This window comes from Chiloscyllium punctatum, chromosome 7 (genome assembly GCF_047496795.1).
Source record: "Chiloscyllium punctatum isolate Juve2018m chromosome 7, sChiPun1.3, whole genome shotgun sequence".
Lineage (NCBI taxonomy): Eukaryota > Metazoa > Chordata > Chondrichthyes > Orectolobiformes > Hemiscylliidae > Chiloscyllium > Chiloscyllium punctatum.
The window spans coordinates 110579639-110651727 of NC_092745.1; the positions used below are offsets into that span (position 1 = coordinate 110579639).

General features: G+C 38.5%; 2 long non-coding RNA genes across 4 annotated transcripts; both read left to right on the forward strand.

Moving 5' to 3' along the window:
- The first annotated feature begins 7600 nt into the window (after positions 1-7600).
- On the forward strand, positions 7601-9250 carry LOC140479482 (uncharacterized). Its single transcript, XR_011961057.1, has 2 exons — positions 7601-8068; positions 8789-9250. It is a non-coding gene; the product is annotated as an uncharacterized lncRNA (long non-coding RNA).
- A 3149-nt stretch (positions 9251-12399) lies between these two features.
- Positions 12400-17064, forward strand: LOC140480043 (uncharacterized). 3 transcript variants are annotated; one of them, XR_011961178.1, is made up of 4 exons: positions 12400-12511; positions 12733-12925; positions 14724-14848; positions 15004-17064. It is a non-coding gene; the product is annotated as an uncharacterized lncRNA (long non-coding RNA). The 3 variants fall into 3 exon arrangements; XR_011961179.1 differs by lacking the exons at positions 12400-12511; positions 12733-12925 and adding an exon at positions 13275-13430; XR_011961180.1 differs by lacking the exons at positions 12400-12511; positions 12733-12925 and adding an exon at positions 13442-13650.
- Positions 17065-72089: the final 55025 nt, after the last annotated feature.

Genomic DNA, 72089 nt, shown 5'->3' on the forward strand with positions numbered 1-72089 from the left:
CACATCTCTGTGGTACTTGCAACATTGTACCTGCCAATTTCAATCAAAACTGCAAACTCATTTACCTTGTTTTATATACTGTGTGCATTTAAGTACAACACCCTCAGTCCTGCATTGACTGTCTCCCTTCTCATAGATGTCCTTAGAATCCCTACAGTGTGGAAAAAGGCTCTACAGCCCAACAAGTCCACACCAACCCTCTGAAGAGTGTCCCACTCAAACTCAATCCTCATTACTCTACATTTTCCTCTGATTAATGCACCTAACCTACACATCCCTCAACATAATGGGCAATTTAGCATGGTCAATTCACTTAACCTGCACATCTTTGGACTGTCAGAGGAAACCAGAGTACACTGAGGCAACCCATGCAGACACAGGGAGAATGTGCAAACTCCACACCGACAGTCACCCAAGACTGGAATTGAACTTGGGTCCCTGGCACTGTGAGGCAGCAGTGCTAACCACTGTGCCACCCATATGTCCTCTTATCTGCTATGCCTGATGTTAGATTTCTGATCCTTTTTATGCCCTCTGTCTTATTACAAGTTCTGGAAAGTATAACCTTCACTGAGTCCTCCCCCCCCTTTAACATTTTCCATAACTTTCAATGCTGCTCGACACGACTCCCACCACCTCCACTCCTAGTCCCCCTCCACCACACCCCCCCCCCTCCATTATTTAATTTAAAGTCCGATTTGGGCGGCACGGTGGCACAGTGGTTAGCACTGCTGCCTCATAGCACCAGAGACCTGGGTTCAATTCCTGCCTCAGGCGACTGACTGTGTGGAGTTTGCACATTCTCCCTGTGTCTGCGTGGGTTTCCTCCGGGTGCTCCGGTTTCCTCCCACAGTCCAAAGATGTGCAAGTCAGGTGAATTGGCCATGCTAAATTGCCCGTAGTGTGAGGTAAGGGGTAGATTTAGGGGTATGGGTGGGTTGCGCTTCGGCGGGGCGGTGTGGACTTGTTGGGCCGAAGGGCCTGTTTCCACACTGTAAGTAATCTAATCTAATCTAATAAGGGACAAGGGATCAATCATTTTGGACTACAATTACATTTCCCTTTTTTATTCATTCACAAGATCAGGGCATCATGGCCAGGCCAGCATTTATTGTCCATCCCTAATTGCCTACAAGGAAGTTAAGAGTCAACCTCATTTTTGTGAGTTTGAAGTCCCATGTAGGCCAGGCCCAGTAATGTTGGCAGATTTAGTGAACAGATAGTTTTCTTTTTCTTGATAATTGATAATGACTTCACGGTCATCATTAGATATTTAATTCCAGATTTGAATTGAGTTCAAAATCTACCATCTGTGACCCTTTGGATTGTTAACTTATAATCAATGTAATGTAAAGATGGAACAGTGCAAGGATGGGATTTTAAGCTTCAGAGTTAGGGATGGGCATCTGCCATCTCCCCTACTGAAAGTCAAGGACTGTAATCTAACCATGCAGCAAAAATGAAAATCACATTGGAGATATAGTCTCACTATTTGTGGAGCCATCACAAAAATTAAAGGTTTCATAAAGAATGCAATGTTTCCCAATTTACCAGACCTTTGGATCCGGATTAACAGAAAGCACAGACCAGATTTCTGTACTGAACAAGAATTACTATTTCAGAACACTTTATGCAAACTGCTGCCCTGAAATATAGTACTTGTCCAAACTTAAAGCTGAAATATATGGCAGAAGATATCAGACTAAATGCAGTTGTGTTAGAATATTAAAAAATAATTTGCTGTGATTAAGTTTGTGAGGTTCATTTCTGGGGTGTCCTTGTAGCGTTTGTACTGATCACCCTGATGGTTGCCCTGAGGCAGTTTCCCAAATCAGATCTACTTGTGAATTCTGAAGATATCCATGCAACTGTGATATCTGCCCTTTTAAAATTTTGGACAGTGGACTCTACTCAGCACATTAAAGGATCCTGTGGTTGTGTCCTTGGTGAAAGCATTCCAACATTTTAATACAATGCCTATGGCAAAGTTAAGATTCTGTGCCATAGAGCAGAATGGGAAGGGCAATGATCTGGTAAACTGTTAATTTTAGCTTTCAGCTTAAGGCCATCTTGTTCCAGACACGACCGTAGAGTTAGCCATAGTTAAAAGTGGCTTTTTGGATGTACATGTGGATTCCTTCTTCAATAGTGGCTTGTCACCAGGATTTGAGAATTTAGAAGTCATTCTGGGATATTGAAAGTGCAAACACTAAGAGTGGTTTGATGAGAATGATGAAAACATCTGACATCTTCTTTTCAAACAGAAACAACTCATGCATGCAAGTCTTACGACAGTCAACAGCCATGAATCAAGCCTATAAAATGCTAAACACAAGCACTTAACAGTTATAGAAAGTTTATAACTCAACTTTCTTCTTAAAGACCTATCATTCATTAGCTGAGCAGAGTGCTTTGTGTTAGGTCAGATAATGGTTTCTTTGACTTTTATGAGTAAAAGAGCCTGCCTAAACCAGATCAAGGCAATGAAAAACTGCAAGGGAATAACTGAAAGGACATCTTTAGTTGAATGAGCAAAAGTTATAATCAATAATTTTATTTTCAGGTATTGAACCTGTAATGAGTGGGTGGTGACCTACAACTTTCCCATTTATTGGTTCTCTATTATATCTGTAGGATTTAGGCAATAAATTGATGGAAGCAAAGTGAAATCCAGAAGAAACTAAGAATCTCATGGAGCTGCAACCAAGTGTAATCAGAATGAAAACCGTCATCCTTGCTGCACTTCCTTTGGTACAAAGTGTAGTTACTGTGACTGGAAAGTTTTGCCAGCTGTCATCCTTTACTGTAGCTTTTTCATTCAGTTTTACTCTTCATATTTTTTGTTGCTCCTTTTATCACTGATCATTGCACCTGGTGTCATCTCTGTTCTTTCTCTTCCAGAAATAATGTAGGTTCTTTATCATAATTTACAGTTGAAAAAAATTAGTAAGGGAAAAGGCAATGGGTTCCAGTAAAGAAGGCTCTCATTTTGAAAGTTTTGCAAGTATATATTTTGTGCAATATAATCCAGTTGTTCCATAATTAATATGTAGAAAAATTATAATTTGAATTCCAATCTTTATTAAATTGAAAAGATTTAGAACAATTGATCATTATGCTTCATTGTCTTGTACAGAAACATTGTACATATCTAACTGTTTAACATTCACCAAGTTATACATGTCTTTTCTGAAGCCATGAACCCCATTGTAATGGTCAAACATTCCATTCGATTACAGGGACATATAACAAGGAGGTTACAGTTGATGGGATAGTCCAGGCTAGGCTGGTAGCAAAAGCTGACAGCTAATGATTACTTATTTTAGTGACTTTATTCAGAATTTTGTTCTTCTTTGGCTCCATATTTGTTGACATTTTCTCATGGAACTTTATGTCATGAGCATGTTCTGTACTTCAGTAGTAGCCTGGGCCTTTTTTAGAAATTGTTGAATTTAGAGTATTAGAGTAGTGATGGCACTTTTAACTGTGACTGTAATCTTGTTCTGCCTATATAGTCCATTCAGACCTGTCAAGATTTATGTGGAAACCAATTGATCTTCAACTGTTAATATTTGGTTTTAGAAGTTCACAATTTCTCAAAGTTGGGAGTTTTCCTTGGAGAGAAGGTTGAGAGGAGATTTGATTAAGGTTTTCAAAATCATGAGTGGGCTGGACTGAGTAGAGGAGTAGAAGCTGTGCCTTCTCAAAAGCAAAGTGAATGAGACAGTATAGATTGAAAGTGATAGGCAAACAAATTCAATAAATAAACTTCTTTACAAAGCCATCGATTACTGTATGGAATGCACTGCCTGGAAATGTTAAGGATGGGGGGGGGTGGAACGTAGGCGGTTCAATGACACATTCAGGAAGACATTGGATGATTATTTAGTTAGAAAAGGTGCGCAAGGAAATCAAGAAAAGGCAGGAGATTGGCATTAAGTAATAGAACAGGTGCTGGTCCTTTGGGCTGAATGGCCTCCTACAGTGCCTGAAGAATTCTGTGATTTGTTCAGTTCTTCAAAAAATAAACAAAATTCACCACAAGACTGATACTTAATATGAAACATACAAATAGAGACAATGTATAGAGTTGCACAGCATGGAAACAGACCCTTCAGTCTAACTTGTCCGTGCTGACCAGATATCTTAAATTCACCTAGTCCCATTTTCCAGCATTTGACCCATATCCCTCTAAACCCTTTCTATTCATATACCCATCCAGGTGCATTTTAAATGTTGTAATTGTACCCGACTCCACTACTTCCTCTGGCATCTGGTTCCATACACGCACCACCTTCTGTGTGAAAACATTTTGCCTGAGGTCCCTTTTATATCTTTCCTCCCTCACCTTAAACCTATGTCCTCTAGTTTTGGACTCCCCTGCCCTGGGAAAAAAAGACCTTGGCTATTCATCCTAACCATATCCCTCATGATTTAATAAACCCCTATAAGGTGACCCCTCAACCTCCTAAGCTCGAGGGAAAATAGCCCAACCTATTCGGCCTCTCCCTATAACTTAAATCCTTTCAAGTTTGAATTGAATTGAATTGATTACCCTGTGTATGGAGGCATGGTGGCTCAGTGGTTAGCACTGCTCCCTTGCAGCACTAGGGTCCCAGGTTTGATTCCAACCTTGGGTGACTGTCTGCGTTTCCTCTGGGTGCTCTGGTTTCCTCCCACAGTCCAAAGATGTGCTGGTCAGGTGAATTGGCCCTGCTAAATTGCCCCATAGCGTTAGGTGCATTAGTCAGAGGGTCTGAGTGGGTTACTCTTCGGAGGGTCGTGTGGACTGGTTGGGCTGAAGGGCCTGTTTCCACACTGTATGGAATCTAATCTTTGTCTTGCGAGCAATACAGGCTGATCACATAGTTAAGTCAAACAATATAGTTCCTGTAGCAGCGAGACCAGAAAGGAATGTGGTATTCCAAAAGTCTCCTGCGTACACACGTGACGTCGTAATTCCTATACTTTCGTCTCAATTTTCCAATTCAGGTTTATGCTGACAAGGTCATTGGTTGGCCGTAATAAACGAAACAGACACACTGCACATCGAAGCTGGGCCGTGTTAGTCAATTAGTCGCCAGTGGCCAAAGGAATAAACGGAACTCTCACGGGAATATTTAATTTAAAAATCAAACCTAAAATAAACAAGTTAGCCTGTCCTAACGTGCTACTGGATGCTCATTGTCCTAAGCACGTTCAAAGCTGGAATTGTGGGTGGAAGTGACGCTTGGGGTGATTTTTTTAAAAAGTATATCTGCCCAGGTATTTTATCCAGAGTTCCCTCCCCCTCCTTGCTGTACCGGTTCCGGCAGCTGGCTCGACAGTATCACGGACAGTTTCAAGAGGAAAGAGGACCTTTAAGCGCTCTTTGGCCTGGGCGGAAAGCAATATGGGGCATTTGTGTTGGAGTTCGGCACGGTCGTGATAATAAATCCAGCTACGCCAAACTGCAACTTGACTTTTAGAAAGAAACGTATCTGATTCCTTCATGACTTAAATCAACATTCCCACTGGAATCCAAGACAGATGTTAAAATATAGACACGCTATATTGTTAAGTGATCTGTATGCGTGTCTTTCAGAGCTAATGACAGGCTTAAACCTGGGACTTAGTGAATAGAGTGGATCTATGACACAAAAGCAGAAATTGCTGGAGAAACTCAGCAGATCTGTGCAGTGAAAGCAAGGTGAACGTTTCAGGTCCAGTGACCCTTCTTCAGTACATTATGCCCTTATTACGAATTGAGCTGTCATTGGTTAAAACACATTTCCAAGCTTCCCTATTTAGCTCGAGCTGGAAGTTTCCAAACCAATTGATTTCATTGATTGGTGAGCCGTGAGGCGACTGGTGTCTATGCGCCACTTGTTCCTGATAAATTGACTTGGCGCAAACTATGTGATCTAATTCTGTCGAGCCCTGCACCAAGGTTTTTGTTGCGCAAATTATAGCGTCCCTACCCCTTGAACCGGGTTCAAGTCCCACCTTCTCCAGAGGCATATTATACTGTCTTTATGCAGGTTGATTTTTAGCAGGAAAAAATATTTTTTTTCACTCAAAGAAAGGATTTGTCGGGCGTGAATGGGGAGGGTAGAGAATAGTAATGGCTGTGGTCATGGCTATAAAAGAGAGGCCCAGAAAATAGTCCGATTCTTCATTGTGAAAGAAAAAAAAGCAAAAAAAGCTTTGTGATGCTCAATATATTTTTTGCCTGCACGCAGGGAGAGACTAGATCTCCACGAATTTACCCGTGGAAACAACTTCCTTGCTAAACTGGATGACTATCATTGATGCAGCAATTACATGAAATGATTCTGACTTGTATCAATTTACATCTGTTCTACTCGATGAACCAAACCAATTGTGAAATTTAAATTAATTTGTGGCCCAATGTTGAGTGCCACCTACAGCTATTCTGAACTGATAAATACATAATGGAAGCTAAATTGATGCATATTGGAATATAGCTTCCCCGTTCCCTAATGATTGCAGTATGTCCCAAATCAGTGTAAGTGACGGTAAAGTGTAGTTGAAATAAGGTACAGTTCCACACTTTAACTTCCTCTCCAATGGTAAGAAACTGAAACAGGCAAGAATTCAAAACCATTTTGTCATTTTTTTGTTTACTTGATGCGAGGCAGCAAACAGATCAGTTTAAAACAGTCGACGTTTGCTGTCACATTAACTCTGCTGATCAGTATTTGGTTGGAATACGAAATACAGCAATGGTGTTCAAATAAAGTCCCCCAATCAGAGATGTAGAATAAAATTAAGAGGCTAAGTGTGTAATTGTGGAAGATCCCATACTGCGATTGTAAAACACGTGGTAGACGAGATGTGTGGTGTATAGATTGTGGAATCTATACAGTATGGATAGAAGCATCTTAAGTGGTAGATAGTAGGTCAATAAAATCTTTGATAACTTAATTTGGTAACTCAGTCTTGTGAAATATTTTACGAAGTAAAATTTTGGGCAGTTTTGTTCATTGTCTCCAGTATTGTTGTAGCCAGCAGTTCTGAGTGGAAACAGAAAACTGCAGAGATGACAGTCAGCATGACCATTTGTCCAAGGTACCTGTTCCAGTCAGATATTGCACTAATCGGCCTTGAAAGTTGGGGTTCGTATTGAACATAGCAAAAACGGTATGGTGAGTTGTTCTCCCGTAGTTCTGAACAATTACTTGGGTTTGGAAGTCACTGTGGGCCAACCTGCAGTGGGTCATCCCGCTGTCGGTGACGAAGTATTAGTAACTGCGGTGCAGCAAAGTCGACGTTACTCACCTATTTTAATTCAAACAGTATTGTATGTGCATCACATGCTCTCGGCGTTTATGTATAGTTAATATTTTAAGTCCCATTAACAAATTAAGTTGCATTATTTTTGGCACCAGTTAATTGATTTTTTTTCCGCTTTAAAAACTGTTGAATCACACTTACCTCGCGCTTGAGTTAGAGCCCAGACAAGTCTTTGTCTATGTACTGGTAATAATGATTGACAGCTTTCAATCTGGTTGTGCAGGCGGCAGGAATTTTCCCCTCCCTTTCCCTTTCTATACCTGGCCCCATACTGGGTAAGTAGTGCTTTAGCCTAACCTGTCAAGCAGAACAGGGGGGATGAGGATCAAAGCTGCTGCGTCTCTGAATGTGGAATAAAATACACATCTGAGAGATGGAAGAAGTAACGGGCCTTGCTTTTACTCTAAGCTAATGACACCGAAGATCAAGCGGCCTTTTATGCTTAAATTGTACAGTGGAGTCATTAGGCATAAACTGTATATCGGTTAGCAGGTTCCAGTGCTCTGAAGAATTTGGTTTTTTTTGTTTTTTGCGATATGCTTTATCTGTGCATTTAGTTTGTTGTTATTACTCTGCAGGGTGGCACATTTAAGACAACATGTAAAATGACTTAATATAGACAAATATTCGTGGTTTTGGAACCCACCCGTGGTCCTTTTTAATTTTTTATTTGTTATGATTGTAAACGAATGAATAGTTTCCGGGATTTTTTTTCCTCGCGTCTCACAATATTCTTTGATTTTCTGAAAGGGATAGCAGAATCCCTGTGGAGGTAAGATTTCTTTTAGCGTGCTGCGGAGTTTAAAAGGGGAATTGCGAGAAATTTAATTGCGCATCCCCTCTCTTATTGTGCGACTCTTAGTGCGAATCAGCTAATCCTATAATCAATCTTGCTTTCCTGTATTTTGTATTCTATATCCGGGAGAAGTATTTTTCTTTGGGTCAAGAGTGTGTTGAGAAGTAAGTGAGTGGTGACCCGGACAAGAAAGAATTGGTATTGTGATCAGTCGCTCAGATCGTGTAATTATTTAGATTTGCGAATATCTCCAATTATATTTTGATCTCCGTTTAACGCCAACGCAATTCCAAATATTAGGCTGTCCACAAGATGTAATTGCAAAGGTCTCCGAAGTTTATTCACAACAGGTCTTGGTACTTTAGGTAGAAATGAGTCCGTGACAATATCGATGTAGTTGTGATTTATACTTTGTGATTTCCTGTGTAAACATCCATTATACAAATTATCTATTTTACATGGTGAAAGTTGTAACTCACCACCTAAGCAACATTATACGGTTAAAGTATTTCTTTGATAAGTGCAATCCACCTTTACTGTTTTTAATTTAGAAATAAATTGACCCGTTTAGCTTGTGGATTATGTTTGTACCTTTCTTCAATTGTTTGATCCATGTAACATAAAACACGAAATCACCTCGCTACAATTAGACTAATGAAACGAATGTGTAATCCTTTAATTTTTGTCTCGTTTTAGGAAATTGGAAGGAAGTGGGTCTGGCTGAAACCCTGTGGAAGGTGGAGATCTGTTTGTGTTTGGCTTCGTGTCTGAGCAGTAGGGGGCGCCCACGGTCCGTGTGAAGAGGACATCCCAATCTGACTGCCTCATAACTTTATCCTTAAATAACACTGCTGCAAATCAGCAAAGAAAGTGCAAGCTACAGCATGGGGACCTGTAATTGACAGCTTACGTTTTTATATAGAATATTACTGACAGAGGCACAAACCGTCTTACATGTATTGCGTTTAGTTTAAGTTCATAATTATGTTATTATATCTCGTAATGGCAGTGAAAGTTTATAGTTAGTTTGCCAGTTTGTTGTTCCACACATACAATAACCACACTTAACAATTCTGAAGTAATGTGTATATACATATACAAGTAAATACGAACACTGTTTACATTTGGCAATAACTACAATAAAATACCTAACCTGAACTTTGTTTGATTCAACTGGTTTATTACTCTTTGCTCAGATACAGCCAAGTGCTCGAGTTTGTTTAATAGTTCTATACACTCTGCGGTTACATAGAAATAGCGTTGTTCGTCCATTTGTCTAACATAGCTATTTTAGCCATTCACACTTAAAAAGGTGGGAAAACTGAAAGGTTGCGAGAAGCGTAGAGAGAAAGATTGAGCAATTTATAGACTAGCTAATATTTTGATGATCTGATTGTTGTTCACTCTCGATAGTTTACATGTTCTCCCCAAAGGCTTATACAGATAGTTGCTGTGTTCGTGCTAATTGCAATGGACCTGAACAAAACCCGTCCATCTTTAACATGTTATCGATCAACATTGTTCCTAAAATCAATGACTGAACGTAATGACCGATTACTAAAGGAACCATGACGCCAACTTGATTGGAACGAAAACGTTTTGGGAAACAGTGTTGCATGTCCTTTGTAAAATATAAATGAGACAGTACCACCAATAAAGTCCTTTCAAAGCTCAGATGACCAAAACCGTTCCCTAATGTCGGCTACAATGGAAGGTGGCTCCAAGAGTGATGGACAAAATGACGTTGGTAGGCCGTATTCTATTTTATTGCAATGAAAGCTATTGCAAAATGGCAATTTAATAAAACGCAATAAGCCCAATCTGTTTAAACAGAAATGATTTTAATGCTCTGTAAAAGGAAAACATTTAGCATTTTTGTGCTTTGTTTATATCGGAAGACTGCATGCGGATAAATATAAACATCTCTAATTGGGATCTTTGTCATGGCTTAACCCAAGTAAGCAAACAGTAAAGTTTGCAAAATCTAAATGGGTGACGAGAGATGCTGGGGGGCGGGTGGGGGGAGGGGGTTGGGAGGCTGTTTTCCAAGATAATCCATTTATAAGCAAATGATCCTTCTCCTGCAGACTGTGTAATAATTTAGTGAGGAGACAAGGTAAATATGCTGAATGCTGCTTGTACGTTTTTGGATTGGAGTTTCCAGTATTCCCATCTAAAAATCAATCAGGCGAAAAACAATAGAGCTATACAAACCTGGCCTCCAGGTGGCAATAGTTCGACATGACTGGCGCCTCCCAAACTAACGCGGCTCTGTTGCATATTGGCCCATATCTAATAAAGGGCTAGAGCAGGACAAGCTTCTGCTCACATGTCGCCCAGTACGTCTGAAGATTCGGAGTTCAGTTGAACCACCAAGCGTGCCGTTTGCTAGACCGTTAACGGCAGCAACCGCAGGGAAGACGCGGCGAATTTCCGCACAGCCTCTGATTTGTTTGATTGGCAACGTCGGACGGGCAGTCAAGTCTCAGATCTGGGAAGCTTCGGTTGGATGTGAAGAGCGGGACATAGCAGCTGGCAGTGAGCACAGTGGTCCTCTAGGGCTTCAGCTGAAGTTGCAGTGTCAGGGGGATTGTGGAAAAAGAGAGAGAGAGGGAGAGAGATTGTCATTGCTTGCAGCTTTCCAAGGAACATTTAACAGACGGATACAAAACAGAGAGGAGGTGGTGTGGCAGGGCCACCCTTCCACCATTGCTTGAGTGTTACACGCTCCCTTTACGAAACGAAGACCCCCCCTCCCCACCCCCTATTTATAAAGACGATTTTAAGAACTCACATTTGGAGTCAGCTCCGTGTTAATTAGTAGTCTGTCTGGTTGATTTTAGGTGTCGTAAAACAGACGTGAGCAAATACTGCAGTATTAGTGTGAATAGACACACAGTATTTACCTGTTGGCACATGGCTATCATAGTTCTCTGGTAAAGAAATCACACAATGCAAGAAACGCCAATTCTGTTTTTATTTTGTTTCCCCCATTCCGAGCGCAGTTTAAGATTTTGCTCTGGAATTTGCAATCCGCACATCAGTAAATAAATAATGCATCCAGCATCCAGTCTGACAAATGGCTTACAAAGCCAGTCAATTTCGACTTAAGCGCACTCTCTGAGGGTTATTGGCTAAATAAATTCGCATGTGAAAATAACCGACTTGAATATATCCTTTGCCATTTGGAACGCAAGACACATTTATGGTCTGGTCAAGTAAATGGAAAGGCATCGCACATAAGGAATGCGAGTTCAACTTCACCCCGTTATAAAACTCCAGCATAACTAAAATGACTCTCCTTTTCCGTTCAGACGCGATGATAGGTACCAGAAATTCTAAATCTCAATTTACAAATCATTCCAATACCTCGACCATTACTTCCTTCTATCCAACCCGCCAAAAACCAAAGTATTCCCTTTGGCGATACACCAGTAATCTAGAATGGAAGGGGTTTGGTTTCATCCTGGTCAGATAATCTCCCCGGTGGTCCATTACAAGTATAACTGATTTCACAGCCCAATGCCTAAAAACAAACCCACGTTCTTCGCACCCAATGTGAAAATGGCAGGTTTGGGATCTAAAATCGCCTCAAATAAACAGCATATGGCAGGGTTTCAAAGCAATGCTAACTGTGTGAGAGGACGTGGCTGGGCTCGAATTCTGATGAGAAAATCCGTTTTTTTTATTATTAAACTTCATTCGACATATGTCAGCGTTCAGTGCTGGCTGGTCCTGATCCTGAAACCATTCGGAGCTGCTGTTCCCCGCGCTGTATATATATGAACAGGATCCCAGAGGTATCCATCATCTCCTACTGGAACTCATGAATAAGGGACTATGAAGTGGGGACGTCAGATCTCCTTCAATTAATCGACCATTAGCATGTTTGGGATCCACGAAATTATGTTAAATGGTGCCTAGATGTAATCATCTCTCTCTGGCAAATAAACCCCTCGCAAATCTGGAACCCAACGAGTGTGTTTTATTTCTGGGGTGGGGAGGGGGATGGTGGTGATAATGTTGCGGAGTTACATTTATGCGTTGTGGCAGGCGACAACTGGTCGTAATTGGAGCACTTTGATTAGATTCTTTCTCTCTCTCTCTCTCTCCCTGTAAAGATCTCTGCCGTCTCGTAGCCCCGAGAGCAGAGAGCCGTTGCAACACATAAATACACACAAAAAAAAGAGAAGCAAAACTGGGGACAGCGTCGGAAAGAACTACTACTCAAGGGTGGATGGGAGCTGCAGTCAAACCCCGCAACAACCTCCCCCCCCCCCCCCCTCTCCACTCCCCACTCCACCTGCCAAAAAAAACACACACAGAAAGCAACCTCGGGAACGGAGGTTGAGAAACATATCGATGGAGCATCTCGACCAGGGAGGAGATGGTCTTTGAAGCTCTAGTGGAAAAATAAAGGTAAGCCTGTGTCTTCAGAGAGAGAGAGAGGGAGAGCGAGAAAGCCTTGGAGTGTTAATGGCAACACAGAGTTTCATCTTGGCTTAGTTTTGCTTTGAACCCGTTACTGGTTGACTGTGCAGTTACTCCCACCCCCCACCCGCTCGTAATATTCAGCGCGCACGTTAACCGGGCTGTTTTATAAAATTTTTTTCCTTAAAAAATTCCTTTTCTTTTTTTAGAAAAGGATCAAATCACATAGTCCACTTTTGTTTTCCCTGCAAAGGGACGTATATGAGATGACCAATGTGGGAATCACATCGCCCCGGATGTCTCTGGATCGTTGCGAAATAAGACGACTTTGACAATAGGCGGCTCAGAATGCACGACTATATGTCGCGAGAATGAGTGAAAGGCGCCGACATTGTGCTTTGGGTACGTTCATTTCGAATGAAATGTGAATTTTAAAAAAAAACCCGCTGCTCGTGATGGCTAATCGCATTATTGAAGGGTAATTGCAATGCTATTTTGACTAGATGCAACGTGGGAATCAATGAACAAAGGTATTTAGCAGATGATGTCTCTCGGCTGGTACTGCGGAATATTTCAAGGCTCTCAGCATCTCCAGCATGTTGCCCTAACTGCCTGCGCCCTGCACAGTCATTTTTTTTTGGGAATACCATAGCCTGAAGGTGGGCGGTGGGGGTGGGGTGGGGTGTGAGGGTGGAGGGGGGGGTGGGTTGGGGGGTGGGGTATGAATATGCACCCAGAGGCAGCGGTCTCATAGGAAATGGTGCTAGTAAGTAGTTCGCCTTGTGCACTTTCGATTCACAAGAGCTTTTGTTGCGCCGTGGCTCAGTGTCGCTGCTGCTTGCGTCTGTTAGAGATGAGCTCTCCGTGGTCCTGAAAACGTCTGTTGCTCGCTTCTCTCTCTGTCTCGGTAAGGTTTCTCTCCAGTTCGTCAGGCGCATCGTCTCGCCATTGTAATTTAGATGGAAGCAATTAAGTATTTTTTTAAAAGCTGGCACGTTGGGCAGGCGAGTATGTGAATACATGCGCATTCCATAGTCTGGATGTCGTATTACTACTGGCTGGGCTGGACTCTGCCGTTCTCCTGCTCATGGTTAACAAGCATAGAACAAAATTTTACAGATATTCTTGTGAGTATTAGGAAATTATGTGCAATTTTTTTATTATTTAATGCACCGATGTAATTGCTATTACGATTATGAACGCCTCGTATGTCTACTGTGGTGGGTGCCGCCAAGGTAACAGTACGTTCTCACAGCTGAACGCCTGCTTTTAGCATTTTCTTTTCCAAAATATCAATTTGGAAACTGCCACTAACAACAGTCTCGCAGAGAACAAGCTGTTTTACGGTGAATATGCCCCCAGTTGTGTTTTGTAATCTCTGGCGAAATTCTGTCAGGAATTTAAAGCTAGTCTGTGAAAATAGTTTCTTCAGTCGATGATGAAATTCGGTATTCAACACAAGCCCCTCATTGTTGATTTTATCCTTTATTTGCGCCAATCTCATCTGTCACGGAGATTTCAGGATGCTGGGTACAGCCAGTCAATAGACATAAGGGTGGTATCATAATGTGATAAGAATGAAGTAACCATAAATGAAGAGGCTTCTGCCTGTCTTTTTTTTTTCTGGGTTCCACCCCTTCCACAAGCAGGAAAAAAAGGAGGAAATACCACGCTCATGAGTGGTGATGCATTGAACAAAAATGTATTCTCACTTTCCCCATCAGCCAACATCGTCAGAGGAGTGATAGGAGCAACGGTGCTCAGGGAAATATCGTATTTTTCCTCTCTCTGCTTTCCCTTCATTGTAATGCAGTTAAGGGTCTCCGTGTGGAGGCCTGGAAGGGTTTCTGTAGCTGATTCACTTGGAGATTTACCCTGCTTCCGCCTGTCCATACCTATTGATGGGAACAACTGTCCTTAATGCTGCTCGTTCCTAAAATGACTTCTGAATCGTTTTGTTTTCCACAGTTGATTAGGAAAGATTATCTTTAAATATTTCGAATCAATACTCGCATTACCTACCATGAATACTTTGAATACTTCTGTCACCCACCCACGCACAGTTGTTCCTCCCACGTCTAAATTATTTTCAAGGCAATGTATAATTAGATAAAGGGATTCTCAACAAATGAATGAAATTATGTGTCCTTTGTTTTAACCTCGCACCAATCACCCCCACCCTGCCCTCCCGCTACCCCAGGAACCTAACTGCTGGGCATCTTTTCGACTCAATGGTCAGGGGAATATTTGCTTTTGAGAATGAAAAGTCGAAAATCGAAGATACCTACGAGCTACGCGGTATTCTGCAAATGCTGCACCAGACAGGTGAGTTACTTAACTCTGTTTTTTTTAAGGTCTAACCTTTTCAGAGGGGCTGTAATTTCAAATGCTGTACATTTGGAGACAGATATCAAATACATTAAATGGTCACCAATTCCGCACATACTTCAAAATGCATTTTATTCATTTTCCCTTTGCAGAGTGGCACTGATGAAAACTCGACTTGCTGTGTACTGAGGGAAGGACTACTCAGATTCATTCTTTGGATGCCGTCTTTGTTGATAATGGGTGTGGATTTTTGGCATTGGCTAGATGTTGCTAGATATATTCAGACTCTCTTCGGTGACGGGTATTCTTGGGTGTATAATACGGATTACGTTGTTATTGCTTAAGAATACGCGTAGTCGAGGAGAGTAAAGTCTTCGCACTTCAATGGACTAAAACCAAATGTACTTTTGCATAAAGGAATTGTGGGTTACTGATGTTCTACAACACAGCTCTCCATAGGAAATGGTAACGTGCTCACAAGACATGTATCAATACTTTGTTTTTTTTAAATCTGAAAGTCAAACAAATGAATATATTTGCGTTGCATGTTAGCAATAGAACCACCCTCCCCCTTTTTTAAAAACAATCTTTGAGAGAAGCCAACTCCAACAATTGGTATCATTTACCAAGACAATCAATTGTAATTGCAACAACACGACAAACGTTAGACAAATGAAGGACAACTTTCAAAAGCGGATTGGTTCTACTTGAAGTGTATTTAGGTTTTACCACCGTGTAGGAATAGCCTTTGAGACATGCAAGCTTTCTTGTACGTAGATGTTCAACAGATCCTCTCTGTCCGATGTATGTTTCATGACGTTGTAAGATCAATCTGCTATTGAGACGTTATCACGGGACGAGCTAAAGCGATAATGTAAACGACAAGGGATGAAGCTGGGATTTAAGCAGTCATTTGTAGAGACGTCCTTTAGTCCTGTATCAGATCCTGCAGAAATAAAACTTCAGAGTGCAATTTTAAAGTAATAACAGCTAGTTGCTGTTTTCTATCCTTAAGGGGGATTTTAAAACAAATATTCACAATAACTGACAATATGATGTAATTCCATACCTTCGCTACTACCTGTGAATTGAATATCCCTAGATTTCAAACATTGTTTAAATTCCACCCACTCCAAGATAAAAGTAAATTCGTGTCATTTTACATAAGACAAACGTCCAAAATCTGATTTGTACACTGTAAGATTATATCATGATGAGTGGAATTAAAGGGATATTCACCTTTGCTTCTCAATCAGAGTTTCGGAAATGTTCTTGAAGTTTCTAACAGCGAGGTAGAGATCAGTTGAAATCACATCGTTCCACAATAACCGAACAATACAGTCGAAGATAAATAGGTATTCGATTGGGATTCAATCTTTGTGTTGTCTCAAAGTCCAGCCTCAGCCTGTACAGCTCATTTGTCTGCTCAACTGATTTTCTCCCAGACACGGTGCACTCTCTCATCTCGACTCATTTTGTCACTGCTGAAGTCGACAGTAGCGAATACTGAGAAGGTTAATTTGTACAATTGCCGTACTCAATCGCTTCTTGCAAATCACAGTCAAAGAAACCCTATCATTTCAATCACAAGGCTGTTGGCTTATCTGAATAATTTATCATTCTCAGTAGCTCTGTGATACATGTTTTGAAGAGTTACCTTTTTTTCTTTTCCAGTTTACAACAGAACGTGAGTATGTGCATAGCTTGTGAAACAGGAATAAGTGGGATAAATAGGAGTGTAAGATGGCTTCTGATGATACTGTCACTATAAAGTCATTGAAATTATAAAAGTGTAAAAGTACAATGAGACCTCGTCAGCCAGAAGTAGACACTGTATATCCTTCTTTATATAAATGACAAGAATTCTGCTATCTTCATATTGTATCGTATATTTATATAGTAGAAACCCACAGAAAATTAATTATGTTTAATGAAAGGGATATTAAGTTGGCGTTTTACTAAAGGACTGCAGACAACTCGACATTGTAAGGCAACAGTAGTAGTAAACTAACTGCTTCAATTTCAGTTTCTCCAGGTTGATCTTTTCGAACAGATCTTTTTTGCTACTTTTAGTGGATTGTGCTATATGGACTTTTTTTCTCTAGAAACTGCATAATCAAAATAGTCTTTGCTACTTTTTAAAAATATCGTAGACATATTTGTTATAAGCGTGCTTTCAAAACAGGTTAAAGTAAAGTATACGTCAACTCTAACCCTTAACAAGTGGCTCTTTTGCGTTAAACCTATTCAGAGGCAGAGACGTAGTAGTCGTGCCCCACCCAAAATTTGTGTCAGCCAAGTACTTTATTGCACTGCAGAAGCAGAAAGCAATGATACATTACACTTTCTCAGTTAAATGAGATACATGCAATAACGATTTAACATTGATTACTGCAAATCCAATGTTCGTTTGTAAATTGTGAACAGTGCTACACCTGTTCTACAGAACATTAGGCCTCGTAGCGTTTGTGAATGGAGTCAAATCACATGCACATCAATCGCCTTACGGTGTTTACCTTCAATTTGTAAAGTCACATTAATTATAGGTTTATAACAGCCAAAAGTGTTTAACTAATTAACTAATGTCCTGCTACCATCTACTATTGATCGTGCAATGAATTCCAATTCTGCGATGCTCTAATTTTATAACAGTTGCAAAAGAAAGAAGCTGTAATTTTAGTGAAGAACCTTTTGGATTTACTGAAGGACACTTACGCGACACTACAAGTAGTATCTTTGGAGATATTGGCAGAGCAAAATGTTGAACTACAAAGACTTTGCTTAATGGCATTGTGCTTCCACGCAATAAATATGTCATGCAGACTTTTACCTTCTAAAAAAGAGTATTTAAATTGCCACTGGCTTTCACAAAAGCTGACATCATCTACATTATCATTGCAATAATTATCTGAACTTTGATAAAGCGTGACTTTGTAGCAACGCACCAAACTGGCTAAATGTAATCGCTTTTCCGTATCAAACTGCAAAGTTTCGTAATTTATTAAGTCATATAAGTGCGAATATTTTAGACAATGTATAATACAGAAGTTTACGAAACAAGTGGGGTTGTTGCCATTAGAACTGAGAACAATATGTTTAAGAAACAGTAACGCAACTCTTTCCACTAAGGTTTCAAGATGAATTGATTGGAAAATATATATTCGGCAGATGACGTCGAAAATACTTCAAAAGGTTTGGAATCTGTTAGATTTATAATAACAAAGACGCATTGCGTTATCAAGGATTAGTCGTTAGCCATAATCCACAGGCCAAAGAGGAACCAGGCATCTCTCTTCATTAGACCGCTTTACGTTAATACTTTGATTTTGGACAATATATTTCATGTAAATATACCTCATCTTTCTTTGCTTCTGGACCAATAGCACAAATTGTAGCGACATTGGCAAATAAACCAAAAATGAAACTATGAAATTCAAAGAGGGCCTTGATGCTTGCGCTCAGAAGTTATCTTCACACACGTATTCACTTTTCATCCTGCACTAGGATTAACACATGACAAACAGACGACCATAATCCAGTTAGTTTAACAGCTCAACAATATACCTTCGTTCTCAAAATAGTTGTCTCTCTATCGCATTTGAGAACAATAAAGCACAACAATTTTAAACATGCTGGAGCAGGTAACAATGCGCAATAAAAATACAGTATCACCAATAAATAATTGGAGATATTTATCTATTAGTCCTGTTATTTATCTAGGAGTTGTTGGATCTTCTAGCTCATATGTACTTGAAATCGATCGTGACTCTGTGAGCTGTGTGAAACTAACTCCAAGCGTCTGGACTTTGGTGAACAGAAACCAAAAGATAAATGAAAATTTTATGAAGCAATGGATCGTACATTAGGAAGTCACCTTTTTAAAGTGGCATGAGCTTTTATTTCAGTGTCAGAATAAATGTCACAGCTGCCTCCACATAGTAACGGTAATGGTAATTGTAACGAATGTAGTGTTGAAGGAAGTGAATGATGGTGAAAGCAATGCCCTTTGAGGGTTGCAGTAGCATTGGTACGCCAAGATATAAATTATGAAATGATTTTCAGTTCATCTTTCTTTTCAGTTTGTTCAAAGGCGACTTTGGGTTGGACATCGAGTTTATTTCTAACATTTATTTGCTTTTGTTACGACAAAAACCATTTATATCCGATTTATGCGATTACAAGGTTCAAAGGATTTTCAGTACTACAAAGGTTCACTAGATCCAGCAGAATCAAGGGCTTGTCCCATTTTGCAACTGAAGTTTAAAAGTGTCAGATCGCATTAATGTATTTATATTCGTGCTATGTCTTAAATACTTGAATGGAAACAGCTTTCAAAATTCAAACCATATTCTCAGAGCCCAGTAAGAATACAAGCATTAAGGAATTAATTACTTTTTAAAAGTATACAGTATGACAGATGACAGTCAAACGTTATGCAATTTACTTATTAGTAACATGTATAAAATAAAAATTGCTAGATCATTGATCTTTAATGAACAGATGGACATTAAAGGCTTAAACACCAAATTAAATTCTGATCATAAGAATTGAAATGTCACAGGAATTCTTCTTAGAAGCAGACTGCAGGAGAAATATCTATAGATTTGTACAAAATATTTGCATAACATCAGTATAAATTATGTTTGAAACATTTGAATTGGAAAAAGGCATAATAAAATGCAATCAAAGAAAGCAAAATGGAGTCATTGCTTTTCTATTGATGCATTACTGAGCAGGTAGTGGTCTAATATGATTCTCTGATGCTAAAATATTGATGCCATAAAAAAATCACACTAATACAAATCAATTGACACAAGTGTTAGTGTTACCATGTAAAGTAGAAAAATTAATGGTATTAGTGAAGGCTACACTTAATTTTGTCAGTTAGAATTCTTTAGAAAATTAAAATGCATTTATATTCCCATTAAATGGTTCAGTTTTCATCCATATGAGAAAGTTATTAGACCTCTCTGTTAGTTATAGATACAACAAAACATGCTGGCAGAGATTGACAGGCATTACAGTTTCCAATTAAAAGTACAGTGATGCAATCGTTATAATATTTCAATTGGAAATATTTTGAACATTTATGGGAAAAAGGATTCCTTGTAATAAAAGACTGTAAGAGTGTTTTACTGATGTGTGCATTAGTTTCTTCAAAACTGATTTAACTCAGTTTAGATTTTTTGCCAAATATGCCAATCATATCGTGATAATGATTCTTGTGGGCTCACTTCGAATAACTTTTCTTAAGGATCATTAATAAAATGTAATGTAACACAATACTTTTCCATGTTCCATTTGGCTGCCATTGTCTCAGAAGTACATTTTATGGTGCTAAGTACATTTTGGAATTAAATAATGAATAATTATTAGCATTACTTATTATTCATTCCCACCTTTCTCATAACGTGTACAGTACTCATTGCATTGGTTGCTCTGATCTATGTACCAGTGAAATGATTTTTCTTAAGTTGGTTAATCAGGCAGTAATATAAAAAAAACTTCTTAAGTGTGTGCTATCCATGTAAAATAATTATCTTGACTGTATTATCCCTTCTTCCCTTGGAATATATATTAAAAATGTAAATGATAACATACTTTATATCAAAAGTCACACAAATAAATTGTTGAAAAATATATGTAATTGTAAAAATGCAAAAAAGTGCTTGAATTTTCTCTTTACCTGTTATACCAAGGTAAAATATTTCTAGCATTATTATTTTTATATGGATGTAATCAAAAACTATTGCAGAGAAAAGTTCAGCTATGTGAGGGAGCCTCAAATTTGTGCAGATCATATGGATGAGAAGTAAATAATTATAGTATAACAAGATGATTTTTCTTATTGCAATAATATAGTGCTTTATTGCACAGTTCTTTTTAGCCTGCAAGGATATCCAGATATTTAAATGAAAAAAAAAGCCTTAAAATCCATCCACTGTTGTTTGAAGAGCTTCATAAAAAAAACCTTTTGTTATTGCAAAGTTATTTGCAATTTCAAGAAGGCAGGAAGGAAAATTGTCAGTTTCTGCCAAGTAGTGCAAGGTCACAAGAATAATAGAATAAGCAAACTGATTGTCTGAATGCTACTTATAAAACTGTTTGTACACACAATCTGGGAAGTTGCTTTGCAATATTTCATTGTCCAGTCATTTGTCTGTCATCATAATGTTCTGATATATTATTGCTAAGATCAATGAGCATTGAAGCTTTAACACAATCATTATTTACATCAATGAGAATATGCTGCTTCAATTTTGGACTACTATAAAAAGATTGATTTGTGACAGCAAATTTGAAAGCATAGGACATTGGCATTTTAAGACAGCAATAGTTTTTGCCTTTGGATGTACTTACTGCCAGAATCAGTGGTGTGATAAACTGTATGCCAAATGGATAGTCTTATTTATTAATGTCACTATTCCTTTCTATAAAGTGTAAAACATTGCATGTGGTATCTGACATGTCTAAAGTATTTGACTTTTACCCTAAGACACAAGGTAAGCTAAATTTCATTTCACTTAAATAAAGCAATTCAGAATACTTTGGAAGAATTGTTTACCAGAAAGTTTATATTTACAAAAATGTTTGGATTTCTGAAAAAAAGGATTCAAAGCTCTTGTGGCAGAGATTGTGTTTTCGTACTGACCCTATTCTAGATTTCTATAATTGCAATATAACACTTCATAAATATGCCAACTAGTCTGGAGAAAAGCACTTTCAGTAGCTAAAACGATTTTAGTTAACATATTTCTGCCTCTTAGGTATTTGGGCCTCAGTTTTTGTTCTGATCAAAGTTTTTATGCCTCAGTTGAACCCTTAATTCCATGATGCTTTAAAAATTTGCAACTGCACAACATTGTTATCCTTTAGTATCACTCACACATTCTGGCCTTGGTACATACATTCAGATAATTATTTTTGTGCTCGTCACTCCTGATTCCTGTTCTCTATTAACTACATTAACATACACCTCCACTTGCATACATAGCACTTCACAAGCTTTGACACATATTCTTACCGCATCAGAACTCACCTTTACAACATAGTTTCATGTCAGATTACTCCAAAATCCTGCATTTCAGTTTTCACCATGGAACAATACAAGACCTAAAACTCCTCTTTTGTTTCAGCACTTGGCTCCAATGAACGTTACCACTGACTAAGCCCCAAGTTGCATTTTGTAGAAATATTCAGGCTCTGGATCCTTCCACTTACAGTTCTTCCATTTTACAAAACTTCCATAATCTATTTCCTTGCTCCAACTCTCTTGTATAATGACTACCATTTGTTCCATGGCCTGCCATTTAAAAAAGTGAGTCTAAATTCATCTATAAAAGTTGTATGAGAGTCCTATACATATAATTTATTCACAACGTGAGGAAAAGAGGGATGAGTGGGATAGTGCCCAGTGTCGCTGTCCCAGTGTCAGGAACCTGGGTTTGATTCCGTCCTCAAGCAACTGTCTGTGTGGAGTTTGCATATTCTCCTCATATCTGTGCAGATTTCCTCTGGGTGATCTGGTTTCTTCCCACAGTCTGAAGATGTACAAGCTAGGTGGGTTGGCCATGCTAAATTACTCTGTAGTGTCCAGGGATACGTAAGTTAGGTGTGTTAGCCATGAGAAATGCAGGGTTAGTAGGATGGGGGAGGGGCCTGGTTGGGATGCTCTGAAGACTCAGTATGGGGCTGAGTTGGGCCGAATGGCCTGTTTTCATGCTGTTGGGATTCTATTCTATAGACAAATATGTGATAGCAATGTGTTGAGAAAAACAGAATGCAAATATGTTCTAGAAAAACCGTGGTGGAAAGAAATAGAGTAAGAAAAAAGATAGAGATAACTTCAAGAAAAGTTTATTTCTCTCCATGAATAACCAAAAAATTAAAGATGAACTGATGTATATTGAACAGTAATATTGCCTATTCTATTCAATTCAGTAAGGAGGCTTGTGCTAGTTGAATGATCATTTGATGTAGAGTACACAAACTGCACATTTACATATACTGGAAACAGGGTAAAAACAACAACTGCAGATGCTGGAAACCAGATTCTGGATTAGTGGTGCTGGAAGAGCACAGCAGTTCAGGCAGCACCCGAGGAGCAGTAAAATCGATGTTTCGGACAAAAGCCCTTCATCAGGAAGGGCTGTTGCCTGAAACATCGATTTTACTGCTCCTCGAATGCTGCCTGAACTGCTGTGCTTTTCCAGCACCACTATCCCATATCCTGGAAACAGCTTATCAGCTTTTACGATCGAGTGAAAATGGGTCAAATTTCTACTTTAAAATCCAACCCTATAGTTCTACAGGACATGATAAAGATTTTTAAAAAACTTTGTAAACTAATAACTATTTTGTCGCACTTACATCTCGCTTTCCAGCCTGTTGATATATTTGAAGTCAGCTTTCTTGAACAAAGTTATCATCACTGTTTCATTCTGGCCTGAGTTCCATTGTTAAATGTGTTTTCATCAAAAAAGTGTGATATTTGTTAAAATCAAGTCCTAATTTCATCAAAATCACGAATAAAGTCAATGCAAGGTCATCTTTTTTAACTTTGACATTTGTGACGCTGATATTAATATCTGCTCTAGAGTAATCCATCCTCCCAAACCAGTTTGATTGAGAATTTACTTACTGGTAATTGATTTGAAAAACATATTTATGACTGTTGAATGAGGCATAAAGATGTTGATATGAGTTCAGAAATAGTTCCATAATCCTGTAATTAATAACATTTCAAAAGACAATTGATCAACTTTAATATCTTTTGTTATTTCTATTTCTGTTAATATTTGTACAAACCTTTAACTTTAGTGAAACCATGAGAAATCAAATCAGTATAAAGTAATTGAATCAGCCTAATTAGAGAAGCACGTTTTGTCCAATTTCAGCAATAATGTGTGTGCTAATACTGAGTTATTAGATTGCCAAATGTAAGAAATTTCAAAAATTGCACTGACAAAGTTACAGGTGGCCCTCGATAATTTCATTCCATTTAGCACCAAATTATGGAGAATTTTAAGAAAGAAAATTAGTACTTGCCAAAGGTGCTTCACTTAAATCTCCTAAAGATAGAGAATTTTTAGTCAAGTAGAATTCAAGTCATAGATGTGTGAATCATTGTGTGCTAAGCCATTCAACCCTTAGTTCATTGGTCTATGCTAGTTAACAAATACTGAACTGATACTAACAGGAACGAGGGCCCAAATATGTGAAGGTAATATATTTTGCGTGACTTCAGAACAATCAAAAAGCACAAACAATGAGGTGTTCAGATATAGTGCAGGATATTGCAGAACTAATACAGGAAATTGTAGGTGACTGTAATTATTATTTTTTTATAATGAATTGTGGAGAACTTACTAATGACAAACACCACGAGAATCACCTGAAATTGCAGTCAGTTTATTCCATGGAAATTGATCAAGTGAATTTGAAAAGTAATGTTTTTTTTGTAGGTCTAAAATATTTTCAGAATTTGAAAAGTATCAGCATTTTCAGGGGCTTATATAAAATTTAGAATATACCAATATATTTGTCTATAAAATGAGGCACTGTATTCAATGTTTAAATTCAAACATAAGGACCTTTAAATTGCTGGTAATTTTGTTATGTAGAAACTGAAACAAAAATAGAAGAAGCAAAAGTAACAATTTAAAACTTGTATGCTGTAAACAAAACCAAAGCTTGACATCTCTATTTATCCACCAGAATATAATAAATGAATTGATGAGGGCATGGTTTTCAGGGACAATACAGTACTTTGCTGTCTTTAATTTTGCTACATCATTTGGAAACATATGTCATGTGCTATTTCTCAACTGCTAATTTGCTGATTTGATGTTAAAAACAGTTGTTATGACCTCAGATGTCTGGCAATTAATTCCATAACTATTCCAATTTTGCTTGGAATGGGTCATTCTAATTTTCTAATTTGCAATCATCTACTTGTAGCGAAGGCTGTAAACTTGAAATTAGGAAATCATGGGTGAAAATATATATCTGAGTTGGAGCTCATCATATTGTATTATCAATGTTATGGCAAATAATAGAAGGGAAAATGTATTGAAAGGTCTATGAAAATATAAGTCAGGACCAATGTAATGATTTATAATATATTAATATTGCAGTCATGAATGTTGATCCTAATTATCTGTATTCAAAATTGAGCCTAACAGATGATTTTCCATATGATAATTTACTTACCTTTTATCGACAACTAATATACTGATGCCAGCTTACATCAAAATGTTTTATTTTTAAAATATTTTTTGAAGATCAGTAATGACCATTGTATAGGAAGTGGTACGATAATGTTTATATTGTATTATGTAACATATGTGACATAGTAATATATGCATTTATTACTATTCACAATTGTAAATTGTGCACAAAAATCCAAATTAAGATGATTCATCCAGAGTTATCAATTTCAATATTACATCAGTCATCATGCAAACTTGTATAATAAAGAAAATGTCAGTTAAGGGGGAAAAGTATAAGAAGTAATGAAATGAACAACATGCCAGGGAAATTAAATTGAATAAGTATGAGCATGAGACAGCTACAGTTTTACATGTTACCTCAAACCTGTCTATCTCAAACTGAACTATACAATGATAGAAAGCATGCAACAGAAACAGATGAAGACTAAGTTCTGGGCTAATTCATTTCTAAAATGAAGGAAACATAATGTGGCGTGGTCTTTGTTGCACCCCAGACACAAAGCAATCCTAAGGTAATCTATCAGCCATTAGGTTTTAATCTATTTATCAAAACACTTGTGATGAGAAAAGGCACATGAAATATAATGCTGATATTCTAAGGTAAGTAATCACATTTTGTTATCTTAAAGTGAGAAGGAAATAATTCTGTTTATTGGAGGAGAGAGATAACCAGAAGAATTGACTTGGATTTAATTGTTGACCTATCATAAGCAAAATCCACTTTAGTTCTAAATATATATTTGATCCATTAGTTATTTCTTAAAAAATGTACAGCATGTGCAATTTTGTCAAGGCATCAATCAGCTGTAAAATACTGTCTTTATAATTAAATAGCGTACAAGTGACTATGCTAGCTGTTTATAAAGAGTAAAATTAAATGCATATTTTGATAAACACTTTAAGAAGCTGTGTAGGCCAACATAGAAAACATGTACAATAAGCAATTGATACTTCACTACAGATATTATATTTCCAGATGTAAGAATTCATAGCTCAGCTTCATCTTCTTTATCTCCTGAAAAATTTCAAGTAATGCATTAATTCCTCCAGGAATTACAAAGAAAAGATGCAATTTATGTATTAATTGGAAGCTGATGTAAAAGATACACTGTAGCTCAATGGCAGAATAATTCAAAGTGTCTGAAAGATGATAAAGTTGATTGTTCCTTCAACATCAATGCAATTTTCTTTGATGCAACCATTGTAAAACAAATAGAAAAACAATTTCAGAATATAGTCAATTTCTCAAAACACTAAAAGAAGAAATAAGGTTTGACATTTTCAACAAATTCACAAAAGAGGGGTTTGCTATAGTTCACAGTGACTTCCAAAATTCAGTTGGGTCGTCTAATAATCAATGAATATAGGCAAAGTTGAAAGCCTTGATTAGTTTGTTGATGTTCTGCAAGTTGAGCAATATTGCTTAAAAGCCACTTTGGTGGAACAAATTTGAATTCGGAAACTGGTAGACCTGGATTTTTCATTAAAAATAATTTCATTGCTCAGATCAAAATTTATAGCAGCAGCAATCCAAAGGATGCTCTTTATCCAAAAACAATGGACATGAAATATAAGACCATCAGGCAGATAATATTGTTCTTCCCTTTAATTGTGATGTTATAAAATTACAACGTTGTGGTTTTTCTGGGCATTTTGTCCTCTTCTCCAGAAAGCATTGGTGTATTGCATGGGTTCTAAATCAGCTTTGTGCATTGAGTTGTTAATAAGTAACTGCATATTTTCAGTCTATGAGCTATGTTGCAACTGAACCCAACATTGTTTAGGAAAGGCATTTGTACATTTCTACCAGTAGAATTGATTGTTATATGGTACTGAGGAACCAGAAACCTGGTTGAATTCCCCTTCCAAACTCAGGGGCAAAAGGCCAATTGCATTAATCCTTTCACATCTCAGTGCATTCCAGAGAGCAAACACTGTTTATATAATTTTCTCACTGGATTGATTCATCAAACCACCAGAGAAATCACATAGATCATTGAAAGAAAAGGTTTGTCATGTAAATGCCATTGCTTTCAGTAGACAGCAAGCTAAGTGCAATTATCAGAAATTCTCATATTTATTAAAAATAAGCAACCTTTTCAGATGTAAAACAGAATATATTTCTGTTACCAAACATTTGTGGCCTCAAGAAAATGACAGTATTGATTAAGGTTTGCAAGTGAAAATATGGTCAGTAGAAAATGCATCCTGGTCAAAGATAAATGAATGGATAAATTGATAAAGCATAATCTTGATGCAATGAAAATACTGTACAGAGTGCTGTATGTTTGTCAAAAAGATATATCATCCCAATGAAGTTACAAAGGGTTCCATGTATGCTAATCTGCAAAACCATAACATTACAGACAGAGATAAGCAACTGCAGTCCAATAGTCAAAAAGTGTGGTGTTCGAAAAGCACAGCTGGTCAGGCAGCATCTGAGGTGCAGGAGAATCAATATTGAGCGTAATCTCTTCATCAGCTTATGTTCAAAACATCAATTCTCCTGCTCCTCACATGCTGCCTGACTGGCTGTGCTTTTCCAGCACCACACTTTTTGGAAGACTTTCCTGCATCCAGTTACGATTAAATCATTAACAGGAAAATAAAAGTGACTGGACATTCTGGATGAGGCTAAAAGAATGAAAACCATTTTTCGTAGGACATCAGGATGATCTTAACTATTATGGTTAATAGTGGTCGGTCAATTCACAATGCTCTATAGGTTATCAATGAATTTATTGGACACAGCTAAGTTAATGAGCATCAACCACATTCCACTGAAGACCCGTGTTTCAGAACTGGCCATAATCCAAACTAAGCAGTTTTACTACAGCTGTAATAGTTTCATCTACCCAACAGTGTGGAAAATTGCCCAATTATGTCCTGACCATAAAAATAATATATATCCAATCCATCCAATACCATCCTACTAGCTTATTCTCGATTACTAGCGAAAATGGCAAGGAGTCATCAACATTGCAATAAAGAGCAACATAATTCACCAATAACCTAATCGCCGATTTTCAGTTGGATTTTCCAGGATGATTCATTTCTGGACCTCATTTCAGCCTTGCTTCTGATATAAGTACAAACTGGATTCCAGAAGGAAATCACAGATTCCCAAAATCTAAGCAACATTGACTTCATGTGGCACCCAGGATCTTTAGTACAATTGAAAGAAGTGGGAATTGGAGGAAACACTGCATAGGTTGAAGTTGAGACTGAAAAGAAGGATGATGTTGGGTGTCAATCATTTCAATCCCAGGATGTCACTGCAGGAGTTCAATGCAGGGGCAAGGTCCTGGTCCAAACATCTTCAGCTGCTCAATCTCTAACATAAAGTTTGAAATAAGGCTGTTCAACTAACAGAATTGTGGAAGTGTCTTCATCACATGGACTACAATTGTTAAAGAAGGCCCACCATTACCTAATAAGTAACATCTAAGGATAGACAAAAAATGCATCTTGTTCCCCACTCCTGAAAATAAAGATCAACTTCGATTTTTTTTCCTCCTCTAGCACATTCAAATTTCTGGAAGTGAGATATTTCAGCATTTGAGATTAAATAATTTGCTACCTTTTTGTACCTCCTCAATTATTAAAATCCATGGTGCAAAGTATGAACAAGCTAGAAAAAACTTTCTCGGACAGGAAGACAATTTACAGTGACACTGACAAAAAAACAAATGAAGCTATCTAATGAAGGATTTTTCTACCAACGAAACAAGTGTTACTCTGAAGCTGAATTGCCAATTTATTGCTGAAATTTAAAGTTTGTGCCATGAGCTTGAGAATTTCAAAGTCCATTCTAAGTGAGCCACTCAGATAATGGAGAGTTGCCATCAGTTAATGATGGATTAAATGTGCAAGAATAATGTTCCAACACAGTATGCAGCAGTTCCTCAGGGCAGCTGAGGCCCCAAGCTTAATTATATTCTGATGTTTTATGAATGATCTTCCTGCCATAAAAATACTGGAAGTGGGAATGTCCACTGATGATTACTTAACATCCAGCCTGATTTATAAAGTCCTTTGAATAATGCAACTGTCCATCCTTGCATATGGATATCAGGCTTGAGTTGATAAATGACAAGAAACATAAGCACAATCCTAAGCAACGACTCTTCCTAAAATGAAAGAGCAGAACCAACTCTACTTAACATTCAATGTCATTTCTTCAGGGAATGCTACGTGTGCAATATCTCAGTCCCACTGACCAAAAGTCCAACCACACTGACCATATAACTGCCATGGATACTAGAACAGGTCAGCATCAGAATAAGTGGCTATCCTCCCATCTCTCCAAATACACTTTTCCACTTATGACATATATGGTAAGAGTGCATAGAATGCTCTCCACTTGCCTAGGTGTTGCTGAATAACAGTTTCAAAACTTGACAGCAATAAGGACAAAGTTGTCCATTTGACTGGAACCCCATACATTTGTGGTTGTAATGTGTACTGTTCACAGATGCACTAGTTCAAGTTTCTCAGCCATTTTCAGTGGCATCTCAAGCACCTACAAAGACATGTGCATGAGAAAATCATCAACCCTAACTCTGCTTGCAAGCCACATGTCATTTTCTTTTGAATATTGTACATGGGATGTGGGCACACCTGGCAAGTCCAGCATTTTTCACCCATCACTAGTTGCCCTTGAATTGAATGGCTTGCTAGGGCCTTTCAGAGAAGAGTTAACAGTTGGCCATATAGTTGTAGTTCTGGGGTCAATGCAAACAAGACCAGGTAAAGATACCTCTGAATAACAATGTTGAATCTTATGAATTTTTGGCAATGACCAGATGCCATCATTAGAATATGTTGATTTTTAATTTATTTTTGAATGCAAACTTCACATCAACCATGATGGGATTTGAGCCCATTTTCACAGAGCATTAGCTTGGTGCTCAAGATTGTCACTCCAGTGACAACATCACTAAGTCATAAGACCATAAGACATAGGAGCAGACATTAGGCCATTCAGCCCATCGAGTCTGTTCTGTCATTCAATCACATCTGATAAGTTTCTCATCCCCACTTTCCCGCCTTCTTGCCGAACCCTTGACAATCAAGCACCTATCTATATCAGTCTTAAATACACTCAATAACCTGCCCTCCACAGCCTTCTGTGGCAATGAATTGGGTATCGAACTGGGCAGCCACGAGGTATTGAACTGCAGAATCAAAATCCTGTAACTCTAGATGTAGCAGTATGTTGGGTGGACTGTCAAAACATCGACACTGCTCAAGGGCAATTAAGATAAAGCAATACATTCTGGACTTGCCAGTAATGCCACCCAATTGTTTATATTGGCTTGAACAGTAATGGAAGAAAAAGTAGAATAAAATACTGAAAAGAATACAAATAAATAGAAACCTGACCTTATTGATACAATGTCATAAAGTTTGCAATAACCTTGGTAAGAAATAATAATCAGTGAAGTAAGTTTGTAAAATGAAGTTAGCTTCATATACTTTTTACCTTGGAAAGGGTTGATTGCTAGTAAGTTATTTTTTCAAAAATAATTCAGACAATTATTTTCCATTTAAAATTCACAAGAGAAACTAAATAGCTGACAGAAATCTTGTGCTGTTTTTATATGCTGTGTAATTTATTTAGCTTTGTAAACAAGCAAATGGCATTCTTTGCACACATTCTTTCCCCAAATATTTTCTTCTCTGCCCTCTCTCTCTCTGTCTCTCTCAGATTCAATGCTCGACCGAGGAAATCTTGGAAAAGCCCTGAGCTGCCTGTCGGGTGCCACACAATAGTCAATGTTGTGGAGATTCACTTTAATTTGTCTATTTCCTAATTTGACACAGACTCCATATGTGCCCATACAGCGCAGCATCTAGGGTGGGTGGTTCAATTGTCCTCATCTACTCTGTCATACTGAACGTTGGTTTTCTATTGCACTAGCTTGCTGGCTGGATTCAATTTATTTTTTTTACAGTAAGTGAGAATAGAAAAGGATACATGGGAGTCATGCTCAGGGCAGTCCTGATACTATTATATGAACGCTCAGTAAGTGTTGTAAATGTATTTACTGTGCAAATACTCTAACTTATTAAAATCTAGACAGATTGGAATGATACATATAATATTTCCATGTCATAGCATCATAAAAGCATTACAGTACGGAAGGAGACAATTTGGCAAATCGATCTGTGCTGGCTCTTTATTGAGCAATATAAATCAGTTTCATTCCACAGTGCTATCCCCATAGCCCTGCACACTTATTTCCTTCAATTGCACATCCTATTTCCTTTTTTAAATAATTCATCACCTTCATTGTCCTCATGTATAATTAATTATATTTACTGATATTGCATAATGGAATTAAATATTTTAGGTAATATTTTACATTGCCACAGGCTTTTGGAGGTCTCCAAGGATATATTCTTGGTCTCCTCCCATTTTGCATCTAAATACTGCCCCTTGGTAACATAATTTAGAAACGTGGCATTTGATTCCACATTTTCAGTTGTGACATTTAGCTCCACTTCACTACAATCTTTCTTGAGCCCTCTACTGTCAATGTGTTATTAATCTGTTTGTCTGATGTTTAGTCCTGGATAAATTATAGTTTCCTCAAATTAAGTATTGAGAAAGCTATTGCCTTTGTTCCCCACCATGACTTTCATTTCACACTGTCAATTTCACCCCTCTGTCAGACCTTACCTAAAGCTAAACTGAACGGTTTTCATCTCTGATCTCCCATAGGTTGTGCTCCCAAACCTTCCTATTCCCTATTACAAAGAATGTCTAGTTTCACCTCTGAACTGACATTCAATATTACACTTCTCTGCCTCTATCTCAGCCAGCTGACAGCCGAATGCTTCATTCATGCTTTTGTACCCTCCAGACATGACTGTTCAAATACTTTCTTGGCTGGTCTCCCATCTTGTACCTGCCATATATTTCAGCTGTTCCAAACTCTGCTGCCATCATAACTTGTACAAAGTTTAATTCACACTTTCAAACCTTGGCTTGCTGATCTACATTGGCTCCCAGCCGACCAACATCACAATTAAAAAATTCTTATCCTTATGTTCAAATTTTTAAATTTCCATTCTATTCCTATTTCTGGTAGTTTCTCTAAACCTAAAACCCTATTGTTTCGCTCCATCTCTTGTGTCAATGCATTGCCTATTGTCTCCACTGCATAACATTGTGTCTTCAGCAGTCTAACTCAATGACTCTACTTTTTAAAACCTCTTGATTTCCTAACCTCTCTGCTTTTATGGCTCTCCTTTTAACCTATCTCTTTTACCAAGCCTTCACCCCTTATATTCTGATTTATTTCGGTATCAGCTTTTGCTTAATTGTACTCATTTGAAAAATGTTATGTTTGCCTATATTAAAATCACTTTACGTTAAAAGTGAGTCCTTGTTGTTGATTTTACCATAAGGATACTGCCAATGTTCCTTGTACAACCAATAGGAAGTTATTAAAAATATCATAAGGGCATAATAGGAATCATGTGTTGGATATAGTTCTTATTTTTTGATAAGATTTTCATGTGAGAGGTTTGTTATGACTCATGAATTGAAAGTTGCTTTACTTTATAGCACTGTCTATTGATAGTAAGCTATTTGAATGCAGACATTTAAACCAACAGCTTGGAATCTATTATGCAATGTTACTCATTGAGGTCCCAGGTGGTTCAGACATTCATTTTACATTAATCTCTACAATGTACAGACAGCAAACAGTTTCTTCAGCTGTTGTCCTATGAAAATTTCCATATTTATGCATTTAAATGACAAAATGCATAAGTACTGTGATACAATTCATGCAAGTTCATTGCATAATAATTAGCAGTAGATGCCAGAAAATTATGTAATTATATATTAATTCATACCAACGTACAATTAGCTTCATTATATTATGTTATAAATCAATATCTGTCTTACAATTATGTGACAAGTGTTAAAAGCTTGTAGCATACTTAGTGGATAATGCTTTGTATTTTTCAGTTGAGTTCAACCTCCACTTAACTAGAGTTCTATATTAACCACTGTTTCCTATTCTTTCAGTACTTTTCCCACTTCTTCTACATCGGTTTCTGATTCTTCAATTCATATTGATATGGTTAACTCAGCCAAGCACCTTCTTGCATTGAGGAATCGGACTGAAGATCAGTCACCCATCATTATTCAACCTAATGTGTAGACCCCAAGGAATGAGTGCATCATCAAGGGATCAGTGGAAATAAACAAATACACGTGTGTATGTCTAATCTCTATCAGAGACTATTTACATTATCCATACACACCCCTTCCAATTTGGAATAAAAAGCATCCTAAGGAAGTGCACACATTTAATCAGATTTGTTAATAGTCAATTCCAGGACCTAGGATAAAACAAAAAGAAAGGCATGAAGATTAAACTATGTTCAGTTTCCTTTCTTTGTCACAAAAAATGATATGCTGATCTGCCACCTTAAGTAAAACAGCTGCCACCTGGCTTATACAATTAGATATGGTAGCTGGGCTGTGGCTTATGGTAAAAGCTTCATAAAGCTGATAGTTACCAGAAAGATGGTAGGTGAGAGCAGCTGTCATCTTCACTGCCACCAGAGAAGCTGTGCTCATTATAGAATGTATTTGCAAATCATGCTTTTAGCCCTGACAAAACCCAAAGACTGCTTGTTTGAACGATTGAAAACTCGGGATATCAGTTCTAGAACATACAACTGGGACTGACGTAGTAGCCACATGGATCTTTCTCATTCCCCCAAATTTGCTTTCCTATTCTATCTCTACCAGTCCTCATAGAAAAAGTATTCCCTTGATGTTAAGAGGAGCATCACATCTTTTCCATTCATTCATGGCATCTGAGTGTCACGAGCAAGGTTGGCACTTATTACCATCCTCTAATTGCCCTCCAGAATTTGGTGGTGAGCAATCGTTTTGACCCGCTACAATCCAAGTAGTAAGAAATTGATGTTGCAATTTGTCAGCTGTCAAAAGAAAAGATTGGAAAATAATTACAACAAAGTGTTCTCCTGCTGTGAGAAATTGTCCCAAAAATAACCCTAGTTGTAGCATTTTCCAATCTGTGGAGGCTTGGAATTATCGGTCACTCCTCTCTGTAGGGAGCCACTCAATGAAGCTTCTATGAGACCCAATGGAAGCAACATTGTAGGAATCCCACACATCAACATGCTTTCTCTGTCTTAATGCAAATTAGAAAACAGCGAAATTAGATAGGAGAGGGGGAATAAAAATTTCCACCCTGAACAAAAGACAGATTTCCTATGGAGGTACTCCTTAATTCGATTGTTGATGATTTTTCCTTAAAAATGGAAAATATGTGTTATAGTGAGCCTCTAGGAGGATTAATACCAGAAATAATGGCTTTGACATTGACCCCTATCAACTGACAGTAGATCAGGTCAATTGAGTGGTTCAATAATTAAGCATGAAAAACAGGTCATGGAAATGAAGTTTTTTAAAATATTGTTTTATTGTAGTGGATGTCAGGAAATCTGACTCTGTGTCAGAGAGGGAGGTGGAACATTTAATTACCAGAAAATGAATTGGATTCCTACAGTGCAGTTGTGAGTGTCATTTAAAATGGACTGTTTGTTGCAAGGGATTCCCAGTGACCATAAAATGTAGGAACAGCAGTAGGTCATTCAGCCTGCCAAGTCTGCTCTGTCTTTCAATGAGACTATGCCTGATCTGGTAATCCTCAACTCACTTTCCTGCCCTTTCTCCATTACACTTGATTCCCAAACTGATGAAAAATCTGCCAACCTCAGCCTTGAATGTACTTAATCACTGACCCTTGGCAACCTTCTGCCGTAAAAAAGTCCACAGATTCACTACCTTTTGAGAGAAAATAATTCATCCATAACTGTCCTAAATGGATGACCCTTTACCCCAAGTTTATTCTGTATAGTTTCAGGATCTCCCACAAGGGGAAACAATCTCTATCCAAGCAGACAAACCACCTATATTTCAAAAAGGTAATTTCTCAAATTCTTCTCAATTCCAATGAGTATAGGCCCAAACTACAACCTTTCCCCAAAGTAAAATCCCTCTATACCAGAGATCAACCTAATAAACATTCTCTTGCCTGCCTCCAATGCCAGTATATCTTAAATAGGAGATCATTTTTGAGCGGCATGGTGGCTCAGTGGTTAGCACTGCTGTCTCGCAGTGCCAGGGACCTGGATTCAAGTCCCATCTCAGGCGATTGTGTGGGAGCTTGCAAATTCTACCTATGTCTGTGTGGGTTTCCTCTACATGCTCCGGTTTCCTCCCACAATCCAAAAATGTGCAAATTTGGTGAATTAGCCATGGTAAATTGCCCATAGTGTTAGGTGCGTTAGTCAGGGGTAAATATCGGGTAGGGGAATGGGACTGGAAGGGTTACTCTTTGGAGGGCCAGTGTGGACTTGTTTCCAAAGGGCCTGTTTCCATCTAATCTCTCGTGATGTTAAAAAACACTGTTCAAGTATTCAGGGTACCAAACAACTAGTACAGTTGTTATAGCTTTGTATCTTTTATCTAGATACTCCATTTCCTTTGAGATGAAGGAGAACATTTCCATTTATTTTCCCTATTCCTTGCTAATTTTGGATACAAGCCTTTGGTGATTCATACATGAGGCCCCCAAATATCTCCATGCTGTAGCTTTCAGTAGTCTTCCTCCATTTAAATAACAATCATTTCCTCTACTTGTCCTACCAAAGTGAATAACCTCTCATTTTTCACTTTGGGATATGGAATATAAAGTTTATTCCACTCACTTAACCTGGTCATATCCATTTGCAGATTCTGTTATCCTCAGCTCTTACCTTCCCACCAATTTTTGTGGCATCTGCAAACTTGTCTGTAGCAGGTTTGATTCCTTCATCTAAGTCATTGACATATACTGTAAATAATTATGGTTCTAGCACAGTTCCCTGTGGCACTCTGCTAGGTAAGGCTGCCATCATAAAGATGCCCTCCGTAACCCCCAACACTGTCTGAGAAAAACAGAATCCTTTACCCATGCTAATATACTATCTCCAACATCTTTAGCACTTACATTATTACATAGTATTTGTGGTATCCTATCAAATACCTTCTGAAAATCCAAATATAGGGCACCCACAGCTTCCCCTTTAACTAGCCCATGGGAATTAGAGTGGCATTGAGGTTAGCACTGCTGCTCTCAGTGCCAAGGACCCAAGATCGATTCTAGCCTTAGGTGACTGTGCTGAGAATTCACATTTGCCACATGCCTGCATGGGTTTTCTCCAGGTGCTCCAGAATCCTCCCAAAGTCTAAAGATCTGCAGGTTAGGTGGATTGGCCAGGCTAAATTGACCATTGCGTCCAGGAATGTGCAGGCTAGGTGGATTAGTCATGGGAATTGCTGGGTTACAAGGATGGGGTAAGTCTGGGAGGGATGATCTTTGCAGGGTCAGTTTGGACTCAATGAGCTAAATGGCCTGCTTTCACACTGTATGGATTCTATTCTATCCTGCTATTACTGCCTTAAAGAATTCTTATAAATTTGTCAGCTATGATTTTTCCTTCAAGAAGTCATGCTGATTCTGCTTGATTATGTTACGTATTTCTAACTGCTCTATTCTTTCACCATTTATAATAGATTTGAACATTTTCCAAATAGTAGATGTTAGTTTACTTGTGTTCTTATCTCCTTCCCTTTCGGAATAAGGTTGTTGGCAATTTCTCAATCACCTGGGACTTTTACAGAACCTAAGAGGTTGCTTGGGCAATTCAGTCCCTTAAGCCTGTTCCACCCTTTGGTAAGAATATGGCTGATCTCATCCTGGCTTCAACTCCATTTTCTTGCTCATTTTCCACAATTCTTTAATCCATGACTAATTAAATATCTGTCTATCTCATCTTCAGTTTCTTTTTTAAATGCTGGTATCCACCACACTTGGGGGTAGTGAATTCCACGGATATATGACGTTTTGAACAAAGTAATTTCTCCACATCATTCTTTTCAACCTGCCATGCTTTGGTGTTAAACTTGGCCTCACTTTCCAGAGTACCCATAGGAGAAACACCCTTCCTACATTCACTTTGTCAATCCTCTTTAGCATCTTTATATGCTTCAATTGGATCTTCCCTCATCCTTCTAAACTCTCGCGAGTACAAGCCCAGACTGCTCAATCTATCCTCATAAAACAAGCCTTTCACCTTTGGAATTAAACTAGAAAACCTTCACTGATTGTCTTACATGTAATTACATCCTTGCAAATTTAAAGGGACCAAAACTATTTGCAGTACTCCAGATGCCTTGTACAATTGCAACAATACTTCACTATTTTCATATTCTATTCCTTCAGCAGTCAGTGCAAAAATTCCATTTGCCCTCCTTATTACCTTCTGTGTCTGCATACTAACATTCAGCGATTCACGCTTGAGGACACCCAGATCCCTCTGTACCAAATCATTTTGAAGCTTCCCTCCATTTAAATACATTCCATTTTAATTTTTCTGATGAAAATGGAAAATTTCACATTTATTCACGTTAAACTCCATCTGCAAACATTGGCCCAATCTTCGAACCTTTCCATATCCATTTGCTTATGTCTTATTTCTTCATTTGAAACTTTTTTTCCACCTATTAGTGTCATCTGAAAATTTGGCTGTTGTATAATCTATTCCCATATCTAAGTTATTAATATAGATTGTAAATTGTTTGGGCCTAAGGACAGAAACTTCTGGCACCCCACTAGTTACATCTTGCCAATCAAAAAAAAACTATTTATCTCAATTTTACTCTGTTTGTTAGCCAATCCTCTATTCAAGCTAAGATATTACCCATAACCCCATGTGCTCTTACCTTGTTTATTAACTTTATGGCACCTTATTAAATGCCTTCTGGAAACCTAGATATACAACAACTACAGGACCCCCTTATTATTCATGTTTATTTACATCTTCGAAGAAGTCTAGCAAATTAGTCAAACATGACTTCCCTGCGATAAAATCATGCTGACCCTGATGGATCTGTTCTGACTTTCTAAAAGTTCCATTACCACTTTCTGATATTTGGATTCTGACAATAAGCCGATGACAGACATTAAACTAACTAGTTTGCAACATTCTACTTTAGGCCTCACTCCCTTTTTCAATAAGGACATTACGTTAGCAATTTTTTAATGCAACCTTTTAATGCAACCACTACTTCTACTTCCACTTCATAGAAAATAGAACATCAGGCCCTGGGGACTCATTTGCCTGTAAACCTAATAGGTTGTTCTTTGGTCTTTCCCCACCTCTGGCAACTGTTTTACTTTCCTCCTTTTCTATAAAATCTGCATTATCTGTTACAATTGGCATGATTTCAGTGTCCTGAGTTAAAATATTGCTTTACTCTCTCTGCCATTTCTGTTTTACCCATTGTTAACTTTCCAGTCTCAACCTTGAAGTGATCAATATTTATGTTAGCTACTTCTTTTTATATACTTTTAGAATCTTATGTTATCAGTGTTTATACTTGGCACTAGATTTTTTTATAATTAATCTTTGTTCTTTTTAGGAACCCTTTTTGGCCTTTAAATGTTTCCAAATGCTCCAACTTGCCCTAACCTTTGTGATATGACATTCCTTAGCTTTGCTAATTGGCACAGGGTTAAAAAGATTAAAGAGGTAATTCTGTAGCTCAAAGATTGGTGCTGGAGAAATGAGTTAGAATTTGTGGGGCATTGCCACCAGAACTGGAGAAAGAGGGAGCTGTTCCAATGGTTTAGGCTCCACTTGAATCATGCTGGGACCAGAATTCTGGAAACTTGCATTACTAGGGCTGTAGACAGGACAATAAACTAAATAGTGAGACGGTTGGGGTGAAAGGTTCAATTGCATGGAATATTAATTTTTTTTAAAATTACAGTATGAGAAGAAGGTAGGAGTGCTAGTTAGTGATTAGGCTGATTATTGCTCGAAAATGAAAAGAAAGGACAGAGTATGCAGACATCACGCTGCACCAAGGAGTTGCACAAAAGTAGGGAAATTGAAAATTGGACAAACATAAAGGGTCTATAACTGCATCTGCAGTTAGCATTCAAAATACAATTAATGAGTTAACTGTGCAAATATAGACAAATGGTTACGATTTGGTGGTATTTACTGAGACATGGTTGCAGGGAGACCAGGTCTGGATGTTGAATGTCCAAGTGTTTTGAAAGGATAGATAGATAGGCGAAGGAAGAGACCTGTGCTGTCACAAGAAATGATTTTGACACTGGAGATCAAGACATAGAATCAGTCTGGGTAAATGTAAGAAATAGCAAAGGGAATAAGTCCCAACTGGGAGTAATCTATAGATTCCCAAACAGTAATTCCACAGTAGGACAGAGTGTGAACTGTGGTCTTGTCAGAAATTATGACAATAATTATGGATGATTTTAATATGCATAAAGACTGGTCCGAGTAGACTGAGCAAAGATTTTTTATTTATTCATTCACAGGATGAGGGCGTCACTGGACAACATTTATTGCTATCCCTAATTGCCCCAGAGAGCGATTAAGAGTCAACCACATTGCTAAGAGTCTGGAGTCATATATAGGCCAGACCAGGTAAGGATGGCAGCTTCCTTCCCTGAAGAACATTAATGATCCAGATGGGTTTTTCCAATAATTGATAGTAGATTCATGGTCATCATTAGATCAATTCCAGGTTTTTATTGAACTCAGATTCTACTGTCTGCCATGTCGGGTCCCCAGAACATTATCTGGGTCTCTGGATTAATAGTAGAGAGTGTGGTGCTGGAAAAACACAGTAGGTCAGGCACCGTCTGAGGAACAGGAGAATCCTGCTTGAAACATCAATTCGCCTGCTCCTCGGGTGCTGCCTGACATACTGTGCTTTTACAGCACCACACTCTTCACTCTAATCTCCAGCATGCGCAGTCCTCACTTTCGCCTCTGGATTAACAGTCCAATTGATAATACCACTAGACCATTGCCTCCCCTAAAACATAGAACAGAGAGAGTGCAAGAGAAGTTAATTGCATTCATGGCTGAGCAAAGAAGTTTAGATAACATAGTTATCATCAAATTCAGGCAAAGAGGTAACATAACTGTACCAGTAAACTAGAACCCCAGACTAGTATTCATGGGATATAGTTTCAAATCCAACCATGGCAGGATGGTGAAATTTGAATACAGTTTAAAAAAAAATTTGGAGTTCAAAAAACATCTAGCCTAATGGTGACATTGTAACCACTGTTGATTGTCACAAAAAAAACTAGTTCACTAACATCCTATAAGGAAGGAAATCTGTTATTCTTACCTGATCTAGCCGATAGTTAATCAGGGAGAGTCAGCGTAGATTCCTGAAGGGGAAGCCAGACCCGACAAACCTCAGATCTTTTTGAAAAGGTGACAAAGATAGTGGACACAGGTAAGTCAATGGACGTTATTTATTTGGATTTCCAGAAGGCTTTTGATAAAATTTCAGATAAATGCCTGTTAGCTAAGTTGGAAGCCTATGGTATGGAGGGCGAATTACCAACATGTTTAGGAAATTGGTTCAGAGCAGGAAATAGAGTTAGAATGAAGAGTACATACTCAAATTGGCAGGATGTGTTACTGGTATCCCACAGGGATCTGTTTCAGGGTCTCAATTATTCACAAGAATCATTAACTTGGATAATGGCATAAAAAGTCAAATATCCAAAGTTGTTGATGACAAAAATTGGCAGCATTATAGACTGTTGACAATAGCATAAAATTACAAGAGGATATTGATAGATTAAATGAATGGGCAAAGCTGTGACAGATGGATTTAAATATAAACAACTGAGTTTATCCACTTTGGGCTGAAAAAGGATTGATCAAGGTATTTTTAAGAAGGAACAAAATTAAGTTGAGTAGATGGCTAACAAGATTTGGGGGTTCAAGAACACAGCTCTTTAAAATGTCACAAAGAGATGCAAAAAATAGTCAAGGAGGCTAATGGAATGCTGGCCTTCATATTTACAAGGTTGGAATACAAGGATGCAAATGATAGGCTGCAGGTATTAAAAAACCCAAGTTAGACATCAAGTAGGGTACTGTGACCAGGTCGGAGCACCACACCTTGGTATGGATGTTTTGGTGCTGGAGGGAGTTCACAGGTTTACAAGAATGATACCTGGACTTCAGGGGTTTACTTATGAAGAGAGATTTAATAAATTAGTGAAGGTTTGGAACTATCAAACAGCGGTCGATGCTAATTCAATGGCTAAATTTAAATCTGAGCTAGACAAATTTGTATTAAGCAACAGTATCAAGGGATATGGCCCCAAAGCAGACATATGGAGTTCGGCCACTGATTAGCTATGATTATTCAATGGCACAACTGCTTCGATAGGCTGAATGGCCTACTCCTGTTCCTATATTCCTAAGTCCAATGTGACACCAGACCCAGATCAATGTGGTGAACTCTGAACTGGCCTCTGGGCTTTTAGGGATGGATAATAAATATTGACTTCAGCTGAGATGCCCACATTCCACAAATGACTTAAACAGAATTCCAAGTCCATTCATGTTCGCTTCTTCTCATCAAGTACAAGGTTGAAACACACCTGGAAAATGTTTGTAACCTTTCAGCAGGACCTGTCCTTTCCTGGCCTTTTCAGATTCTTCACCATTTACAAATTTGCACACCCCCACTGCTCTTCATAAATATCAGAGCCAATACAAATTAAAATTAAATATTTAAAATCTCTGTCATTACCTGAATGTAGGAAGCCCTTTATATTGAAAGCATTTGAACAAGACTTCCTTCTTTTGAGTTTGAGTTTGCACACCATTCTTCCCCTATCAGGTCTTGCTCATTCATTTATTATTGATGTCTTTAAAGTGATTATGAAATCAGAGTGATTGCTGGTAACATTTTAATCAATGGGTCTATGAAGCACAAACTAGATATTAGTTATCACATTGACATTCAAAAAATTATTTCGCAAGATATATATATTTACTGACTCCCATACTTACCTTGATTACACCTGCTTTCTTCAAGGATTCTGTTTCATTTTCCAACTTTCTCTGTCTCCATTTCATCTATCCAAATGATACCACCTTCTGTGGGACTGCCTCTGATCTGACTGCTTTTTTTCCCCTCAGTCAAGGATTCCCTTTCCATTGTAGTAGCTGTGTCCAACCAACCCCCTCCACTTCTGACCTTGCCCCTTTCTCTCCTGTCCAGAAAAATGATCAGTTTCCACTTGCTCTTACTTTCCACCCTACCAGTCTCCATATTCAACAGATCATCCTTTGGCACTTCTGCCAGCAGGATGCTTCCATCGCCTCCAGTGTCAACATTATGCTCCATCCGTGATACCCTGGTCCACTCTCCCATCTCTCCAAATGCTTCCTCACTCTTCCATGGAACCTTCCAAAACCATCTCAGAAAGTATCATACTTACTCATTCACCAGTTCCACCCTCACTGTCCAAGGCCCCAAACACACTGTCCAGCTGGAGCAGTGTTTCTCTTGTATTTCTTTCAATTTAATTTACTGCATTTGCTGCTCCCATTGTGGTCTCTTTTACATTGGTGAACACAGACTGGGTGCCTGTTTTGCTGAGCATCTTGTTCTGTCCATAGGAATGATCCTGACTTCCCAGTTGCTTACTATTCCAATAAGCCACCTTGCTCTCAAGCAAACACTTCAATCTGGGCCTGCTGCAATGTCCCAAAGAAACACAATGCAACCTCAAGAAACAGCACCTTATTTGCCATTTAGGCACTTTGTAACCTTGAGGTCGTAACATTGAATTCAATAACTTTAGAAGCTCACCACTTTATTTCTCCCTTCTATTTTTCTCACAGTCTCATCCCCTCTTCCCCCACAGTTGTTACTAAGTAAACAAAATATAAGAAAACAACACAAGAACGAATTCCCACTCTTTTACCTAAATTTACACTCTTTTTCATCTTTCTTTTTCTTCCACTAACAATGTCTTTACGTTTTGTATTGGGTTTCTATCTTCTGCCCCATTGCCCTGTGTCAAAAATGTGAAAAGAACACATTTTTCTACACCTTTCTGTTCTAAAAACCACTCATACCTGACTGGAAACTTTAACTCTGTTTTTTTCCTCTCTCCACAGATGCTGTAAGACCTGCTGAGTTTCTCCAGTCTTCTGTGTTTATTTCAGATTTCCAGCACCAGCAGCATTTTACCTTTATATGTATATGTGTAGAACATTATCATTTACTTATGCGCATAAAGATTACTAGTGTACGTGCAAACTTTAATCGTACATTAAATACTGAAAATGTGTTGCTGGAAAAGTGCAGGTCAGGCAGCATCCAAGGAGCAGGAGAATTGACATTTCGGGCATGAGCCATTCAGCCCTCCTGAAGAAGGGCTCATGCCCAAAATGTCGATTCTCCTGCTCCTTGGATGCTGCCTGACCTGCTGCACTTTTCCAGCAACACATTTTCAGCTCTGATCTCCAGCATCTGCAGTCCTCACTTTCTCCTTGTACATTAAGTAGTCAAGGAAACCAAGTCATAGAGTCATAGAGATGCACAGCATTGAAACAGACCCTTCGGTCTAACCCGTCCATGCCGACCAGATATCCCAACCCAATCTAGTCCCACCTGCCAGCACCCGGCCCATATCCATCCAAACCCTTCCTATTCATATATACATCCAAATGCCTCTTAAATGTTGCAATTGTACCAGCCTCCATCACATCCTCTGGCAGCTCACTCCATACACATACCACCCTCTGTGTGAAAAAGTTGCCCCTTAGGTCTCTTTTATATCTTTCCCCTCTCACCCTAAACCTATGCCCTCTAGTTCTGGACTCCCGACCGCAGGGAAAAGACTTTGTCTATTTATCCTATCCATGCCCCTCATAATTTTGTAAACCTCTATAAGGTCACCCCTCAGCCTCCGACGCTCCAGGGAAAACAGCCCCAGCCTGTTCAGCCTCTCCCTGTAGCTCAAATCCTCCAACTCTGGCAACATCCTAGTAAATCTTTTCTGAACCCTTTCAAGTTTCACAACATCAAGTCCTTAAACGTAATGGTGTACTAAAGAGCTTTTTGACCTATAGTATGTGTAAATGTGGATTACCTCACAACCTTTAAGAAGTACTTGGATGAGCACTTGAAATGTCATAACATTCAAGGCTATAGGTCCAATGCTGGAAAATGGGACTAGTGCAGATTTAATGAGGTTTTGGCTGTACAGACCTGATGAGCTGAAGGGCTAGTTCTGTCCTGTGTGATTTTATGAGACTGGACCAGAAAAATGACTCCTGATGAAGGGCTTTTGCCCGAAACGTCGATAATCCTGCTCCTCGGATGCTATCTGACCTGCTGTGCTTTTCCAGCACCACACTCTCGACTCTAACCTCTGGCATTCGCCCAGAAAAAAAAACAGCTACCTAACTATTCTAAATCCATTTTCCAGCATTTGGCCCATTATCTTGTATGTCTTGGCATTACAAGTGCACATCGAAATACTTCTTAAAATCATATGTAGGTTTCTGCATGTACCACCCTACAGGCAGTAAGTTCCAGATTCCCACCACCCTCTGGGTGAAATAGTTTTTCCCCCACATTCCTTCGAAATCTCTTGCCTTAAATCCATTTTCTCTATTATTAATCCCTCCATCAAGGAGAAATGTCACTTGCTGCCCAGACAATATATGCTGTTCATAATTTTATACATCTCAATCATGCTCTCCCTCAGTCTCCTCTGCTGTAAGGAAAACAGCATCAGTCTACCTAGATTCAGATCAATTTCAGATTCCCAACACCTGCATTATTTAATTTATTTTATCTCAAACAATCCGATCTCTCTTCATACCTAAACTTTCCAGCTCAGGCAACATTGTGATAAATCCTGTCTACCTTCTCCAATTCAATCACATCCCTCCAATCATATGGATTCCAGAACTGCACACAATATTCTAACTGTAGTTTAAACAATACTTTAGATAGTTCCAATGTCAGCTTCCTGATATCAAACTCTATTTTAACTCATACCGTTTTAAGAAGTATTTCGATGTGCACTAATAAAGGCAAGTATCCCAAAAGCCAGAAAATGTCAAGTAATTGTGATTGAATAGTTTTGCCTTGTCCAGGATGATTGACAGCTTATTTAAATAATAGGATTCAACAAGAATCACTGTAAAATGAAGAAAAGCATTGAAAAAATTAACTTTGTGGTTGCTTTAAGCTGTAGGTAAATGTATAGTCGAAGGAAGACATTTAAAAATGAATGTCTAACACCACAAGTAACATTCAATCGTCTCTACAAAGTTAAAGTAATTCATATCAGTTATTTATGCCCCTGATATCAGATTAGCTGTAGTGATGAAACCTTAACATTTGCCGAAACACTTCAGAGAATTGTCTATTGACTTAACCAAACTGTTTTCCAATTGTTATTGCATCTTTTCTTTTGGACATTGTGTCAATCTATGTGTCAGATCAGGGGACAAAGTTCCTTCAACTACTTACCCATGTTTCAAACTCTAGCTCAAACAATGTCAAAAGAAGATGGCCCAAACTATCTTAGGACACAAATACATAACCTAAGCTGAAATTTCAGTGGAATACAATGAAGGAAAATGTGAAGTCATGCACTTTGGTGGGAAGTATAGAGGCATGGACTATTTTCTAAAACGGGGAAAGGCTTCAGAAATCTGAGGTGCAAAGGGACTCAGGAATCTAGTCCAGAATTCTCTTAAGGTAAACTTACAGGTTAAGTCATAGTTTGGAATGATGATAAAACAAATAAAACATTGGCATTTATTTCAAGAGGAGAAAGTGAGAACTGCAGATGCTGGAGATCAGAGTCGAAGAGTGTGGTGCCAGAAAAGTACAGTCGGTCACACAGCAACCGAAGAGTAGGAGAGTCGACGTTTCGGGCATAAGCCCTTTATCAGGACCAGAATATAAAAGCAGGGAGGTACGTCTGAGGCTTTATAAGGCTCTGATCAGACCACATTTAGAACGTTGTGAGCAATTTTGCGCCCCACACACACCTCAGGAAGGATGTACTGACCCTAGAGTGGGTCCAGAGTAGGTTCACAAGAATGGTCCCAGAGTAGGTTCACAAGAATGCTCAAAAGAGTTTAGAAGGATGAGGGGGGACCTAATTGAAACTTACAGAATACTGAATGGCCTGGACAGAGTGGATGTTGGGAGGATGTTTCCATTTGGTAGCAGAGACTAGGCCTCAAGGGCACAGCCTCAGACTAAAGGGAGGATGTCTCCATTGGTAAGAGAGACTAGGACCCAAGGGCACAGCCTTAGAGTAAAGGAAAGACCCTTTAGAAGAGAGATAAGCAGAAACTTCTTCAGCCGGAGAGTGGTGAATCTATGGAATTCACTGCTGCAGAAGAGTCAATGATAGATTGGAACGCGGGTGGGACCAGACCTTTAGTTGTTTAAAAGGAACAAGGGTCTCTGAAAGTATATACCCCACTTCCAAGAGCAATTAATCAATTTCGACAGGTTCCCCGGGAATAGTGGCAACTGTTAGGACTTTAACCAGCTGAGCCATGCAACATGGTGAGTGGTGTTTTCTGGGAGTCACTAGACACAATCAGGCTTAGATGATAAGACTGTAAGACATAGGAGCAGAAATTAGGCTATTCAGCCCATCAAGTCTGCTTTGCCATTCAATCATGGCTGATAAGTTTCTCAACCCCATTCTTCCATTTTCTCCCCATCACCCTTGATCCCCTTGACAATCAAGAATCAATCATCTATCTCCATCTTAAATATACTTAATGACCTGATCTCAACAGCCCTCTGTGACAGTGAATAGCATAGATTCACCACTCTCTGGCTGAAGAAATTTCTCCTTACTCCGTTCGAAAAGGTCTTTCCTTTACTCTAAGGCTGTGCCCTTGGGTCCTAGTCTCTCTTACCAATGGAGACATCCTCCCTACATCCACTCTGTCCAGGCCATTCAGTATTCTGTAAGTTTCAATTAGACCTCACCCCCATCCTTCTAAACCCAGAGTCGTCAAACATTCCTCATATATTAAGCTTTTCATTCTTGTGAATCTCCTCTGAACCCGCTCCCTGGCCAGTACATCCTCCCTGAGATATGAGGCCCAAAAGTGCACACAATACTCCAAATGTGGTCTGACCACATTTCTGTAAAGGAGCCAGAGGATGTTGGACGAGACTGTGGGGCATTGATTTGGAGATGGTCATTGGTACCAAGGCTGAGTAGAATTCTCTGTGGGCCACAGAATGCTTGATTAGGAAGGGTGAACTACTTTGCTTGTAGGGTTGCTGCCAGGGTTCACCAGACAATCTTCTCACATAGTGGAAGGCCTTCTCACTGCTGGTAAAATGTCTGTACTAAAGGACTAATAAAAAGGTAGAATTTTGTGCTCCCTTACCTATGGATTGTCAAGCATAGTGGTCCCATAAATATCCCTAAGTAACCTTTGTCCTGCATTACCCCCTCTGCAAGATGCCTGCACATTTACAGTGGGTTTGCTATGACAAAGACCTGTTCTTGCCCCAATTTCCATGGTGGTGAGAAGACTTCAGTATTGGAGGGGTCATCAGAAAGTCACCTATTCAAACTTTGGGTGGGAAAGGTGGGCACACTGATCATAGGCCTCTTCGATCAACAGTAAAGTGTTGGAAAGTGTCATCAACAGTGCTATCATGCATCGCCTACTCAGCAATAATCTGCTCAATGATGCCCAGTTTGGGTTGCATCAGGGCTACTCAGCTCCTGATCTCTTTACAGCCTTGGTTGCAAGAGCGGAATTCCAGAAGTGAGGTAAGAGTGACATGTGAGGCCACATTTGATTAAGTATGGCATCAAGAAACCTTAGCAAAAATTCTGCTGGTTGAAGTTATACTTGGCACATAGGAAGAGGGTTGTGGTTATTGGAGGTCAGTCATCCAAGCTCCAAGACATCTCTGCAGGAGTTCCTCAGAGAGTGGTGTCCTGGACCCAACATCTTCACCTGCTTCATCAATGACTAGCCCTCCATCATAAGGTCAAAAGTGGGGGTGTTCGCCAATGATAGCACAAAGTTCAGCACTGTATACGACTCCCCACATGTTGAAAATAACCAATCTACAAATGTGGCAATGCCTGAACAGTACCCAGACATGGGCTGAAAAGTGACAAAACAACCATGCTACATATGTCAGGCAATGACCAAGTCCAATAAGAGGCAATCTAACACCACTCTGACATTCAATAATGATACCATCACTGGATTTCCCCACTATAATCATTCTAGGGGGTTAGGATTGACCAGAAACTGAACTGGACTCACCACATAATTATAATGGCTACAAGATCAGGTGAGATGCTAGGAATATAACAGCGAGTAACTTACCTTCTAACTCCCCAAAAGCCTGTCCACCATCCAGAAGGCATAAGTCAGGAGTGTGATGGAATACTCCCTTTTGTCTGGATGACTGCAGTTCCAACAACATTCAAAAAGTTTGGCACCATGCAGGATGAAGCAGCACACTTGACTGACACCAGATCTACTCCCTCTATCCCAGATACTCAGTAAAAGCAGTGTACACTAACAGTGAGATATACTGCAGAAATTCACCAAGGATTGTTAGATAACACCTTTCAACCCATAACTACTACCATCTAAAAGGGAAAGGGAAGCACATACATGGGACCAGCATCACCCACAAGTTTCCCTCCAAACCACTCGCCATACTGATTTGGAAATATGTCATCATCCCATCGCTGTCACTGGGTCAAAATGCTAGCATTCCCTCCCTAAGAACATTGTGAGTCTACCTACAGCACATGGACCACAGCAGTTCAAGAAGGCAGCTCACCACCACCTTCAGAGGAGCAACAAGGGACAGGCAATAAAAATGGCCCAGCCAATGACACCCACATCCCATGAGAGAATAAAACAAATTTCATCAATGCCTTCCAGGTCCCTCGTATGTTTCCAACCTATCTCAGTAGCAGCTGCTTCTCTGGGTGCTGAGGTCCTCATGGTTCCATCCCTCTGACTAGGCCTTCAATATTAAGAGCCCTTATTCAACAACAGACAAGCAGAAAGTCACCTCCCAGAAGTCATCTTCCTGGGCTCAGGAACCCTGTTTGGTCTTGATGTCAGTGTCTCAAAGTTCACGGTAAAGTCTAGTCCAGAGTATTTTGGAGCACAGTATCATAAGACCTGCTCTTCATAAAGAGAGTGCTAAAGTCAGAAGTTGCAGCAAGTGGAAACTGTCTGGGAAACAGTCTCAAGCTGATATCTGTTTGAACATTACAATTTGACTCAGAACTTTATAACTGTACAAGAAACCAAATGTTGGTTAAGAGATCTCACTAACAGAAACTGCCTGTCAGTGACAGCTAACATTCATTCAATCAACTGAAAGTAATTGCCTGACTGGGTACTAATTACTGTAGCAGGAAGATCGGCAATTGAAACATGGATGTGAATCACAAAGTCTCCACACAAGATTGATCGGTGAACAGAATACTTTGCAAATAGAGTGCCAAAGTTGGAAATTTGACACAAGTGCGAAGTCAGTTTGGGAGCTGAGGGCATTGGAATGGTTTACTGTGTTTGTTTTAGCTCCAGTTGCTGCTGAGTTTTGTCTTTGATCTCAAAGCTAAGAGAATGTAATCTGCAATGTATTTACTTCACCACATTAGTAACTAATTCCTGGATCAAACAAATAAATAAGATTAAAAGTCACGGCAGGGCAGATGGTGTGCTGTGACTGCAACATGTAGGAGGTTGTTGAAAGCATTGCAATCCTGAGCAGCTATAACAGCAGGAACTATCTGCATCTCAGGCAATTTTGGCTCCAGGTTGTTGAACTGGAGTTTGAGCTGCAAACATTCTATGAAGTAATCATACCCTTGAGCTGAAATAGAACTTTATTAGAGTTGTTCAATGATCAGGGGCAGGACAATGAGAATGAGAGTCAGGCAGATACAGGACTCAAGGATATGATGATAGACCCTCCCTTGACTTTGATGGACAAGCACAAAATGCTTCCTATCTACATGGATCAGAACAAACACTGCAGAGTATATGGGTAAAATGGCTTTAGAACCTTGGTCGCAGAAGTGATAAGGACTGTTGGACTGCTAGGTGCCAGTATTGTTAGGGGAACAGATTCTTCCCACCAAAGTGCATGACTTCACACTTTCCCTCATTGCATGCCACTGAAATTTCAGCTTAGGTTATGTATTTGAGTCCTAAGAGAGTTTGGGCCATCTTCTTTTGACATTGTTTGAGCTAGGAACTACAATCTGGAGTTCCAGAGGATGTGTTGCCAGTCTGATGCCAGGATGAAAGACATTTTCATTTGGAGATGAACTTAAAATGGGAGAAGGTAATCATTTTGTGACAATCCATGGAGAAATCAAATGACTACAGTAAAAGCTAAGAATGATGTTCTGTTGAGAAAATGGAATCTAAATTAAAATTCAGCATTCCAGCAATAGTAGTCTCCGGATTGTCTGTAAATTGACAGAGTATAAGCACACTGAGAATTAAATATCTGCGGGATGTGGGGTAAGAGGAGGGTTTTTGATCAATGGGGGTCTGATGGAGTACTGAGCAAAGCTATTCCATTGGAAAGGGCTCTTTTTAACCTGGACTGAGTTCAACATCACAATTTGGGCCGTGTATTGGGCCTTAGGTAGAGGAGAGATTGAGGGATCAGATGATGAGAGTTTCAGATCTCCAAAGAGTGAAACCAAGGCAATGGGCATGAGGCAAATTGGGTAAATACAAAGTGTGGGGCAAGAAGGAATGGAGAATTTAATGGCAATAATCCCACACTGAATAAGATCCTTGCAAAGAACATAGGCCATAAAACTTAAGTTAAAGGCTGTTTATCCAAAATGTTACCTATTTATAATACGATAAATAAATCAGCACCATAAAAATGATAAGTGATTTTGATATAATTGGCATTATAGAGCTGTGATGTGGAATTTAATGCAGCCCTTCATGGCAAATCAGTGGCTGGTGGACCAATTAGTTGTGGGAGAGGTCATGCATCAGTCTCCCAGGAACAGCAAAATCTTCTCTGATTATTTAGAGGGTAAAAGGGATTAAGCAACACCCATTATCCCTCAGTCCACCACAGTTTGTTGGTGACTCAAGTATTAAGTCAAAGCCGCATGGCTTTCCAATGTCTCGTGAAATGTGTCCAGCAAATTCTGTTGAGTTTTCCTGCAGTTGCCAGAAGAGGGGTCATCATTATCAGGCATTTTGTGCCCATTCAAGAGATCTGACATTGACAGGAGGCAGCCATGGAATGCCACCTCCGTTCCCATGTCTCCAAATTCTTTGCCTCCCATGCTGCAACACCCACCTAGTGATTCTCATTCCATCTCACTCACCGTCAACCTGTAGTACTTCCACAATCTTGGACCTGCAATGTGTGAATTGTTGGCAGTTACCATTCTTTGTGGTGGTGCTGATGACAATGAGGATTTCCCAGCTCTTGATTAGCTGGTACCTCTCATTTTGTCCCATAAGTCTCGAAATACAGGGAAGGCCTGATGGAAGAGCCTTCAATACTATCAGACTTTCCCTATGAAATTAGTGTTCCTTGCTGGTTCTTAAATGAATGTATAAGACTGATTCCATGTCCCAATATGGTTACAAGGAGACCAAGGTTATAAGACCAACTTTTTTTTATATAATGCTTGGCACCCTGACAGAATGGGAAAGAAGAAAGGGTCACTCTGATTATAAAGGATGACATTGGTAAGAAATAATTTTGGCTTAGGAATTTGTTATTATCTTGATCAAGAGCAGGATCTTCTTTTTAAAGAAATCCTAAATCCCTGTTATTTGCTGATGAAATGTGGTCACAAGGTTCCACAGTTTAAAACAAAATAGGTTTTACTGTACAAGAATCCAACCAAGAGAGTGCTATCTCGTTCAATCATTTATACTTTAAAAACACAAAATCGACATAAGTTAGCCATGAATTAACAGGCAAATTGTGGCCAATAATACATTAGAAATTCCACAGAAAATGGCAGATACAACTAAGGCAGATCTTACAAATTTTCTGGTTAGTCCACTCAGCATGGTAAAGTCTTTTCAAACCCTGTCTTCCTCAAAGATTTTCAGCTCCTCTTGTTCTATAATTCAACCTAAAACCCACTGACAGCAGCAACAACCAAACCAAGTAGCATGGACAAGGTATCCACCAAAAATGACACAGAACCTCGTCACTTTGCATCAGTCTTCACGGAGGAAGACACTAGTAACATCCCAAAAATTCAAGAGAGTCAGATGACAGAGGTAAGTATGGTAGCCATCACCAAGGAGAAGGTGCTAGAAAAATTGAAAGATCTGAAGGTGGGTAAGTCACCTGGAACAGATGGACAACACCCCGGAGTTCTGAAGGAGATAGCTGAAGAGATAGTGAAGGCATTAGTGGTAGCGTTTCAGGAATCACTGGAGTCAGAGAAGATACCAGAGGACTGGAAAATCACCATTGTAAACGCCCTGTCTAAGAAGGGAGTAAGGCAGAAGACTGGAAATTACAGCCCAATTGACCATGGTCATTGGTAAGATTTGGAGCTCATTATGAAGGGTGAGATTTCTGAATACTTGGAATTGCATGATAAAATAGAGCAAAATCAGAATGGTTTCATCAAGGGGAGGTCATGCCTGAAAAATCTGTTGGAATTCTTTGAGGAGGTAATGAGCAAGTTACACCAAGGAGAGCCAATGGATGTTATCTACTTGGACTTCCAGAAGTCATTTGACAAGGTGCGAAACAGGACGCTGCTGAGTAAGATAAGGGTCTATGGTGTTAGAGGCAAGGTACTAGCATGAATAGAAGCTTGGCTGTCTGGCAGAACGCAGAGTAGGGATAAAAGTGTCCTTCTCAGGATGGCAGCCAGTGACTTAGTGGTGTTCCGCAAGGCTCAGTGTTGGGACCACAACATTTCACTTTATACAGTAATGATCTAGATGAAGGAACTGAGAGTGTTCTGGCTCTGTTTGCCGATGATACAATGATAGGTACAGGGACAGGTAGCATTGAGGTAGTCGGGAGGCTGCAAAAGGATTTGGACAGGTTAGGAGAGTAGGCAAAGAAGTGGCCGATAGAGTATAATGTGGGAAAGTGTAAGGTCATACACTTTGGTAGGAAGAATAAGGCATGGACTATTTTCTAAATGGGGAGAAAATTCAAAAATCTGAAGTGCAAATGGACTTGGGAGTCCCGGTCCATGATTCTTTTAAGGTAAACTTACAGGTTGAGTCAGTAGCTAGGAAGGCAAATACAATGTTGGCCTTTATTTTGAGAGGATTAGAATATAAAAGCAGTGATGTGCTTCTGAGGCTTTATAAGGGTCTGATCAGACAACATTTAGAGTATTGTAAGCAATTTTGTGCCCCATACTCCAGAAAGATGTATTGGCCCTGGAGCGGGTCCCCGGGAGGTTCACAAGAATGGTCCCAGGCATGAAAGGCTTAATTTAGGAGGAATGTTTGAGGACTTTGGGTCAATATTCATTGGAGTTTAGAAGGATGAGAAGGGGATCTAATTGTAACTTAGAATACTGAATGGCCTGGATAGAGTGGAGGTTGGAAAGATGTTTTCATTGGTAGGAGAGACTAGGACCCGAGGGCACAGCCTCAGAGTCAAGGGAAGACTCTTTAGAACAGAGAGAAGGAGAAACTTGTTCAGCGAGAGAGTGGCGAATCTGTAGAATTCATAGCCACAGAAGGCTGTACAGGCCAGGTCATTGAGTATATTTAAGACAGAGAGAAATAGGTTCTTGATCATCAAGGGGATCAAAAGGGCATGGTGAGAAAGCAGGAGAATTGGGTTGAGAAACTTATCAGGCATGATTCAATGATGGAGTAAACTTGATGTGTTGAATGGCCTAATTTCTGCTCCAATTTCTTATGGTCCCACTTGGTCTCAGTGATGCAGAATAACAAAGTTATCTTCAATTAAGAGAAACAGCTGCAATATATATGTATTTGCCAATTCTTAGCTTTTAGAACTAATCTTCTCAAGTCCTAGTCTCTCCTACAAATGAAAATATCTTTCCAACGTCCACTCTATCCAGGCCATTCAGTATTCTAAGTTACAATGAGATCCCCTTCTCAACTCCAATAAATATCGACCCAAAGTGCTGCAATACTGGAATAATCAATGTCATCTGAGCTCTGAATCCTTGGTGTCTTCTTTATATGGTTCCAACTAGGTTCTGTCTCACCAGAAGTTTTGGTTTACAATCTCTTAGCTTCCTTATTAACTAAAATAATCAGACGCCACATATGAAGAAGGAAATTTTTAATTTTCCTTTTAATTAGAATCTGTCTCAAAAATATCATACTGTGAAACTATCATTTCCATGACCAAATTAGGAAATAGAACAGGTATGAATAGAGATTTGGAATAACCAGTTCAGAAAATGCTGCTGGGCATCATCCATCAGTACCCAGCTGAGCACAGAACAGAGCCTTAGGCAAGGGATAAATTGGGAAAAAAAAAACTAAATAACTGCAGATGCTGGAAATCAGAAAATAAAACAGAAATTGCTGAAAAAGCTCAGCATGCCTGGCAGCATCTGTGGAGAGAAAGCAGAGTTAACATTTCAGATCAAGTGGCCCTTCTTCAGAACATTCTGAAGAAATAAATTGAGCTTATCAAAAAGGCAATGTAATAATTGTGTGATTCTTTAATCTTCATATACACTGGACAAATCAAATTGTCAAAGGTAGTCTGGAAGATCACTTAGTAGAATACTTTCACAACAGCTTCCGAGAACAATATTTAATGAAACCAAATAAGGACTAAGCTATTTTGGATCTACATTGTGTAATGAGGCAGGTTTAATTACTAATTTGATTGTAAAAAATCTGCTGGGAAAAAGCAAACATAATACAATTGAATTCCTTATTAAGTTTGCGAACAACATATTAAAATCCAAACAAGATTCTTAAACTGAAACAAAGACAAATACATAGATTGAATGGAATAGATGACTAAGGCTGTTTGGATAAATACATTTTAAAATATCATTGTAAATGATCAGAGGGAAACAATTTAAAGAAATGATGAAAAGTTAATTAACAAAAATATGTTCCATTATTAAGAAAAAAATAAGTGAGAAATATCCATCTGTGACTTAATAGGGAAGTTAAGAATAGTATTAGATTAAAAGAGGATTCATGGAGTTGGGATGATATATTAGCCTGAACTGGCCACTGGCTAATAGAAAAGAAAGAAAGGAAAGAAAAAGAAAGAAAAGAAAGGAAAGAAAGAAATTTCAAATTAGTAGGCTGTTGCTAGTGGATTGCAAAAAGTATCAATGTTATGGCCTCAGCTACTTAAAATCTGTATTAATGTCACAAATCTTTGAGCCTCGACTAGCTACATTACAGAAGGTACAAGTTCTAATGTGTGGTTCTAGGTAGGAATTATCAGGGAAGTTTAAACTTCTGATCAGATGTTCTGTTGCAACTGAAACCCCCAATCACCACACCACCAACTACTCAAATAACCCTGATCATTTGTCTGTGTGTTTGACCTCGATCTATCCTCAACTACCCAATCACCTGACCATTCCTTCAGACAAAACATGACTAGCACATGACGTTACCTGATTACCGCACATTCAGGTCAAAGTACCTAGCAATAGCCCAATTACCCACACCTACTGACAAACTCATCTGCATCCCCCACTCACTTACCTATCTGTCTCATCCCCCTACTCATCTCATTTATTTGGTCCATCTATTTATTTAGACGCCTGACCTATCCAACCCAACTGCCTAGCTTGCCCACCTTATCCATTTCTCCACTTTTCCATCTACTGCTCATCATTCATTAACTCTTTCATGCATCCATTCACTCACCGATTCACCATGGTTAGTTTCCTGGTGGTGGTGTAATAGCAAATGGCACTGAATTTGTAATCCGGAACCCCAAACTAATGTTCTGGGTTCATGTCTTCAAAAGCCATTATGGCAAATGGTGAAATTTGAAATGAATAAAAACTTGGAATAGTACATTGACTCTATGGTGAACATGTAGTCAGAGTTGGATACCATAAAACAAAACAACCCACCTGGTCAGCCTGTGTGGAGACAATATGCCATCCTTACTTAGTCTACATGTGTGCTCCCTGGGCATGTTGCACATTTCTTTGACTAAAACATAGTGTTGGGTTGGGAATCTTCATGGGCAGCGACATTGTGTTAAAGTATGCTAATGAAATAAAACTTAGTAGTATGAGAAATACAAAGAGAGACTGCAAAACAATGTAGACATTTTAAGAGACAGGGTGGGTATGCTTTTTAATTTAAAATGCTGATGTCCAGGGACACTAAGGTTAATGTATAAAGAACACAGAAATTAGTAAGGACGTGCCACAAATAATTAAAAATACAAATGGCATATTGACTTTTACTGCAAGGACACTGGAGTACAAAAATGAGGAACCTTCTCCAACCATAAGATTTTGATGGAGGTCATATTTGAGACATAGTGTGTAGTTTTCAAATACGTATCTAAGGAAGGCTATTCTTGATGTGAAGTTAGTTATTTGGAGATTCACTCAATAGGTTAACATTCCCATCTCAGGAGACCATGATGTGAAGCTATGTAAACTGAGCCTATGGTTTTTTTAGCATTTCATAGAATGAAAATTGATCTCATTGATACATACCAGATCCTGAAGGAGCTTGACAGGATGAATACTAGGAGGTTGTGTGACTTGGTGCATCCATAACATAGGGGCACGGTTGATCAAGGTTGATCAATGAGGACTGAAATGAGGAGTAATTTCTCTCCACAAAAGCCTGTGAATCTGTCGAATTCTATTGGCTGGTGGTGTGTGTTTGTTCCATTCTTAAGAATATTGAAGGTTGAGGAACAGATTTTTGATCTCTCAGAGAACAAAGCAATGTGAGTAGGATGTCAGAATTCTAACAGTAAATCAGACAAGATCACATTGAATGGCAGAACATAGTCAAGCAGGCATATGGTCTACTCCTGCTCCTATTTCTTCTAAAAGCCCCAAATGTTAGAAAAGTTGAAATCTTGCACAAATCTTTTACTGCTGCCTGTTTACCAATGACTCCATCTTCAAAACATACTGGCGTAGGATGGCTAAGGATTCTTTAATATAGAACAGAGTATCATGTGAAAGCAGTTAATTGCCCGAAAGCAATTTTGGAATATTTTGAATCGTATGTTCAGCTGTTATACAAAGACAAGTTTTTCCTCGTCAAGATATTAAAAACAAAGTTATTCCTAATTTCCTCATTAGCGCATTTAAAAAAGGTTTTGTTTAAGATGGTTGAATAAAATTTAGCATGATATCCATCAGTTGAAATTTTGTAGCCAATTTAAGGAGATGTATTTTAAAAGCAGAAATCAAGAAACCATTACTGGTGATGTTAATGAATGAAGATTTAACATGCTTCAATGACATTCCTGTACTTGCTATTTTGGGACAGGCATTAGCTTCTCTATTTCAATTCCAAAATAACAAGCGATTGTCATTTGGGTGTGTTAATTGTTCATGTACTAATGTGAGCAATAATAATTTCTAGGTCATATTGTCTAATAGTTTTATTGGAATTGAAAATTACTCGAATTGTCCAATTGCATGTCAATATCTGCAAATAACAGAGTTAAATAATTTGCTAATAACTTATTTTCCATATGGAAAATGAAATATAATTCTCAACTAAATATTGCAAACATGTTTGTTGTAAATGTAAAGGAATGCAGTCATTTTACTTTGCAGGCATGTTTTGAACAGACATAATATACATGTCATCCATCTTCCAGGTCACCTCTTCAGTAGTATACTAAAATACTACAATCTTGATAAAAATGTTCCAATTGACCAGAATATCTATGTTGATGTATTAGCATAAAAAACCATTCTCATTTCATTTGCCGATATTATGATTAGCAAATCATACAAAAGAGATTACCCTATGTTTGGTAAAATACTTCTAGACAAAAGAAGGATAAATAATTATGCTATTTGATAATGTGACATCAAGATTAACTGCCACCTTACAACAAGAATAGAAATAATTGTCATGTACAGTTTAGTTTTTGATTGATGGATTTAGTTAAGCTATTGAATTAAGTGGACATTATTATGAGCTACAATTATACTTGAGCTATTTCCACCTCATCATACTGCCGGAAGATAAATGAAAGCCAGACATACACATCTGCAATTCTGAGTACCTCTGAGTCATTAAAGCTTTGAAGGTCAAAATTGTATCATAAGAATAGGAACAAAAAGTCAAAAAACATTAAGTATCAAATAAATAAAGAAGAATAGATGTTGTTAAATATGTGAACTTGCATCCATTTTATGTTTGAAGAACAAATGAATTTTACTTAACTCTGTTCACATAATTAATGCAAAGTGTAAGTAAAAAAGTTAGGTAGCAATTGCAGCAATGTTATTTCCCACCGCAGGATCAGTTTTCCTAACTTTATACTGATTATATCATAAACGTAATCCTTCAGTTATAGAATGGCAAATAAGAGTGCAACCAAAATTGATTTAAAAATACGTTAAAATACTTATAAAATATAAATGAGCATGTGGCAAAAAAAGAAATAATTGAATCTTGATGTTTAGATAATATACTACCGGTTGAGAATCGGAGTTATTTTAATTTACAAAACTAGAATTCACCTGTTAGAGTGTGTTTAAAATTCTGTAATGAAAAGAGATATGAGTGGATTTTAACCCATTCGGATCCTATGAATAAAGTTAAAATTGGGCTCAGCACCAGTTAGCTCAGGGACATTGATAATAATTAGGTTCACCACACCTCCACCAATCTAAGCTCCTTCACTATTTTGTTAAATTGTTAAACTGTTGGATATTCAGCTGAGCAGAATGGGTAGTGGAAATTTCTGTCAATTAAATATTGAGAAGGGGGAAGTATTGTCATCAGTCCCTGCTGCAAACTCCATTTTCTAGTTGCCAACTTTCCCAAATAATCTATTGAGGTTAAACCAAAATGTTCGTAATCTTGTTGTGTTTTGATCATAATGAGCTTCTGACCATCTGTCTGTATCAATGATCAGACCAACTATTTCCACTGACATAGTATCACCTATCGCCACCTTTGCCCAAGCTCATCTGCTGCTAAAACTCTCATCTGTATCTTTGTTACGTCTAGACCTGACTACCGAAATGAATTCCTGGCTGACCTACCACATTCTACCTTCTGAAAACTGGAGGTCATCCTAAACTCTGACGTTTGTATTGTAACTCATATCAAATGCCATTATTCCATTGTCCCTGTACTCACCGACCTAATGTCAGTTGCCAGTTGTGCTCACCTTGATATTTAAATTCTCTTTTTTGTTGGCAAATCTCTCTGTAGTCTCACCACTCCAGACCCATAACTCTTCTAGAGTCTGCACTTACAGTCATAGAGATGTACAGCATGGAAACAACTGCCTATGCTCACCAGATATCCCAACCCAAACCAGTCCTGCCTGCCAGCACCCGGCCCATGTCCCTCCAAACCCTTCCTATTCACATATACATCCAGGTTCCTTTTAAATGTTGCAATTGTACTAGCCTCCACCACTCCCTCTGGCAGCCCAGATCTGTTAAGCATCTCCAACTTTAATTACTACAACACTGGAGTCTGCAGCTGCCTGGATCCTAAACTCTGGGTTCCTTCGCTAAAAGCTCTTCATTGCTTTCTTCTTTCAAAATTTTCTATAAAACCTATATCATTGACCAATATCCTTGACCTAATGTTGTCTTACATTATTCAATGTTGTTTTGCTATATTATGCTTCTGCATTAAAGGATCTACATAAATACAAGTTGTTGTTACTCTAATAAATGAATAGACAATAACAGCAAATTGCATTAATTTGCATAAATTCCAGACTCCTTGATAGTAGTTTTGCATAACTGTTTTATTAACTTTAATTTGTATGACTTTGATCATGTGCAGCCTATAATCTGTAATTTCATCAACAATACAGGAAATAAGAGACGATTAAAAATAACTGCATCAAAATAAATAAATTGATATCTATCCTACCTGCTTCTTCTTTAAACAAAATACTAATTGTAAACATCATTTGAAAATTGAATGTGATTAATATTAAATTATTAAATATTAAATGGTCCTTGAGCTAAAAAAAACTATTCCACCCATATCATTCCAAAAGCACTGAAACAGGCCATTCAGCCCATTTTTAAAAGAAATATGATTTCTAAGATGTGGGTAACACTGGCTGAGCCAGCATTTATTACCCATCGCCAGCTAAGAATCATTTAATTCTGGCTTTGGCCTGGACTTATTGTCGGCCACACCGTGAAGGGTGACAGATTTCCTCCTCTAATAAGGATTAATGCCCAGATGGGTTTTCGTACATTTGACAGTTGTTACATGGTTGCCGCTAGATGATCTTCATTCCATATTTTTATTGAATTGAAACTTTACCATCTGGTATGTTAAGATTCAAATCCATATCTCCCAACCATTTGTCTTGCTTCCAAATTACTAATCCCAGTCACATTACCATTAAATTATCACCTCTCTCAATTGGCCCATTTCTAGTATTTATGTTCCTGGGAAATCTCTTACCCCTCAACATATCCGTCTATTTCATTCTACCATGTGTTTATTTAGCTTCCCTTTTGAGTGCATCCATGTTAGTCTTCTCCCTGTGATAAGATTTTCCTTTTAGCCACTTCCTGGGTAAAGGCATTTCTACTGAATCCAATCCTGATATTTGTAGTAGCTATTTTATGTTTACAGGCAATAATCAATGCCCCTCAAATGAAACACCGTCCCTACGACTACCAGATCAGATCTTTCACAGGTTACCCCTCAGTCTTCTCTTTTCCACAGGAAAACGTCCCAACCAGTTCAATCTTTTTTTAATTTGCTTAACCTCTCAGTTCTAAATAGGAAAGGTTTGGAGGACATAAGCCAGGAACCAGCAGGTGGGATGAGGTTTGTTTGGAATTCCGATTGACATGGACTGGTTGAACCAAAGGGTCTGTTTCCTTTCTCGCTGCATGACTCTGACACTGGTATCATTCTAATGAGTCTTATTAGTACCAAAATTGAATTTTGGCATTTTTTGCTAAAAAAAAGTGTAAAAGCAGGCAAGTGTTGCTGCAAATGAACAAAGCATCAGTGAAACCCTGCTGGAAATGTTGCACAAAATTCTGGTCCACTAACTTGAAGAAGAATGTAGTTCCATTGGAGGCAGCTCAGAAGAAGCTAACTAGATCAATTCCAGAGATAGGGAGTTTGCCTGATGAGAGATTGAGTAGTTTAAGACAACACACCCTGCAGTTTAAAAAGAGTAGAGGAAATCTAATTGAGGTTCACAAGATGCTAAATGGGATTGATAAAGGCAACATAGAAAGGGTTATTACTTGTGTGGGGAAAACTAGAATGCAAGGTCATTGTTTTCTGATAAGGAGTAGCAGATTTAAAGCAGATGTGAAGAAATTACTTCTCTCAAAGTGTGGTGAACCTGGAATTCACTACCCCAAATTGCAGTGGACACTGAGACATTAAGTAAATTTAAGGAGGAGACAGACAGAATTTTACTTTGTTGAAGATTATGGAGACTGAACAGAAAAGTGGAATTAAGGCTGAGATAAAAATGACCACAATCAAATGTTAGAGCAGGCTTGAGCAACTGAATGGCTTACTCCTGCTCATAGTTTTCACATTCTCCCATTGAGCTTTTGTCCTTTTTATAATATGGAGATCAGAACTTGTCCCATTACTCAAAATATGGTATAACACAGGTTTTCACAAATGGAAGGGACAAAGCAGACATTGTAGTTGAGGAGAAATGTAAAATTTTAGATGGGATGAAAATGGCAAAGGGGAAAGTATAAAGAGTTCACCATCTTTGAGCACAATAAAATCACGAGGGCAGGAGATAACATATCCATACTGCTAAGGGAAACAAGGGAAGAACAGTCAAATTTCTAGGATTTCCCAAACATCTTTCGAGATCTGGAGAACTGTTAAACTTTGTACCTATTTTCTGAAAGAGGGGATGAAAGTGATAGTCTCAGTCATTACAAGTAAGTCAGCCTAACATTGGTAGTGAAGTTCTACAGGGAGCAACACTGGGTCCCTTGCTATTCATGATAATTATAAGTGACTTTGATCAAGTATATGTTACAAACAGAATCAGGCACACACTATGAAGCACCAGGCAGAATAACAATGATGTAATTCTCAAGCTTATAGAAAATTTGTCGTACTAAACCTCAATATTGCTGAAAAATACCATGCCCCCATCCAAAAAAGTTATAACTACTGCCCATAGCATGATTGTGTCTGATATTGAGCTGAAGAAAATTAAACTCTATGCCCTTCCCTTACTACCCTCTTGCTTCTCAGAATTTTGGCTGTGCTACAGGTGCCGAATCGAAATTTTAGAACACCTCCTGCAAAGACACCCAAGGTTCATTATGAGGATTTGACTACAGGACAAAGTCAAATCAACAAAATGCTTTTTCATGCTGGGCTTGACATTTTTGCAGAAAGTTCCTGCTCATCAGATACTGGATGTCTGACAAGCAGAGGTCAATTATAGTGATCAATTGATACCAGCAGTTAGTTTAATCCAATTGTATATGATTTATATGAACAATGGAGGCCTTAGTTTCATATTCACAACATTAAATAACCCAATATAGGTAATGAATAATAATTTCTGGAAATAATAATCATGCATATCCATCAGAAACTTTGTCTCATATTACATCTCACAGGCCAGTTGGAAAATTCAAATTGTCACAATCTGATTAAAATAACCTCCATGACCACATAATGGAGGTTGGTGTAATTTTAAAAGAAAAGGAAGAATTATAGAAGGGGAACACCGCAAATCCTATCAAAAAACTTTGCTATTATATAACAGAGTTCATGCTGAGTAAGAAATGAATGTAGGAACATAGAGAGCAGGAAAAATAGTAGTATATCATTAAGTCAATTCTGTATCAAGAAACCTGATGATGGGCTTTGAAGATTAAATTTATTCAAAGACTTAAACTGTGAAAAGAGTTGAGTTTATGTAACATTGCTCACTGATTTATATGTCATTTGAGAATTTAAGAGCATTGTTATTCCAGCCTTTCATAATGTCATTTATAAAAATATTTAGCATTGAAGGACTCAAGACAGCTCCAAGAAATTTAAATTATCACTAAATCCTATTTGAACATTTCCTCTAATAATGGATCCATGGTCATACAATTACAACCAAGACCAATCTATTCTTCTATTTCACCAATTATGTAATCAATTCTGTACTTGAAAGTTAGAAGAAATAGAATCAATGCCACAGTATTGTAAGCCTATCTTCAACCTGCAGTACCTTTGAGTTCAGCTACCTACTGAAAGCTTTGGATTGATGAATTTCTTCTTTCATTTTCTTGCAATGCATTGTACGAAAAATAATTTGAAACGAGAAGTCAATAACATATACAGGACCATAATCATCTGCTCTTTACTCACTTCTTCAAAAATCTGAATTAAATTGAGGTGAGATTTCTACCCTTCTCCACATGTCCTTGACAATATTAGAGGTCTAACATATGAGGAACGGCTGAGGATCCTGGGATTGTATTCATTGGAGTTTAGAAGATTAAAGGGAGACTTAATAGAGACATACAAGATAATACATGGCTTGGAAAGGGTGGATGCTAGGAAATTGTTTCAGTTAGGGGAGGAGACTAGCACCCATGGACACAGCCTTAGAATTAGAGGGGGTAAATTCAGAACAGAAATGCAGAGACATTTCTTCAGCCAGAGAGTGGTGGGCCTGTGGAATTCATTGCCGCAGAGTGCAGTGGAGGCTGGGATACTAAATGTCTTCAAGGCAGAGATTGATAGATTCTTGTTGTCTTGGGGAATTAAGGGCTACAGGGAGAATGCGGGTAAGTGGAGTTGAAGTACCCATCAGCCATGATTGAATGGCAGAGTGGACTCGATGGGCCAAATGGCCTTACTTCCACTCCTATGTCTTATGATCTTATGTCTTATGGTCTAATATCACTTCTTTTCTATGGTAGTCATGGTTTGGAGATGCCGGTGTTAGACTGGGGTGTATAAAAGTTTAAAAAAAAATCACACAATACCAAGTTATAGTCCAACAGGTTTAAATTGGAAGCACTAGCTATGGGAGCACTGCTCCTTCATCAGGTGGTTGACAACTACCTGATGAAGGAGCAGCGCTCCGAAAGCTAGTGCTTCCAATTAAACCTGTTGGACTATAACTTGGTATTGTGCGATTTTTAAAAACTTTATACACCTCTTTTATAGTAGAGAAGCTCCCTCTCTCTTCTTCATGCCAGTAATGGGGCCCAGCTAATTCTTCAGGTTGGCAACAACTGCTCCACACTTCCTCCACTCAAATGATTGAGTTTTAAATGGCAATAATTAGTCTTCATTAGCTATTAGATGGGATTGCAATTCCTCTGAACCTGTTGGAACTGGTCAGTATCAGGAACACAAATCTGGTTCCTGATTTCCTCTGTCATTTTGTGTGACATGAAAACATGTGATGTCTGACTCCTAAAATGCTACAATTATTTGCAATGTTCTGTCTGCATCTTTGTAATAATTTACAATTGTTTCCGACGTCTTGCCTAACTGGATGTTTTGTTTGTCTTATGTCAATTGTATTTGAGTTTCTTTGTTTTTCTTTAAAGAAGATCGCTACAAAATATTCCAGAAACAGCAGTTGGCATTTTCTTGAACAGTTCACATAAAATTGATCTAGACAATTGACTAATAGTTTTAATAATTTTAATACTTATTTTAATATTCCAGCAGCTTTGAGTCAAACATTCAAATAGTAATTCAGATTTTACTTGAATACCTTTTAATCTATCACAGTAGTATGATCCCAGATTTACTGAATCATAAAACCTTATATATAGATGTAATTGAACTAAAATATACAGATCACACTACAGACACCAAAAAGTTTTCATAGTCAATGTTTTGAAGTGAATGTGGCAGCTGATGAAAAGCACAAGTTATCCGTTTCAATGTTATCAGCAGAAACTTGACTTTTTTACATTTATGCTAGCATTTACATTATCGTTTTTTAATCAAAATCTCCTTTCTGACCTTGAATTGTCAGTCACAATAATTTTTCTTTATATGATTTTTATGATTTCAAATTGAGAAGATATGCATTTTCTCCTACAAGCTTAATACAGTTGTGCTTATGCTAAATGCAGAGTTTAAAGAACTGTCATTACAGTAAAAGCCAGAATAAGAGACAAGGCTTGGTTCTCTTGGTCTGGTATTATTGCCCCCAAAGTGGCTGAAGGTGAATTTTAGACAGAATGCAAAGCAGGATGGATAGGCAAATCCTTAACATTAATTGGGTTAGTCCACAAGAAATCTGAAACTCAATGAAACATCCCAAAGTCTTTTACTGCTTTAAACAATTAATAATATCAAATTTGAGGGATTTCTTCTGCTTACTATTGCCTCCAGCTCCATACTAGAATAACAGTATATTGTTATGTGGATTAGTGACTGTTGTCCTATCTAAGCAAATAAAAATGCTTGTGTTTTTGCAATCCGAATGGAATGAAACTACTGCTGATAGTTCAAATAAAAGCAGAATGCTGTGGATTCTGGAAATCTGAAGCAAACACAGAATAAAATGGAGAAATTCAGCAGGTCTGGCAGCATCTGTGGATAGAGAAACAGAGTTAACATTTCAGTTCAAGTGACCCTTCTTCAGTACTGAAGAGTCATACTGGACCCAAAACATTAATTGGTTTTCTCCAACATTGTCTGTATTTAGTATTGTTAATTATTCTCAGTTATTCATTAGTGGTTAACTTTACAAGAAATTTATTTATTGGTAATTCAATACATTTATTTATTTCAAATGAAGTTAATTAATGCAAATAAAATTGAATAAATCTGAAGTGAATTCTTTAAAACAAACAAAATTACTTTATTGTTGTGAAGGTGTAGGTGTGTACTGTAACTATAAGAATGAGTGAAAGCTGGCAAGGACTGACAGAAAGTACACAGTGTGCTGAACAATTTAAAATGTAACAGTTGGTTGTGAAACAAATAGCTGGAGCTCCATTGCCATGGTACACAACAAATTCAATTTCAGCCAGTTTACATTATGCCCCAAGATACCAAAATCCAATCAATTTTGAATTTTAATGTTTGATGACATCAAACCAAAGATGTTTTGGTGTATATAAAATCAGGTATTTTGAACAGTTGGAGAGAATAGTAAAGAGCAGCCAAGCAAGCCACCACTACCAGCAGAATAGCTCCCTGAAAGGTATCTGTCCATAAAACATTTGTGCAGCAGAATACTGAAGCTGACCTGGAGAAATCTGCAGAGAAGGTTTGAAATTGATTTTGCCGTACACTTAGAGGGAATTTATTGGAAGTGGGAGGTAAACGATAGGTTTAAGACCAAGGAGTTGTAAATAGTTGTTCTCTAATATGTTCTCTTTTGGACTTAAAAATAAAATTGTTAATTTTTTTTCTTTAAATAGTGTTATTTGGGATAGTTCTTTGCTACTCAAAATTTAACAGGTTATGATGCGAGATGAACTTTCCTGTGTGGCTGTTTTAAATTAACAGAGAGTTTACCCCGTGTTATAACATTATACAAGAAAATAAATTATGCATATAAAGACAAGAAAGTTCAGATGCAACACTGGTAAATGCTCAAAAATGATAGCATTTCAAAAAAAATCTATGTTCAGAGGGTTTAGCAGAAATGAATTGATATTGAGATATGTGAGATTTTATCAAATACAATTGACTAGGTTTATGAAATATTCTTCATTGTTACATATGCAGGCTCAAGTACACCATGATATTTGAGTTTAAATTTGAGTTTGAGTTTGATTTATTGCTGTCACATACCTAGATACAATGAAAAGAGTTGCTTTGCATGCTATACAGACAGATTGTACCAAGAAAGTGCATCAGGGTAGCAGAATAGTGCAGAGTACACCCACAGAAGATGCAGAGAGACAGAGACCAACATTAACATTTGAGAGGTCCTTTCAAAAGTCTGATAACAGCAGGGAAGAAGCTGTTCTTGAATCTTTTCGTATGCCTATTTAAACTTTTATATCTTCTGCCTGACGGAAGAAGTTGGAAGAGAGTATAACTGGGGTGGAAGGGGTCTTTGATTATGTTGATTACTCTGTTGAGGCAGCAGGAAGTATAGATAGAGTCAATAGATGCAAGGTGAGTTTGTGTGATGACCTGGGCTGGATTAATGACTGTAGTTTCTTGTGGTCTTAGGAAGAGCACCACACTGTGATGCATCCAGATAGAATGCTTTCTATGGTGCATCTATAAAATTTGGGAAGAGTCTTTGTGGACATATCTTTGTGTACATATTCTGCTATCGACAACAGTAATGTCCTCAACAAACTTGTAAATGGAGTTCGGGTGGAATTTGGCCACACCGTTGTGAGTATATAAGCAGTATAATTGGGGGCTGAATATGCCGCCTTGCAAGGCACCAGTGTTGAGGATTATCATGGAGCAAGTGTTGTTGCCTCTTCTTGCTGTTTGATGTCTATGCATTAGGAAGTTGAGGATCCAATTACAGATGGCACAGCTGAAACCTGGGTCTCAGTTGAGAGATGTCTTTATTTAGAATTATAGTCTAGAAGGTGTAGCTGTAGTCAATAAGTAGGAGCCTGATAACAAGTAGGTATCCTTGTTATCCAGATTCTAGGGATAGGTGTAGGACCAGGGAGATGGTGTCTGCTGTGGAGCTGTTGTGCTGATAGGTAAATTGCAAAGGATCAAGGCAATTTGGTAGGCTGGAGTTGATGTGAGCAATGACTTACCTCCCAAAGCACTTCATAATTGTGGAGGTCAGAGCCACCAGCCAGTAGCTATTGAGGCAGACTGCATTATTTTTCGTGGAAATGTTGTTGAAATAAAACTAGTAGTTAACAGACCTAAGTATTAACAGGGGTGGATTGCATAAACCAGAGGGACAGGAGATGTTGATCGGACATGGTGAAAAATCCAGCTTTTCCTCACATCCTGTGGAATTTTAACTCCACACAGTCGGTTTCTTTTCCTTGACAAGTTCTCTGCAGCATGCAGGAAGCAGGCAACACTTTGGAAGTCTAAGGATAGCAGTAGCTGCCAATAAGTGTGCAAAATATATCAAACCTTGTCATGAAGTGTATTATAAATAAGGAAATGCAAATTATCTAAAGCAGCAGTACATGATCCCCTTATTTAAAGCAGCAGTACATGATCCCATTATTTAATGCAGCAGTGCGCGATCCCAATATTTAAAGCAGCAGTGCGCGATCCCAATATTTAAAGCAGCAGTGCACAATCCCATTATGGAAAGCAGCTGTGCACTATCCCATTACATAAAGCAGTAGTGCACAATCCCATTATTTAAAACAGCAGTACACAGCCCCATTATTTAAAGCAGCAGGACGCAGTCCCATTATATAAAGCTGCAGTACATGATCCCAATATTTAATGCAATTGTGTACTGCTGCTTTATTTAAAGCAGCAAGACACAGTCCCTATATTTAAAGCAGCAGTGCACAATCCCATTATTTGAAGCAGCAGTGCACAGTCCCATTATTTAAATCAGGAGTACACAGCCCCATTATTTAACGCAGCAATACTCAATCCCAATATTTAAAGCAGCAGTACACAATCCCATTATTTAAAGCAGTAGTGCACAATCCCATTATTTAAAGCAGCTGTGCACGATCCCATTAAAACAGTAATGAACGATCCCATTATTTAAAGCAGCAGCACACAATTCCATTAGTTAAAGCAGCAGCACACAATTCCATTAGTTAAAGCAGCAGCACACAATCCCATTATTTAATGCTGCAGTACACAATCCCATTATTTAATGCTGCAGTACACAGTCCAATTATGTAAAGCAGCAAGACAGTCCCATTATCTAAAGCTGCAGTACATGATCCCAATATTTAAAGCAGCAGTACACAGCCCCATTATTTAATGCAGCAATACTCAATCCCAATATTTAAAGCAGCAGTACACAATCCCATTATTTAAAGCAGGAGTGCATGATCCCATTATTTAAAGCAGCTGTATACAGTCCCATTATTTAAAGCAGCAGTACACAATCCCATTATTTAAAGCAGCAGTGCATGATCCCATTATTTAAAGCAGGTGTATTCAGTCCCATTATTTAAAACAGCTGTGCACAATCCCAATATTTAAAGCAGCAGTACACAATCCCATTATTTAAAGCAGCAGTACACAATCCCATTATTAACGCAGCAGTACACAATCCCATTATTTAAAGCAGTAAAGCACGATGGCATTAGTTAAAGCAGTAGTGAACGATCCCATTATTTAATGCAGCAGTACACAGTCCCATTATCTGAAGCAGCAGTGCAAGATCCCATTACATAACACAGCAGTACATGATCCTAATATTTAAAGCAGCAGTACACGATCCCATTATTTAAAGCAGCATTACACTATCTCATTACTTAAAGCAGTAGTGCGCAATCCCATTATTTAAATCAGGAGTACACAGTCCCATTATTTAAAGCAGCAGTGCACGATCCTATTATTTAATGCAGCAATTCACAATCTCATTATTTAAAGCAGCACTACACAGTCCCATTATTTAAAGCAGTAGTGAACGATCCCATTATTTAAAGCAGCATTACATAGTCCCATTATTTAAAGCAGCAGTGCATGATCCCATTATTTAATGCAGCAGTACACGATCACATTATTTAAGTCAGTAGTACACGATCACGTTATTTAAAGCAGCAGGATGGGATCGCATTATTTAAAGCAGCAGGACGCGATTGCATTATTGAAAGCAGTCATGCATGATCCCATTATTTAAAGCAACAGTACGCAATCCCATTATTTAAAGCAGCAGTACACAATCCCATTATTTAAAGCAGCAGTACACAATCCCATTATTTAAAACAGCAGTACACAATCCCATTATTTAGAGCAGCAGTACACAGTCCCATTATTTAAAGCAGCAGCACACAAACCCATTATTTAAAGCAACAAGTACACGATCCTATTAGTTAAACCAACAGTACACAATCCCATCATTTAAAGCAGCTGTGGATGATCCCATTATTTAAAGCAGCAGTATACAATCTCATTATTTAGAGCAGCAGTGCACGATCCCATTATTTAAAGCAGCAGTGCACGATCCCAATATTTAAAGCAGTAGCACATGATCCCATTATTTAAAGCATCAGTACACGATCCCATTATTTAAAGCAGCAGTCCAAGATCCCGTTATGTGAAGCAGCAGTGCACAATCCCATTATTGAAAGCAGCAGTTACACAGTCCCATTATTTAAAGCAGCAGTGCACGGTCCCATTATTTATTGATAAAATTACTTGCACTGAGTGAAAATATGTGTACAAAAAGTGGTTGCAAAACCCCTTGCACAGAAATAAGAAAATAAAATTTGGGAGGTTAAGAATCTAGGATCTTATACACTATGTGGATGATTTGACAATCCTTATAGATTTTATGACAGCATGACCGTCCAGAAATCTAGTCCTCACACATGGTTATTCTCAACTTGTGTGTCTGCTTGTGTGCTCCTTGAGTTTTGGTATGTTGTTTGTTAGCATGATTTGTCTTCCACACTGTCATTATTCACATGTAACATGTGTGTATTCTTTGTAGTCCAACTGAGTTGACTCCTGTTTCTCCCCAGTGCTGCTACGTTTAGTGTCATGACTTTGTCGATTCACTGCACACTTTTAGCACCTCTTCAGCTTACCGGATGTTGGCTATATGCCATTTTCATTGTCCTTTGTTTTTCCAGGATAGGTAGAACAACATCAGAGGACAAGGTAGATTTTAGGAATTGGGGGAGGGTTATTGTCAGTGACCATCACTGTGGTCTCCGCAGGGTGAGTGTAAGGATCAAGGTAAGTATCATTAAGGTGTAATATTGGGATCAAGAAGCAAAGAGGACAGTCAGATGCAAAGTTCAATTTTATAGGTCTCAACACAGTGGGGGATAGGTGGAAATGTCGTGAAGCAAGAGGCAAAACGGGGGTTCAGGAGGGTCACATGCTATTGGGAGTATTCATTGTGAGTTGCATTCCCTGCCATTACTTGTTGTCTTCTAGCTGCAAGTGGAATGTGGTTGGGATAATAGATCTGCTGGATGCTAGGGCAAAGATAGGGAACATACACAAAGCATGATGGGATTGGGTGGGGTGAGAGTGACAGCCCTTGCCATTAAGGACATATTTGATTGAGTATAGCTTCAAGGACCCCTAGCAAAACTGGAATCAATGGGAATATCAAGGAGAAAGCTCTCCATTGGTTGGGGTCATACCTGGCACATAAGAAGATGGTTTTGGTTGCTGAAGGTCAGTCATAGAGTCATAGAGTCACAGAGATGTACAGCATGGAAACAGACCCTTTGGTCCAACCTGTCCATGCTGACCAGATATCCCAACCCAATCTAGTCCCACCTGCCAGCACCCGGTCCAAACCCTTCCTATTCATATACCCATCCAAATGCCTCTTAAATGTTGCAATTGTACCAGCCTCCACCACTTCCTCTGGCAGTTCATTCCATACACATACCATCCTCTACGTGAAAAAGTTGCCCCTTACCCTCTCACCCTAAACCTATGCCCTCTAGTTCTGGACTCTCTGACCCCAAGGAAAATAATTTGTCTATTTATACTATCCATGCCCCTCATAATTTTGTAAACCTCTATAAGGTCACCCCTCAGCCTCCAATGCTCCAGGGAAAACAGCCCCAGCTTGTTCAGCCTTTCCCTGTAGCTCAAATCCTCCAACCCTGGCATGGCAACATCCTTGCAAATCTTTTCTGAACCCTTTCAAGTTTCACAACATCTTTCCAATAGGAAGGAGACCAGAACTGCACGCAATATTTCCACATTGGCCTAACCAATGTCCTGTACAGCCACAACATGACCTCCCAATTCCTGTATTCAATACTCTGACCAATAAAGGAAAGAATACCAAACGCCTTCTTCACAAT